At 39.8% G+C, this 72,089-nt stretch overlaps 1 protein-coding gene across 4 annotated transcripts; it reads left to right on the top strand.

Moving 5' to 3' along the window:
- The first annotated feature begins 10,427 nt into the window (after positions 1 to 10,427).
- Positions 10,428 to 53,381, top strand: LOC122658574 (YTH domain-containing protein ECT4-like). Of its 4 annotated transcripts, none has more exons than XM_043853589.1 (8): positions 10,428 to 10,751; positions 13,198 to 13,274; positions 13,375 to 13,552; positions 28,187 to 28,263; positions 28,353 to 28,877; positions 33,893 to 34,432; positions 51,416 to 51,628; positions 52,608 to 53,381. In XM_043853589.1, the coding sequence occupies exons 1-8, from the start codon at positions 10,706 to 10,708 to the stop codon at positions 52,986 to 52,988; spliced, it is 2,037 nt and encodes a 678-aa protein (XP_043709524.1). In that variant the 5' UTR covers positions 10,428 to 10,705; the 3' UTR covers positions 52,989 to 53,381. The 4 variants fall into 4 exon arrangements, with proteins under 4 accessions (XP_043709524.1, XP_043709527.1, XP_043709526.1 ...); XM_043853592.1 differs by having other exon boundaries at positions 13,423 to 13,552; XM_043853591.1 differs by having other exon boundaries at positions 13,237 to 13,274.
- Positions 53,382 to 72,089: the final 18,708 nt, after the last annotated feature.

The following is a 72,089-nucleotide window of genomic DNA, read 5'->3' on the forward strand; positions in this document are numbered from 1 at the left end:
AGACAATGACCTGGGTACTGGAAAAAAAAAAGAGAGGAAAGAGGATTTCAAGAGCAAGAATTGACAAGGAAAATGTCAAGAAATGAGAAGCAAGAAGGCATACCATAGGACCCTCTCGAGTCAGAGGGACGCAGACCGTCTCCTGGTAAAGGTAGGTTTGGTAGTTCTGATCAGGCAGGGTCAGCTCTGAGGAAGGAATCCCAACCCTCAACTCCCCAATATTAGGCAACAAGGCAATAATATAAATAAAAGGAGGAGGAGGAGGCTGGGGCACCAGCTAAACAATGGACCACTAAAGAGTGACATGTTCCCCAAAGTAGAGCTCGCTGCCATGCAGACCGTCAAATGCAATCCGCCTCTGAGTGAGCGCAAAAGCGTAGGCATACTCATCCTCATCACTTTTCTCGTCCGCTTGCTCTTCATCATAGGGCTGCCATTTGATCTGAAAGATAATACCAAAAAAAAAAACAAAGGAGAGGCATGATAGCACATAAGCAATAAAACAAGAAAGGGGAGGACATTACCTGCTGGACAGTCAAGGCGTCAAGCTGGAGGCGCACCTACTCCTCTGTGATTGTAACAATCTTCCCTAACCCTCAGCGTGTCGCCCTCGAAATATAGGGAGCTTTCGCATCTGGCGGAGAAGGAGTATGGATTCCTAGCACCTCATAACACCACACCTGTTAGGAAGGGTAATATGAGGAAATGCCACATCAAATGAAAAGAGAGAAATAAGGGAGTTGAGATATACCCAGAGAACATAAGCACAACCATTAAGACCAGGTGCTCCCAAAGGAAGCCAGTCCAGCATCTCCAAGAAGTAGCATAAGCCGATCCGCCCAATCGAAGGACCTCGCATCATTGACGTCCATGAAGAAATGGACAAAAGAAGTGTCTGTGTACCCTCGAGCATCATAGGAGAGGACATGAGTGATCAGATAGAGAAGGAAACTCCTGGCAGCCTGATCTAACAGCTCAGGAGAAGAGTTGTTGGTCACATCTCGACCATCCTAGTGCCCCCTCAAGGTGGACAAAAGAATGGAACGCTCCTTCACCTTAAAACTAATGAGCCTACTGATCTCCTCCAGTGGCCTCACTCGATCCACCTAAGATAAGTAGATGGATGTCCTGCCAAATAGCAACCCCGTAATCATGTGTAAGTCTAACGGAGTGGTAGTTACCTCCCCTTCAAGAAGATGAAAGGTATGCGTCCCCCGGCCACTAGCGATTTGCCAAAGCCCGCACCACTGTAGTATTAAGCTTCAGAGCAACCACCTGGGCTATAAGGCCAAGCCCCGTCTGATCCACTCTCTCCCTCACTAAAGGGCAAAGCTACAAGTACAATGATCGTACATCATTTGTATGACAATACTTCTTGTAATGAGGACAATAAAGGTCTTGCAAGACAAAAAGAAAGAATTAGCACCAACCAAGATCACATCATGTCGAGGAAATTAGAAAGGGCCAAAGAATACTTACATGCTTGAGACCCTGCCCCCATACACTGCAGCATTTGTGGTGGGCCGTATCTTTCAAGATGGTACTCATATACCACTCTGCCCGCATGTTGCCCATGGTCCCCATCGCGCACTCCCAAGCACGAGTCCTATTCTTTGAAGACATGGTCAATAGAGAATAGAGAGCAAGAAAGGAAAAGAGAGAGCAAAGAAAGAGAAAAAAGGGAGCGAGAAAGAGAGAGAAGGGAGCAAGAGAGAGGGAGAGAGGGAGAGAGGAGAGCAAGAGAGCAGGAGATCAGAGGGAAAAAATGAGAAATGAGGGGAGGGTACCCTCTTTTTATAGACGATGTCCGCTGCAACGCAGCAGAACGGCGACCTAGGCAGTGCAGCGGCACACACAAAAAAAGGCCTCCAATAAGGTTATAATCCTCATTAATGGTTGAATAATAAATTTTCAAATGACTTAAGAGATCAAATCCGATCGAGCGATGCCGTCTCATCCTCAAAAGATCAAGCTCGGTAGAGTGATGCCGTCTTGTCCTCGTGTAATTGACAATGTTCACCCTAAGGATTCTTACCATATATGACCCGTCGTCATCTGATATCTGTTGTACTCGTGTATAACTCGATCACCCATTGTCATTTGATTTCTGATGTACTTGCACATAGCTTGATCACCCGTTGTCATCTGATCTCTAATGTACTCACATATAGCTTGTTTACCCATTGTCATCTGATCTCTATTGTACTCGTGTATAGCTTGATCACCCATTGTCATCGAATCTCTGTTGTACTTGCATATAGCTTGATCACCCATTGTCATTTGATCTCTGTTTTACTCTCGTATAGCTCGATCACTCGTTGTCATCTGATCTCTGTTGTACTTACATATAGCTTGATCACCCGTTGTCATATGATCTTTACTATATTCGCATATAGCTCAATCACCCGTTGACCTATTAACTTTTCTATTGAGTGATGCCGTCTCATCCTCACATGACTGATAATGATTAAATGATAGTTTTTTGCCGAATATGGTTTTTACTATCGATTTTTACCAAGCATAGCTCTATTATCAATTTTTAATGAAGATTTACCGATTGATTTACTAAAGAGTGGTTCTATCGTTCAGCTCCGCCACCTATGAGCAAAGTGATGGCAGTACATGCTCCTGGTACCAAAATCAAGTGATCTTTTGTCTTTGCCTTTCGACTGTAGGCACAGGCCTCGATCAAAGAGGGGCAAACTGTAGACGTTGAATTTTGTCACCACCCCCAGCAATGACGACAACTGGACATGGATGACTAACGATGTCTGTTTGAGTTAAAATAATACCGCAAGCGTACGGGTCAATCATAGCTACGGGTCGAACACGAGGAGATATACGCCACCATATTTTACTCACTTTAAAGTAATGCAAAGTGAACCAAATTAAAGTGTTAAATTAAACTAGTTAAACTAACAAATTAACACATCCTAACTCACAAGCATCTAACGAATTAAATTGGCATCCTAACACATATCCATCTAACTTATCAAACTAACACGGATTGGAAGGGATAAATTGCAGCCACACACCACAACCACATAAAAAAATAAAAGAAATAGAGGGAGAAGAAGAAGAAGAATGAGATGGAAGAAGAGAGAATGAGTTTAAGAGTTTAAAGAGTAAAAACCTGGATACTTGAACAAACCTTGCATGGCTTCCTCTTCTAAATCTCCAAGTCTTATCATCAACTTAGGAACTTAGACTAGAAAGCTTGAAACTAAACTAGAATTATTACAACCATATTGAAGACATAAAATTAAAGCATGAATCAAAAGCATTACAACCATGGAATTGAAAGTATGAAATCAAACTAGAACTTAGAAAGCCAAAAACTAGAAGAGAAGAAGAAATTTCACTAATTAATTGAACTAGAATTGAACTAAAACTAACTTAAAAACTGAACTAGAACTAACTAGTTACAACCCAAAGGGCAAGAGGTATTTATAGGGGGAAGGGAGAAGAGAGAAGAGGGAAGTGGTAGAAGAAATATTCCCTAAGAAAAGAGAATATTCTCTTCTCCTTTCTCATTTACAATGCTTGATTCCCAAGAAAAAAGAGAAAAATAGAAAGAGGGACAGAAGAGAATCCTAGCTACATAAACCTTCTATTTTTACAAAAGTAACTTTCTAGTTCTAACTTGCGCTTCCTTTTCTTTGTAGATATCTTCTCTAAGCAATGAGATCAAGGCATCTTTGACTTTTCAACCTTCCATGGATGAGAGAATATTTTTCAAAAGAAATCTATCCATAGTATAATTCCAAAAGTACCCTTGGAAAGTTGGAGGAGAGAGAGAGAGCAAGGGTGATGACTAGGATTCCACTCACAATTAATGAAATGTCAAATCTATCCTTCAAAAAACATGGAGCATGGGATGCTTATATGGGCCCCACTTTTGTATTCCTTACAAAAAAATCACCCAAAATAAACCCAAATTTCGTCCAATTTGGAGTTCGGCAGCCCAGGATATCTCAAGTTGAAGTTGGACTGCTCCAGAGCCTTCCAAATGGAATCTTTCGGCTAACAGAAAGATAATTTCTAATAATTATGTTAATACCCCTAGAATCCGAACTTCTGCTTTATTTTGTCCCTGGCCAACTATCAATAATTACAAATAAACCCTTGTCCACGGAAACGGCCGTAACTTCTTCATTTCAACTCGAAATCAAGTGTCGTTTGAACCGTTGCAAAGCTGACTCGACGAGCTATGCATCCATACTATTAACACCTCAAAATTATGCTAAGGGGCCCACTATAATCACATTCAAATTTGATTGATTGGCGTGATTCTTTCAGTGCTCAATCCAAACTTGATTTTCTCGACTCCTGGGCGCTTCCGACTATTCTTAGCATCTTTTGCTCCATTTTCACAAGAATTCACCAAAAACCTGAAAAGCACAAGAAAGCACCGAAGTAACTCTGTCCAATGTAGTAAAATGTATGCTTTATGCCCTAAGATTTCACACATAAATATGCTCATCAATGTCCCCCATGGATGCTTCTCCAAATTCCAAAACCAAAAACACAAACCCAATATGAGCGATGCTTGCACTCGAGCCACTTCAAGGCACCACCATGGCACCACAGAGGCCCGTGGCGCCATGTCGCGGTAGTGCCAGGCACTACTGCAGCGTCGTATAGGGGCGAGAATCCTTATAAATAGGGGTCTTTCCCCCTCATTTGTAAGCATTCCAGACTTTGGGAAGTGCGCTCCTAGACCCCATTTTTTGATTTTTCACCCTCTGAAACTCTGTTTCACTTATTTCGGGGTCTTCCCCATCCCCGACTCCAAAATTTTGAGCCTTGTTACCTTGTCCAAAGTTTAGGTTATCCGAACCTGACTTTTTGACCCATTTCCATCCGATTTCATTGAAGATCGAAAAATTACTCATAATGTAGCTGCTCTGTCCAAGGATCCAACATTCAAGCTCTTGTGATACTCTTATTCTGTTAAGTTGTTTTGATTCAATGTCACAAGCTGTTGCTCTATCCGACAGAGGACAAAGTTAGTCATTTGTCTCCACCAGAGTCAGGGGACGTCTTCCGCTTTGTATTCATCGTAATCACATTGGTTTAACATACATGTATACATTTCTTTCATTAATCTCTAATTTTGGCACAATGTAAACTCTTAAGTATTCATGTTTAGTGTTCATAATAGTTAGTGTAATGTAGTTTAGTTTTATTTGAACAATTTGTGTATCATTATTTAGCCATGCATGATTGGTATAGGACATTCATAAAGGGAGAATATTCAAAAACAAGCATCTAGTAGAAAGATCAGTTTACCCAAGCGAGGTGGGTGCCTAACACCTTTCCACTCTCGTAACCTGACCACTTACCCTGATTCTCTGACTAGACCAAACAAAATCATGTAGCCCTTCATAGAGGGCTACACCAATCGGTCCTAGGCCCTAACCCTCGGTGGCAACTCCATATGATTGTATAACCCCCATCCCCCGATAATTGATATAAAACCCTTCTTTCCATCGAGGAGTGTGGATGATATACTCACCATTCCCAAACGAGAACCACCTAGCTCGCGGGAAACACCCAAACAACCCCGCATGTGTGGAGCGGATGCTCACAGTTAGTAAAGGATGGACCCTTGGATAGTCTAAAGGTCGAACCCTTTCCTACCTGTGAGTCATGCCTTCAGGGCAGGATGACCAAGAAAATCTTTAGCAATAAAGATGCTCGAGCCACGGATGTGTTAGTTGATACACGCTGACATGCGTCGACCCATAAACATATAAACAAGGTATGAATATGAATACTTTATATCTTTTAGAGATGATTACTTTAGATGTAGATATATCTACTTAATGTGTAGGAAATCGAAAGCCTTTTAGATAGAAATTCAAGGAATACCAAGCCGAAGTTCGAAAGACATTTGGATAAATGCATCAAGTGCTTGCGATTGGATTGTGGAGGAGAGTACCTATCGGATGGGTTTATAGGGTATCTCACATCATAGAGGATTGTTAGTCAGCTAACGAATCCTGGAACACCAAAACAGAATGGTGTACCCGAACGACGCAACCATACTTTATTAGATATGATTCGAACTATGCTCATCTACAGTGAGCTCCCTCTATGGGGATTTGCCCTAAAAATAGCCATGTAAATCTTGAATAGGGTTCCAACTAAATTTGGAATACACCGTTTGAGTTGTGGAAAGGGTAAAAGCCCAATATGCAACATCTCAATGTGTGGGGTTGCATCGCACATGTGCATAAGCAACAACCAGATAAGTTAGAAGCCAAGACTTTAAGATGCCATTTCTTGGGATACCCCAAAGGTATGATAGGCTATTACTTCTATGACCCCAAAGACCAAAAAGACAGAACATGTAGTCATTGTAAGTAAACATGCTGCTTTCCCTGAGGAGGAAACACTCACCAAGAAGACAGAACTTGTAGTCATTAAAGAGTTACCAGATAACTCGAAAACTTCATTTCCAGAAGTGAGACCAACCAATGTACCTACTGAAATCCCAACACTTCAAGAACCTTGACGCAGTTGGAGGATATCTAGACCACCAAGTAGGTTTACTTTTTTCATAGAAGATGAGAAAACAGTGGAAGAGTTCCACATGGTTTTGGTTGAGTCGAATGATGATCCGACAATATATTCTGAGGCTCTTAAGGATGTTGATGTCATTATGGATGTATGCCATCAAACCTGGTTCGTTCTGGTTCAACCCTATTTACTGTATTGAACCTTTTATACATTTTGGTTTAATATTATTACATGCGATATGAACTTTTTGAGCAATGTATGTCCAAGTTTATACTTAAAATGGTAGTCGCGACTAGGGTTTGGGCAGGACACCCTTATCAGATGGTCGTCGCATTAGGTATGCCTAGACATGGTGATGTCAGGGTACAAATGCGAGTACACGTATTGGTGTGTATTGGCAAAAAATCTACTTATGTTGATTCCCTCACGTATCACTACCAAATGTAGGTTTGGGATAGACATGTGTCACAAAAGACCTAGTACTTGAGAGGGCCTTGTCAGTGCAAAATGTGAACGCATTCTTTGGTTCATCTGATTCATCAATGACTAAAGTTCAAGAGAACTGAAGTTGGTGTTCTGGGAATGCACAAACATATTGTGAGTGAAAGATTTACTCAACATGGTCTCCACTGCCCGATTGGGGAACATCAAGGATAGTGTGTCTATGGATGGTCGGATGAGAATCATGATCCTATACCGTTTTAGAAATAGTTTGCAAACTTATTTTCACATAAAATGATAAATTATTTTTACGTATTTGATTAAAGAATATAATCATGTTTTATGGATTCTGATCACGTACACAAACATTCTAATATGGACATGTACTATGGCATGGGATTTGGTAGTATTGAGATACATGCCTTAGATTCCATAACGCTGATGTTGATTAGTTGACGTTTGGAGCATACTAATTTGTTACTATGCGGGGTATCTCTGAGATTTACTAATTCATAATTAGTCTATTTAATTTTAACTGGGTATGATGCAATTTTTTAAAAGCTCTTTAATAATTAAATCTATTATTATTTTATTTCCTTTTTAGATTTTGTTTCTTAACAAATTAGAAGCCCATTAAGAAAGCCCATTAGTTTCAAGTCAAATTTGAGGAGAGGGAGTGTCAGACTCTCACTGGAATTGGCATGGGGGCTCTAGAGCCCCAACTATTTAAACCTAGGGGGGTTCGGCCAAGCATGCTTTGCCGAATTTTTCAGCCCCTCCCCCTCCACATGATTTCTCTCTCCTCTCTCTTCTCTCTTGCTTTTGTCCTCTTTTGAGTGGAGAGCTATTTTAGGGTTTTGAAAAACCCTAATGTGTGAAAAATTGGATCTTTCTTCTTCTTGGAGAAGCTGGTTATTTGACTTGGGAATCTTTGGCTGCATCAAGAAGGTTCAAGAAAGAGTTTCTTGAAGTGCTCGTTGGGAGAAGAACCATTATTTGGTGGAGGAGCAACATTTGAGGCTTTCCAGGTTACCGAATCTTGATGTTTTATTTATGCATTAAGTTTTCTTTTATTTGATATTCATGGGATGCAAAAGAACACCGGAGTCGATCTCTTTCCGCTGCACATTCGGGTATGAGATGGTTTACTTTTTCTATGGGATACAAAAAGATGATATTTTCTCTTCTAGTTTTAACCCTAATTCTTATGGGATACAAGAAGAGATCGATAGAACAAAATATTTATTGTACCATAAATTTTATGTGATTGATTTCCCATGGGCAACCATGTAGATGATCCATGATTACCTAACACATTTCTCTATACAAAAAATATACATTTTGAGAAAATGGTTTATGTGGGGAGCGTGATGCCTACACCTAGACATAGGAGGGGCAAAATGACCACCTCACCCCTCATGAAATGCCAAATGACTGTCATTATTGATGCTTCCGCATGTGCTTCCATTGGCCCTCGGGCATGTGGGGGCCATGCTCCCCCACATAAACACTTCTCCATATGTTTTTTTTTTGGGAAGAGTTCTCTATAAGGGGAGTGCCCCTTGCACGTACTGGCCAAGGGAGCGTGTGCAACAATAGACAAGAATTTCCATCTTCATAGGGGTCGGAGCTGTCATTGTGCTTGCCTTTTTGGGCGCAGGGCCATGCTCCCCCATTGAAACCATTTTTCTTTTTTTTGTTTTTGTTTTAAGGGTTATTTCCAAATGTCCCCTGAAAATGGCCAAACTTACAATTACCCCCTTGAACTTTCACTAATTCCACGTGCACCCCTACTTTCCAAACTAAGTACCACTATAGTCACTGCCGTTAGGTAGAGACGTTATAACATAACGGATCCCAGTTTTTGAACTTCAATGGACCATTCTGCCCCTAGATAGGGTAAAATGACCAAAATGACCTTACCTGAAAAAAAAAAAAACAAAAAAACCTGCAACTCATCTTCCCCAAATCGTTTAGGGTTTGGGGAAGATGAGCTCTTGAATCAGAAATGCGCTACGCTAATAATCCATACTACTCTTTTGCTTCCTCTTCCTCCGTTCAAAGTTCCACTCTCTCGTTATCCCTATAAATACCCAACTCAGCAGCAAACACCAACAAAAATCATCTCTGTCATCCCCAGATTCCACTTTTCTCTCCCCTTTGCTCCCATATCCTTCCAAAAATCTCAGATCTCAAGGGGGTAAAAGTTAAACTGAAGCAGGGAATAGCAACTCCTCAGATTGATTGAAGATTCATGGCGATGGCTAAGGAATTCTTGGGATCTTCTTTGTTGGAGAAATCATCTTTTGTTCCTGCTTCAAGACTTCCGTTTAATCATAAGTTCAATCAGAAACAGAACAACCTTTCATTTTCTCCTGTTTTGGTTCCTTTCGAGAAGAGAAGATTTCATTCAAGGAAGGTTGTGTCGGTCCTTGTTGCAGCCATTAGTGAGGATTTGGTAAAGCTTGTCCCACCAGAGAAGCCAGACAAGATTGGCAGAAATGTTGTCTTACAGCTTGTTAGCATCCAAATCGATCCAGGTGAGTTACTTCTCCTTTCACTTACCTTTATGTTTAGATTTGTTTGGGGGTGATTTCAATCCAGATAATCTGCTTTCCTTTCTGGGCTCCTTCCCTATTTTATGGGTTGTCTTCCTCTTGTGACAAAAATTTCTCCATTTGGACTTTTGGGTTTGATCCAAGTCAGGCAATATGCTTAATTTCTGGGTTCTTACTGTAAATGTTTTCTGGGGTTTTGCATTTTAATTGTAAATCACTCGAATTTGATCCAAGTGGGAAAAATTTTCTATATGTGCTTCAATATCCACAAATTTTTTTTTTTTTTGTGCCGATTCTACAGAAACAAAGGCGCCGTAGAAGAGCATAGTAGATGGGATAAGTAGTGAGAGAACACGGGGGGGAAGAAGAAGAAGAAGAAGAAAAGGAAGATGGGAGCAGCAGCGAGAGAACACAGGGAAGAAGAAGAAAAGGAAGATTGGAAGAAGGAAAATGGGGGTTGAAGGATCCCTGCAACTCATCTTCAATTCCCCAATCGATTTGGGGAAGATACGTTGCAGGTTTTTTTTTTTAAGGGCATTTTAGTCATTCCACCCTATCAAGGGCAGAATGGTCTAATCATGTACAAAAAATGCCAGATGTTAGAACATAACGTCTCTGTCTAATGGTAGGGACTATAGTGATAATTAATTTAAAAAATAGGGGTGCACATGGAATTAGTGAAAATTCAGGAGGGCAACTATAAGTTTGGCCATTTTAGGGGGGCATTTGGAAATAACCCTTGTTTTAAAAGTGGATAACGCAGATTTCTTTTTTGTTTTTTTTGGCAAGTACAATTCGCAAATTCCAAAAGCCATGGATGGAATTCCCCCTTCACACCCTGCCTCAAGGAAAACTCGTCATCTTATTACGTTATTAATGAGCGAAGAAAGGAGGAGAGAGGAGAGAGGTTAAAAAAACAAAAGAAAAAACGATAAAAGAAGAAAAAGTAGAAACTAGAAAGCCGATCACCATTTGTTAACCTAGAGAGGTTTCCTCCGTGTCTCTCTGCAACCTAAAACCCCTTTTGGTTTTACTTTTTATTCCTTATCCAACTAGAAGAACAACAAAACAAAATCATTGAAGTGTTTCAACAAAGGTAGAATTTCTGTTCTTCTCTATAGCTTATTGGGTTAGAGATTAGAGGTTCTCCTTGGGATAGTGTTGTTCGAGATAACTGATTCATGGCGGCAGTCCAGCAAGAATCGGATCGAATAATCTCGGGTGGTGGTACGTAGAAAAGTTCTATCTTTTTCTTGATTTGACACTTTGTTGCGCTTTTATGACTTTCCTCTTTCTCCGTCTCTGTGCATCTTTTTTGTTTTTAGTACTTGAATGAATTACAAAAACTCAAAGGAGGCAGTGAAAATCCTTTTTCATGCAGCAGCCCAAGAAACCAGTTGATCGTTGGATTTGAATTTGATGATTCTCAATCTTTTTGTTTCAAATAATCAAGTAACTTGCGCATTGTTACAACTTGTTCTCATTGGTTTAGTATTGATTGGATTGGATTGGATTTCAATTGTGTTTCGATGTGTTTTTTTTGGGATTTGTTTGCTAAACAAGAATTTTGTTCAATGAATTCAATTCTCTTATTCTTGGCAGTAAAATTTCCATGTTCGCTGGAGTTACTAAGTTCTTATACTTCTGGTACAACAACAACAGCAACAACAAACTCAGCCTTATCCTAACTAAATGGGGTCGGCAACATGGATCCAACAAAACACAGTAGGGAAAATGGAGAGATGGGAAAAAAGGGTTGGGTAAAGGTCTAACCAGAAGTTCTTATACTTCTGATATTTAGTTTTAGTTAGGTAAATGTCTAGCGTTTGCTCACAGAACTTATAAAGTTTGATGCTTTTAGTATTTCTTCCTTTTCATCTACAATGTTTTTGTTTATTTGTTTGGGCATAAAGTCGCATCGTGGTCTGCCCTGTGGTGACTTTTTTGTGGAGTTTTGGGGTTCAAGCTCACAGGATGAGGGATGCATCATGCTTGTATCGGAGTTCCTTTTTTGGCGGGTTGGTTGGGTTGGGTTTCTTTGTCGGATAAAGTTGATATTTTTCTGGTTTTAGGGTTTTGAAAAACATTTTCTTGAGATGAAGATCAGTGGTGTGGGATGACTGCAGATGTGTTATTCATCGATTTATTTGTTTTTATTTTTTAATATACCTGGCCGAGCAGCATGTTCAAACTGAAGTTAATTCAGTCAAAAATCACAATTCAGAAGAGTCCAATCTGAATTGAGTACTTTTCAATATCATAGCTTTTTGATGTATGGCATTTAGTTCATTAGGAACATGTGCTAAGCCTAGTGAGTTGGTGTAAGGAATTGTAATTGGAATTCTAATCTGGCTCCAGTTCATGTTGTTAAACACTTAAACACAAACCTAAATTTGATGGCTACATTGAGTTTCTTTGTGTTCTATTAGAATAATAAAGTCCTGGTCAATGACGTGTACTAAAATATAAAAACTTATCGCATTAATAGTTGGGCCATACTTATTGCCTATATAATGAATCTGGAAGAGTCATCAACTGATACTGCTTGAGTTTTTATGCTCTTGAGGATCCTGTTGAAACTTGCATTGGAGGGACCATAAAAAGACTATAAAGTGAAGCATCTGCCAATAATTCCCTTGTAATTGTTGATGCTGGTCACAAGAAGATTACACGATGAAGCATCAGGAAATTGTTCCATTGTAATTGTTGATATTGGTCCTATAATTCTTGGTGATGTCATCATAGTTCAGTTGTAATTGTCAATGTTGGTCACTAAAAGGCTACACAATGAAGCATCTGCCAATAGTTCCATTGTAGTTGTTCATATTGATACTATAATTATTGGGGATGTAGTTCTCTTCTAGTGATGAGATATCAATGTCTTAGGTTTAACAATAGATATGACTTTAAACAGGGTTAAATGGGGAAACAGGATTCATGTAGGCAACACCATTTAGTTGAGAAGAGGCTTAGTTGAGTTTGAGTTTTCTTTTTTACTTATTTTCCGTTCCCCAATTAGAGCAGAACTCATGTTTCCTCCCAGCACATTAGATGTTGTCTTTTGGCACTTGGGCATGGTTTAGTATTAAACGCAATTTGTATCATTGTGTGGTGCGTCCAGAAGCTCGAGTTGTTTTTGTATTTAATTTACCCTATAGATTCATTTTTCTCTTCTTCCTGGATTAACTGGGTGGGGAAGGGTTTAACCCAAATTGATTTTGAATCATGTTTCGGTCATATATTACCTCTCTTGTTAAAAGGAATAATGGCCCCAAGTCCAATTTGAGGCTGTTAAGTTCATTCTAGTTGTCCATTGCTCATAGTTCAAGAGCCCGTGGCTAGGTTGGGGTGGTGGTGGTTAAGGGATATCCTCTCTGGAGAATGATTGTTGAAATTGATCTGCATCTGCAGTTGCACGTCTTAATGTTTTTCTTGTCAATCACCCTCACTTGATAGGTCTATACAGACACTTTTTTTTCCTTCAGATTTCCCCCCTTAAGAATAATCAGAAGTTAGTTTGTGCATGCATGTCTTTGGTTGTGCTTGTATGCATATCTTTTATTTTCCTTCTTTTCTTGAATGAGCTTTGGTTTACATTTTTTTTAAAATTTTTTTGTCACTGTTCTTTAATAAGCATTGGGTGGTCAATAATTTGAAAATCCTTGTTTGCTAGACTCGACCGAGTCAATGAACGTATTGACCCTGAATGCGGAAGGGAAACCTGCTGATCCAAATAACTTGAAGGAACAGGTAGTTAATGATCCTCTACATGTTATTACCATTCTTCTGTCAGTTTATTCTTTTGGTGAAATCAGTTCCATGATTTTTCCTTTTTAAATTTTATCATCAGTCTCTTTCCACCAAAGGCGAGCGGATGGTTCCTTCTAATCCTTCTCAGGATGCAGCCCCCACTGGTGCTCCAAGATTTGCCACAGGTCAGTCAGCTTCTTTAGGTGCAGCCAGAGATCACAGCACTGTCTACCAACCCAATATCTATGCACCTCAGGCGCATTCGTTTTACTATGGAGGTTAGTTCATTGCTCCTTCTTTATCTGCCCTAGCAGATTTTGGGAATTTTTGTTCGTGTTTGGGACTTATGGTTCACCAGGAATGATCTGCAAACTGAAAATATAGTTTTTGGATTCGAAGTTTGTAGTCATCGAAACCACATTTTAGATGTAAGGAAATTTATGTTGAATATTTGTAAAACAAGGAGGACCAATTTGGGTGGTTTCCCACTTTGGCTGTGATTTTTAAGCTAGTACACATCTTGTATGGGATCATCATCTTATATATTCATTTTCTATTTTTCTTTTTCTTTATAATAATAAATCCCCATCTCATGCATGAGAATTGATGTGCTCTTCAGAAAGCTAGCATAGTAAAATCCCATATTGGGAACGGTTGCAAGTTTTTTCGTCATCATATGTTGATGGTAGTTCATTGATCTTTTTTTTTTTTGGTAGAACATTGATCTTTGGTATTACTGCTTTTGTTTCTTAAATTTTTTTTTGGGTCTTCTAGACTGAACCAAGGTTCTAAAACTCGTGTTTTGACCAGCCAGAAACCGAGATATGGTCGAAATTGGTCGAAACCTGTGATTTTTTCCCAGCTAACTTGAGCTGGTGGTTTCGAGGCCCGGAAATGCTATATTTGATCTGATTTTTTGTGTACAACCTATTTTTGACATTCGAAACATAATGCATGAACTATTTTCACAAAAAAAAAAAAAAAACCCTCAGAATGGTAATTGTGGTTTTTGACCCAAGTTTACTATGCCAAATATCATTTAAGTAAATGAAATAGTATTTCATTTACTTAAGATATTATTCGTAAATAAGCAAATACCCCCTATTTGAATCCAATAAAACTAGTTAAAAAAATCAAATTCCAAAAAGACAAAATGTCAATCCCCCAGTTCAAGAACAAAAATTGGATTTTCGGCAGTAGGAGCCTTGAGAGGTATGGCATTGAGAGCCGACCCGTTGTCAATCAGAACTTGAGGGAGTCGGTTCCTATTGCACTCTATTGTAATGTGCATAGCTCGATTATGGTCCTTTCCTCCAGGCGGGAGATCATTTTCTGAGAAGGAGAAAGATTGCATGGCATAGGTGGGCCCCTACAATGTGTGAGAGTTCTTCCAGACCCATTTCTATTGGGTACTTTCAGAACTACTTCCTGATGCGACGGGGAGGCTGTCAATAATCCCCATATAGAGATGTTAAGCTTGTACTTATTTTAGCGGCTCAACACTTGATTTTCTGGCTCGTACTTAACTTGATTAGGAGCAGGTGCATAGGGCTTTTCTACAATCAATTATCTTTAAAGTTCTTTCCACTTCGGGTTTTCGAAACCTCGGGCTCCTTCCTTTTCATGATGAGTTCGACTGGGCACAACTCTTCATCTTCCAAGTCACTTTCAATAATCACAAGGGTTTCCATCATGGGACTCCTCCTACTTGGGCCTTTCTAATGCTGGGGTTTTTATCAAATCTATAAATTCCATAAATCTTAAGATGGCAAAACATTGTTAAAAACCAAAAGGGTGGTAAAATATTCATTTGTTTTGATGTCTAAAAAATTATTTTCATTCACAACCATTTGGACAGCATTCGCACACACCAAATTAACTTTGAACAAAACATAATTCCTTCATTAGTTCTATAGTTTTCACGGCGGTTAGGCGACCCAAGGCGGTGGAGAGGGTAAAAAATCAAGGTGACACCAAGTAGGCGGCCAAGGTGCCCGCCTAGGCGATGCCTTGACAACCATGATTAGTTCCAACAATCCTCTCTATGCTTCGTTGAGTACTAATTAAGAACTTGCTTTAGCTGTCCGACAGTTGATGGTAGACCTTGCTTCTTTGAAGACCAATATGCAAGAGATGAAGGAGAATATTGAACAACCTACCGTGAAGAGACTTTCACCTCGTCTGCCTCAAAGAGGTCTATGCAACCAACACCATGATGATGATAAAGCTACTTGGTTATGGTGCTAGATGGCAAGATGACAAGCATAAGGTCAAGCTGGAACTTAAAGACTACAATGGGAAATCTGATCCCATTATATTCTATGATTGGCTGTGCGCTTTTGATGATTATTTTGATTGGTTTACTTTGACAAAGAAGCATAAGCTCAAGTTGGCCCATACCAGACTGATTGGACCAACAAGAGAATGGTGGAGAAATTATGAAGATAAACTGCACCGCCAACACGATGAACATACTACTTGGGAGGAAATGAAGGACCACTTGAAGGAGAAATACTTACCTTACACTTCCTGTAGAAGGTTGCATGACCAGCTTAACACCCTTCGCCAAGGCACCTTGTCCGTAGAGGAGTACATGGACAAATTCAATAATTTGATTGCCTGTACCGAAGTCGATGAGGAAGATGATCAGCTTCTTTCCCTGATGTAGATCACAAGTCCATCTGTACCCGCATGAACAAGCTTACAAGCCCCTAAACCAGCCTAACAAGGTTGTGGATTCGACTGCTGTGAGAGACAGCCTGGTCTGATGAAGTGACAAGTTTTTGTTGGTTCGATGGAGCATCACCTAAAGCAGCCCAAACTACTTCCCAAAAAAAAAAAAAAGATTGTGAACAGTACCTGAACTACTGTTCACGTGAACAGTGTTATGGGTCCATAAGCCTTGAATGGAGAAGGAAGTCCAAGCAAATAATTGAGATTCTGTGGGCCCCACTGAAGATAGCAAAACTAAACAGATTTTTTTTTTGATAGGTAGGGGGGGATGTAGGATGTGAACCAGGAGACTTGAACTCAAGACCTCCTGATAGCAATGGGCCTTTATGCACCACTAGCTACCAAGTGCGCTAGGCACTTGACCACTGATTTTATTGCTGCCTAATAGTTTCTATTTTAGTGTTTTCCTTTTGTTTTAGAAGGATGATATATAAGGCCTTAGTAGTTTCTACTTCTAGTTAGTTTCTATTTTCAATAGGTGGCCATTGTCACTAGTTGCTAGGTTTAGTAGTTTCTATTTCTTACTTTCTATTTTCAGTTAGTTTTTATTTTAGGAAGTCTCTATTTTCTGCCTTCTATTTTGTAAGTTTGCCTAAGCTATTAATAGGCCCCTATTGTAAGGAAGGATCAGATTTGTTGAAAAGGGTTTTCAGGCCTTGTTGCCGTTGGTTATGTGAGAAATTCCATATTTCAACAGCTGGGATAGTTGTGGGTGAGAGACCCAGGCTGAGAGAGCCATTCCCTCCCCCTCTTATCTTCTTTATCTTCTTCTCCTGTATTCTTTTCCTTCCTTTTATGCTCTCCATTCATATGTAATAAAAAAAAGTGAGTTTTAGTTATTTAATTTGTTCCTTATTATGTTGATCCTAGCTGCAATCGATCTCCCGCTGGTTTCCTTGGTTCGAGGTTGACCATTTGTATTATTCCCGTTTCAAATTGGGATCGAAAGCTCAAATTCGTGACAAGATGGGAGTGGTGCCCATAGAAAGCTTTAACGACTGTTTTGAGAAGGCTCTTGAGGCGGAAGACTTATTGAAGACAGCTCTTATACGTCTCAATTCGCAAGCTGTTGAAGAGAAGAAGACTTCCCCCACTAACCGATCTAGTGTTGCCCCTACCCAAGCTCCACAAGTCACACCGGATAAGGGTAAGGCTCCTATGGAAGTGGCTGATACACGTTGTTACCATTGCCATAGACTTGGCCACGTTGCTAGATTCTGCCCACAGTGCTGCAAGGCCAACTCTATTGTTACAACCATTGAATCCAACCCGGAAATGCTTGTATGTGACCCACAGTTGAGTGGTGAATGGGCTGTTAATGCTGCCCTTGAGGGTGAGGATTTGGATGATACCTGATGCAGATACACTACCTTGGACCGACCCAAACCCAGTTGGGTATCCAAACCAAGATGAACCGGTTCCCAACCATGTTCTGGTTCAGTAGGATATTTAGGATTTATTTTATTTGGGGAAAGATATGTAATCTTTTATTTTGGGGTAGCTATTAGACTTATAGGGAAATTTCCGATTTGAGTTTATTGAGTTTCTATAGTTAGTTTTAAGTTTTAGGAAGTAATCAGGAGTCTTTTTATATATGATGTAATTCCCCATCTTTAGAGACAGATTTGAGGTAATGAATTGAGTTATGGTTTGAGAGCCAGTGTGGCTGTGCATGTGCACTCTTCTCCCCCCCCCCCCCTCCTTATGTGATTTCTTCTCTCTTCCCCTGCAACTCTAACTCTTCTATTGCTCTCTCTATGAAGCCCACCATAGCAGACCCCCCCTGTTTCTGCATTATTTGGTATCAGAGCCAAAGGATCCATCATCCTTCCCCATCAATCTCTTTCACTCCCTTCCCTGTTAATCTCTCTCAACCCATTCTTTCTCTTCCCTATTCTCTCTTTCTGTTACTGTTCTGCTATACGACCAGCAGCAGTGAAAAAAAAAAAAAAACACCCTTCGTTCCTACTCTCTTAGCAAAACTCAACCCACCTACCCTTTCTTCCTCACTGCAACAGCACAAAAAAAAAAAAAAAAAAAAAAAAAAAAAAAAATCTCCCATCTCCTCCAACTCCATTGAAAACCAACCGCAGAAACCCACCCCTGCGATTCCCACCGCCAAACCCTAGTACCCCCTTCTCTGTAACCCTTCCTCTTTCTTTCTGTCTTCCATCGATCCCCTTCCACCGCTTTCGGTTCTGCCTGTAACAACCGGAACCAAAGAAGACAAAAAAGAAAAAAGAAAAAAGAGAGGAGCGAGAAGAGAGCCAGAAAAGAAGCGTACCTGGTTGCTCCTGGATTCCCGCCTCTACTCCCACCTGGTTTTCCACCGTGTTTCTCCATCGCTAGTCCTCCTCACATCGCCATTAGCAGCGCATTCCTCGCAGTCTCCATCTCTGGTTCAAGAGAACCAGATTCCCAGTTGAACACGGTAACTTTTCTCTTCCCCTTCTCACGTCTGCCTTTCTAATCGTCCTTTTTTTTCCTTTTACTGATTTACCCCTCCTTAGTATTCTGTTTTACTCCTCTTTTTTTTTTTTTCCACTTAGTTTCCAAGATTACCCTCCACCCTTCCCCATATGACTTACTTCTTCTATCCTAACCACGATCTCACTTTCTCTTTTTCTTATTTTCTATTCCCAAACTGCCCCTCAGTCTTTCATTAATTCTGTTATTCACCCACTTCCCAGTTTGCCCTTCACACTTTCCAAAATTCGAGGTTGAATTTTCTAAGAGGGGAAGAGCTGATGTAGATTCTGGCCACAATAAGAGAAAGAAGCAGAACCAAGGCGGTTCGAGTCAGCCCAGCTTGGACCAGTTCGAACCAGCCAAGGAGACCAGCTCTAGCCAGCCAACTGGACTTCTAGAAGGGGCCTATGCATAGTTGTCAAGGTGTCGCCTAGTTGTCACCTAAGCGCCGCCTAGGTGTCCAGGCGCTATGGTTGCCTAGGTGGCCGCCTTGGATGCCTTGGTCGCCATATTGGTGTTGACTTGCTTTTGGACCCTCTCCAACGCTTTAGGCCGTGACAACTATGGCCTTTGTTGGCCACGATTTTAACAGAAGATCTGGTCTTTGACCAGTCCCTTAAGCAACTTCTTAGTTGCTAATTTCCTTAGTTTCTATTTTAGTGACCTTCCTTGTTTTGTTTTAGAAGGCTGAACTATAGAGCCTAGTAGTTTCTAATTTTAGTTACATTCTATTTTAGTTAGGATTTAGTAGTTTCTATTTTTATTGTAAGCTTGCCTAAATTATTAATAGGCCTCTTATTGTAATGAAGGAACACAATTTTGAGAACAGAATTTTGTGGCCCAAGCTTGCCATCGAATTATGGGAGATCCTCCTTGTTTCAACAGCTGAGAGAGCTGTGGGTGAGAGACCCAGGCTGAGAGCCATTCCCCCCCTTCTTCTATCTTCTCCTTTCTCCTCTTTTATTACCCCGCTCGATCTCTGTTGAACTGCTGCTTCCTGTGACTGTTGCTGCGACTGAAGAATATCATGCGAAGGTTGCTGTGATCCCTCCCTCATCTCTGAGTATTGTTGCTGTTGCTGTTGCTGCTGGTGCTGATTTGACAAAACAGGGACTGTACCACCTCTGCAGATTCAAGTTCTACCTGAGTTTCTGCTACAACTTCAAGGCTGTGAATCTCCATTCCCCTTCATCGAAACCTGCAGAGTTTCAAAACATCATCTCACTCCATCTTCCCCTCCATTCGATCCCTTCCTCTACCCCATTCCATTGGCTGGAATCTTCCATATTCACAAACCTTCTAATTTCATTCCCATCCCACGGTCCCCACCTCTCTCCACCAGAATTGCTTCATATTTGCAGCAAAGCCTTCCACCATCAAGGCCTCTGTTGAGAGATTAGAATTAGGAATGAATGCTTGGATGGTCTAAGGTAGACCCCAAGTCATATATTTATAATAAGGAACCAAAATTACATGGATAGAATTGTCCCTATCATAGCTGACTTGGCTGTACATGAAATTAAACAGTAAAAAGTCCATGGCCCATATAATCCAACTCTCCCCCTCAAGTTGGAGCATATATGTCATGCATGCCCAACTAGACTAAGATAGGAAGAAACACTTTTCCACTTAGCCCTTTGGTGAACACATCGGCTAATTGATCAGCAGACTTCATAAAGGAAACACAGATGAGTCTGGCTTTGAGCTTCTCCTTGATGAAATGTCGGTCAACCTCAACATGCTTAGTACGATCATGCTGGACAGGGTTATGAGCAATGCTAATGGCTGCTTTATTATCACAGTAAATCATAATGGGAAGATGGACAGCAACACCAATATCCTACAACAATCCTCTGAGCCACAAAAGTTCACAGATTCCTTGTGCCATTGCACGGAACTCTGCTTCAGCATTGGACCTTGCCACAACGTTCTGCTTCTTGCTACGCCACGTGACAAGGTTTCCACCCACTAAGGAACAATAGCCAGAAATTGATTTTCTGTCAGTAGAGCTAAGCCCAATCGGCATCAATATAAGCTTCAAACTTCAGATGACTATTGGGAGAGAGAAGAATTCTTTTTCCTAGACCAGATTTCAAATATCGCAAAATACAAAGGACTGCCTCCATGTGAGAGGAATAATGATCCTGCATAAACTGGCCCACTAAACTTACAGCAATGGCTATGTCAAGTCGTGTGTGAGAGAGATAGATTAGTTTGCCTACTAATCATTGATAACAGCCTTTGTCGACAGGTTCACCCTCTTTCTCCCTAAGTCTTGTAGAAGCTTCCATAGGAGTATCTGAAGGATGACAACCTAGCAACCCAGTCTCAGACAATAGATCTAGGATATATTTCCTTTGAGAAAGAAAGATGTCCTATGAAGATCGAGCAACTTTGAGCCCGCTTGATAACCTTACGAGAAATAGTTTTTGGTGTTTTTTCGTTCCGAAAAACGGGAAAACACCCAAAAACCGCTTGATAACAAAGTGTTTTTTGTGAGTGTTTTTGGAAACATAAATCAAAATTTATGCTCCCTGGAAGACTTTTTCCAACATGTTCTGTCGTTTTGTGCTGAAAATTAAAAGTTGTGCCCGATAAACTACTCACGCCTCTCACCTCTCTCACCTCTCAACGTCTCTAACCTCTCTCTCACCTTTCACGCCTCTAGCCATTGAAACCTTGTACAACCTGCAACTCATCTTGGAGGTAAGATCAACCTCGTACTCTATCCCTTTCTTTCTCTCACTCTATCTCTGTGCGCGATTTGGTTCACAGAAACCCTAAGAACCACGGTTTCTGTGTTCATCCATTGGAGTGAACTGAAAGCCATGGTTATTAGGCTTTCCCACTTCAAAACCTTCGCGGCGAAGTAGGAACCCAAGAAAGCTTCATCGTTGCTACAAACTTCAACAAAATCACCGGTTCGATATGCTTTCGCCATTACTAGAAACGAGAAGACCTCCCTCATTGAAAGCCCAATCGAAGGGAACTTTCAGGGTAGGTATCCGAATGGACTACCCTCTTAAGTACAGAGTACTTATTTACCCAAAAGATCAAGCCAGAAATAAAGCCAAACCACTGAAATCATACCTGGTGGTAGAACAGAGTTCAGATTTGATTTTAGTTTGATATATGACAACAGGGTTGGATTTAGGGTGTAAGAAACAAGGGCTAGGGTCGCACAAGAGAATCGATGCAGACCCTAGAGTTTGGGATGGAAAGATGAATAATTGAGAAGGATCTGTGTCTCTCTTGTGGAACCAGATCAAGCTGGGACTGAACAGAAGAAAACAGGGATGCATGGGTAAGGAAAAAATAAAAAAAAGGAAGAAATTGAAAGGAGGAAGGGAATCGTACCAAGAGGAGAAGGGAAGAAATACAAGTCGGCCAAGTCAGCGACTCGCCAAGCAAACACACACAAAAGGTACGATCCATTGATAAAAGATTTATAAGCAGGTTGCAATTGCAGACAAGACCCATAACCAAGAGAAGAAGAAGAGGAAAAAGTGATGAAAGAAAAACGTTTTCCAGAATAGGTTTACCAAGTGGGTCAAAAACGGTTTCTCAGCACAAAAAAGAAAAAAACTGTTCTGCTGTTTCTCAGCACATAACCAGAACAGAAACGACAGTAAGGTTATCAAGCGGGCACTTCTATTCCTCGAAAATATTTTTGAGTCCCTAGATCCTTTACTTCAAACTCACGGCCCAGAAAGTGCTTCAATTTCTTGATGGCATCACCATCATTACCGGTGACCACAATATCATCCATATAGACTATGAGAATAGTTACTTTGTCACCAACTCGTCTGATGAATAAAGTGTGATCAACATTGCTTTGCTTGTATCTTGCAGAAATCATAGCTTTGTGAAACCTGCCAAACCAGGCTCTAGGTGACTACTTCAAACCATAAAGAGCACGCTTCAATTTACAGACCTTGCCCCTGGTCCTGTCATCAGAGAAACCTGGTGGAACATCCATATATACCTCTTCCTCAAGTTCCCCATGGAGGAAGGCATTCTTTACATCCAACTGCTGAAGATCCCACCCAAGATTTGTAGCACAAGACAATAACACCCGTACAATGTTGAGTTTCACCACTGGTGCGAAGGTCTCCTGATAGTCAACTCCATAAGTTTGAGTGAACCCCTTTGCAACCAGTTGCGCCTTATAACGATCCACTGTCCCATCTGCCTTCTGTTTGACCACAAAGACCCATTGACATCCAATTGGTTTTTTCCGTGGAGGAAGAGCCACAAGATCCCACGTATTATTTTTGTGTTGTGCTCTCATTTCTTCCAACATTGTTGCCTTCCACTTTCCATCTGTAGATGCTTCATGCCAATTTTTAGGAATGAAAACAGAAGAAAGAGAAGATACAAATGCACGAAAACAAGGAGAAAGAGAACTATAAGAAACAAAACGAGATATAGGATGCAGAGTGCAAGTCCTACCTTTGCGATGAGCAATAGGTAGGTCGGAGGAAGAGGACTTACTAGGAGAGGAAGGATCTGGATCTTGAGTCGACAACTGGATGGGTATCGGTGCTACAGTGGATTGAAGCTGCCCCCTTTTGGTGCTTCCCTTTTTATAGGTGATCATATTGGAGTTGTCAATCTTCTTCTAAAACTCACTAATAGTTCTTTGGACAGGAGTCAGCTCCCCCTGAATAGGAACATCAACAACACTCTTTCCCATGGTCTCCCCCTGTAAAGGACTCCCTGCGGTTGAGGGGGGAATAGCCAGAGGGGGCTGGGCAGCAGCCGTAGGGGTTAGAAAAGGAGGAACTTCAAGAGGAGGAACCTCAAAGGACAGCACATCTTCACTAGAACTCTCCCCCTAAAGAGGTGGTGAAGAATATTAGGAAACGGTCTCATAAAAAATAACATCTATACTGACCAAAGTATGGCGGAAAGGAGGATGGTAGCACTTGTAACCCTTTTGAGTTGGAGAATAACCCAAGAAAATACAACGTAACCCCCTAGGTTCAAGTTTGCCTGGAGATTTTGTATCTCTAGCATAATACACACAACCAAACACCTTGGGAGTGACAACAAAGGAGGAATTCCCCAGTAAAACTTTAGCTGGACTACGGGAGTCAAGAACATGGGAAGGTAGCCTATTGATGAGCTAGGCAGCAGTGAGGACAACATCTCCCCAATATTGAGATGGGACATGTCTAGCAAACATCAAAGCCTCGGCCACCTCTAACAAGTGGCGGTTTTTCCTTTTTGCCACACCAATCTGGGCAGGGGTATCAACACAATTGGTCTAGTGAACAATACCATGGTTAGCTAAATTGAGATTCTTTATACTCGGTTCCATTATCACTTCTCAATGTTTTGAGAGCAGCCTGGAACTAAGTTTGGACCATTTTATGAAAATGCCGAAAACACTCAAAAACTTCATTTTGTGTGTGTAAAAGATACACCCATGTGTGCCTAGAGTGAGTCAATAAAAGAAACAAACCATTGGTGACCAGAAAGAGATGTTTTACGACTAGGACCCTAAACATCAGAATGCACCAATTGAAAACAAGAAGAACTCCTTTTATTTGATAAAGAATAAGTTGATCGTGTCTGTTTGGCCAGAACACAAGCCTTACAAAAAAACTCATCCTTAGTACATGGGGTGACCAAACTAGGAAATAAATGTGTTAAAATTCCTAATAGAGGGTGACCTAATCTAGAGTGCCATTGATAAAGTTCAGAAGAGACCAAGGAATTCTGAGGTAGCGGAGAAGGTAATGATGGTAGAGAGGGACGACCATTGTCAAGCAGGTACAATCCACCATGTACTTTACCCAATCCAATCTTCTTCCTAGAGGCCAGATCCTGAAAAACACAATGGGAAGGGAAAAAAGTTACTTTGCAATTAAGATCACGAGTAATACTACTAATAGGAAGAAGGTTAGTAGTAAAATTAGGAATATGTAAAACAGAGGACAAAGGAAGAGAAGAAGTACAGGTGATGATTCCTTTTCCTGATACGGAGGAAAGGGAACCATCAACTACTTTGACCTTGTCTTTCCCAGAAGTGGGAGAATAACGATGGAACAGGCTAGAGGAACCTTTCATGTGATCTGTAGCTCCATAATCTGTGATCCAAGGATGGGAAGCTACAGAAGCACAGTGACCACCAAATGGAATACCTGACCGGGCAAAGTGTGAACTTGAAGGAGTAGTGGAGTTGGCAGTATCAGCAGATGTAGTAGAGGTAGCAGCAGTGGAAGTCCTTAGCACACGTAGGGATGCCTGTAGATCATCCTGGGATAAACCAATGTCAGTAGCAGGGGCTGTAGTAACAGTCTCAGTGTGATGAGCCTTGTTCTTTGGCTTTGTCTTTGTCTTGGCAGCCTTTTTTGCTTCAAAGTCAGCTAGTTTCCCATGAAGTTTCCAGCACTTCTCTTTGGTGTGGTAGGGTTTGTGACAATGCTCACAAACAACAGCCCCTGTAGTAGAACCAAGAGAAGCAGTGCCAACAGGTGTAAGAGTAGCTGAGGTAGCAGCCTTGAGGGCTGATCTGTCAGTAATAGGTGGGTGTAGCATGGCAGCCCTGCAGTTTTCCTTGAAGGAGACCAAAGCATAGGACTGTTCAAGGGTGGGAAAATGCTTATGGCCCAACACCTGAACCCAAATTTGGTCATACTCCACATTCAAACCAGCAAGAAAGTCATACACTCTGATCTTGTCCACATGCTTCTTGTAGGAAGTAATATCAGCTGCTGTAGTAGGGTGATAATCAGAGAAGTGGTCCAATTGCTGCCAAAGGCTGCACAAAGTAGAATAGTATTTGGAGATTGACAACTTTCCCTGAGTAGTGTGAAGCACCTTCTGCTTGAGTTCATACACCTGGGCATCATTGCCAAGCTGCCCATAAGTTTCCTTGCAGGCAGCCCATATTTGAGAGGCTATATCAAGGAGAAGAAATCCATGCGCAAGATCTGAAGTCATCGAACCAATGAGGTATGACATGAGCACCCCATTATTGGCAAACCATCTTTCTTGAGCATGACCAGTCTCAGTTGGCATACTAGCGGTGTCGTTAATGTGACCAGTAAGGTCACGGCCAGCAATGACAAAGGAAGCAAACCGAGACCAAAGCAAGTAATTGGGCCCATCCAGTTTGATTGGATTAGGAGGAAAGGTATGAAATTCTGATTTGCCATGGCCATCACCAACAGAAGTTGCAGTCGAATTAACTGAGTCACCCATGATCACAGAGAAGTTGGTGTGATGAGAAACCCAAGAATCCCTTCAAGGTAAGGGTTGAAATTTGGTGGAGAATCCTCTTTTAATATAGGGAGAGATGTCTCAAAAAACCAGCAGCATCTGACAGAGAAATCATTGAGATCGACTTTTTCAGGGTTTTGAAAAAAACCTGATTTTGCTGAAATCGATGGAGGGCTGATTGCGGACTAAAAAACACCAGATAGAGCTGAAACTTGGATCGAGTATGCTTCTAATAGGACTGAAGTAATCCAAAAACCAGCCCCAATGGAAACCTGAAACTCCTAGATCGATATTTGTCAGGGTTTTTGAGAAAACCCTGATTTGATGAAAAGAAATCGATCTAGGTCTACAATCTTGTTGGCGATAGGAGCTGATCTAAAGAAATAAATACTGCTGCAGTTCTTGTGTCTTCAATGAGGTAGATTGGTCCCTTGGAAAGAAGTGGAAGCAATCCAAAAAAAAAACTGAAGAAGCAAATATCACAGGCAGCAAGAACTTGTCCTTATCGATCAAAAAACTATATCATAGGATGAGGTAAAGGAGGGCAGCAACTGGATCTGTCGATCACCTCATCAGTGCTGCCCTAGTGGGAGAATGATGGAGAGAGAAGATCAAAACAGAAGAGGGGGGTGGGAAGAAGAGATCGAAAGTGAAAGGGAGGAGGGGGGGGGGAATCGAGAATGGAAGGAAATTCCCTAATTCAAACCTGCTCTGATGCCATGTTGAGAGATTAGAATTAGGAGTGAATGCTTGGATGGTCTAAGGTAGACCCCAAGTCATATATTTATAAAAAGGAATTAAAATTACATGGACAGAATTGTTCCTATCATAGCCGACATAGGTGTACATGAAATAAAACTGTAAAAAGTCCAGAATACCTCCCACGGTATTCTGGCCCATATAATCCAACAGCCTCCACTCGATCCTCATTGGAGCCCCAAACAAAGTGCTGATTTGTGAGATAATTCTTAACCTTCTATTTTGGTGTTGCTGTCATATCTCTCAACCTCACCATCAGAATTAAATGAAACTTTCAGCATAGCTTCTCCTCTATACAAATACCACTTGACCTGAATTTGGAGACTTTCTACCGGCTGGTTTGGTTTCTACACTCTGATCCATATTTTCTATTTTTGTTATCTGTTGATAACTTGTGATCTGGACATCCTATTCTGTTCTATTTGGAGGGTTTGCTGAATACCCTTGGACCACACTTGACCTTGCTATCAGCCCTATTGAGTGGCTGGATTTTGGACTACAACATAGGGCTTACTTCTGAGTTTTGGCCCTTGCTTATACCCTGCTGTTGGGGTTAATATTAGTTGACTGCTGTGAATTATTGTGGGTTTAATTGGGCTGGGTTAACCCTAACCTAGTTTTACATTATTTGCTACCAGTGCCAATCATCCCCTCTAGGTATCTGTGATCCACTTTTTTGTTTTTGTTTTTTCTGTTCAGATTCACCCCCTTAGGATAAATCAATCCCACTTCTAGAGTTCCAGCCCTGTTTGACTTGGTTTTAAAGAAACTACTGTAGTTCTTTTGTTTACCTTGTTCACCGTTCTAGTCTTCTTTTAATTTCTGAAACTATTAAATTATTTTCTCTTATATACAAAGTCTAGATAGTGTTTGGTAACTACCAGGAAAATTGATTTTTTTAAAAATAGAACTGCATTAAAACCTGGATTTTTGCCTTATTCTTCAAATCCTGTATTGGATCCTGGTCCTAAGTTTTTTAGATTTTATTCTAGACTTAGACCCCACCAGCACAAGTAAGGAGTGATATGATGCTAGACTAAAGGAGTTAAAAGACCAAGGAGTAGATAAAAAATGATTTCAGAAGAAGTGAGAAAATATATGAATTGCTCTGGGTTGACAAAAAGCCTGGCTTTGAAACAGAGTTGAATGGCAAAACAGGGTCCATTTAGCCAACTTCATTAAGTTGGAAAAGGATTAGGTGAGTATAGTTGAAATGTGTTTTCGAAATTTAAACTACCATTATGGCAGTTGTGTTTGTACTTTGTAACTCACAAAGCAATCTGAATATGCAACATAAGGATGCCTTTTTTTCCCCAATACTTAGCACAATAAGTTTCTGTGGTTGCCGATCACCTGAAAGGAAACAAGTATGATTGGTTCCTTTCCATACAATGCTTGCATACACAAACTGTCAAAATTGATGTGATAAATGGGTGAGGCTTGTAGTTGCACATCAATGTGGCTGTCGTGGGGTAATATGGCAAACTCTGGGTCTCACTTGATAATTCATGATTGATAGTCAAGGGAAAAAGACTGGCTTTTGGATGGTTAGGATCATTCAATTGGCATTTCTGGATATGGCAAATCTAAGAGCTATTTACTGATGAATGTTTGTATTGACTGCAGATGGTTGAACATGTATGATTTTAGCTTCTTGTGCGTCTGGGAGTTGTGTTGTCTTACCAATAACATTCATTTTTCTTATGTGTGCTGTGTTTCAGGTTATGACAATGGTACTGGGGAATGGGACGAATATCCTCACTATGTTAATGCAGAAGGCCTGGAAATTGGATCTCCTGTAAGTAATTACTTACTGTTGCATTGCTCTACTATCCCTTTGCTGTTGCACCTTACCATAATTTTGTTTTTCCATTTGATTTTGTTAAGGGCATCTACAGAGAAAGTCCATCTCTTGTATTCCATACTGGTTTTGGGTACAATCCTCAGATGCCATATGGGCCATATTCTCCAGTTACAACTCCTCTTCCATCTGTGAGGGGAGATGGCCAGTTATACTCTCCACAGCAATTCCCTTTTGCAGGTCAGCCTTATTATCAGCAACCAGTTCCTCCTAGCATGCCATATATTTCCTCACCAACTCCAGTTTCACAAACTGAGCTAACAATGCCTGTTAGCATAGATCAACAAGGGGATGGGATGCTTTTTGGGCCTAGACCTGGTTATCCCCCTCCATTCAGTTCTTTCAGTAGAGGAGGCAGTTTTTCTGGTAATTCTGGTAGTGGCAGTTTTTATGACTTGCGACAAGGGTATGAAGGGTTTGGATCTGGTGCACCCTGGTCAGATTGGTCGAAATCGGCAGATGGGCAGAGGTCTTTGTCACCATTGTCATCTCCGGCAGCTTCTCTGCAGCCAATTGGCTCATTTGGATCATTTGGATACAACATTGGAATGGTATGAACTCGATTTCTTGTGATCTTTTGGAACTTCAAATTCATTGTGATCTTTGGGATCTGTACAATAGTGCTGCTTCTGGAAATATCAAATACAGTTATTCTTATCTTCAGGCGGGGTGAGGCAGTGGGTTGGGCTTTTGGGGTCCTCATAGAGAATTGCAGAAAAGCATGTTTTTTTTTGGAAATGTTCTTTTAAATGAATGATTAATTAAGAAGAGATTCTAATGCTAGACCAGATCTACAAAAGGCCACCAGACCTAGCCTCACAACAGGAGCTCAATATGATAGTCCAATCATCCAAAAGTCAATAGAAAAGCCAACAAAATTGAACCTTCTCAGATCAAGGTCAGACTTAGACAAACAATCACAAATAATGATTATTGATAGCCTTCAAAAGATGGTAATGGCCCAAGGGTCAGATTGGAAGTAACTGAAGAAAACACAACTCTGACATTTAATTACAGCAATCAAGCGATTTCTAATTAATCTTAATCCAGAGCTCGGATCAAATCTCCCTCTAGGTTAACTAAAGCAAACCCCAAAATCCGATTCAATTATAATGGTCAAATTTAAATTAATTAGAAGAATCTCAGGCCATTAACTGAATACAGGTTGAAACAAGAAATTTTGTACAACTCCCAAAATATAACTGTTGTATAACTCCAAAAATATAACTCAGAACCAGGAGAGGATAGGATTGAAGGCTCAACCAGTTTCAAAACAGGATCTGAAATCAGGGGGGTGACTTAGGTTAAGGAAATAGGGCTGGAATGCTCGAATGGGTTAAGGGGTTGGTCTAGGGTTAGGGTAAGGTGATTGAATGAGACTGAAACAGTAGGGGACTAAAGGGTTAAACAAAATTCAGTAAATAACAGGTTTCCCCTCTGCCGATTTCACTAAAAGGCCAGGAAACCTGAGTCTGGGCAGAATGAGAGAGAAATCCAATAACAGCCAATCTGCTTGGATCGAGTTGGGGTCTTGGAAGGGAGAAGGTGTGCTCAAAAGATGGGAGAAAGGTGATGGTTGGATTGAGCAGGGGAAGGGTGTAATGGAATTAGAAGGTTAGGCTGAAAATAGAAAGTAACCTGAGAATTAAGGTCTGAGCAGCAGCAGGGAGTCTCGGTTGATGGAAAAGCCTTCTAATGGCTTAATAGCTTGTAGGAGATGATGAACAGCGACTGGAAGAGACCTCCTGGGCTTCCTATCGCAAGGAGTCAGCTAGATCATACACTAGCTCCTTGTCCAAGGGAAAACTTCAGTAGAAGCAAACTTGCATGGTAGCAGTAGTTGAATATCAAAATCATGGGCTGCTTGCCCTCCTGGGTTGCTTTTATAAACTGAAATAAAGAGAGCAAGGATTCAAAATTAGAAACTTCCCATTTGGGACCTTACTTGAGTTACAAGATACTACTGGCCCAATTAAATAGAGACTGATGTGAGACTGACTATTCTAATAACAACTTAAATAAATAAAAGACTCAACTAAACAATGGGACCACCACTTAAACTAGACCAGATGAACCAACTGGTTCACTGGTTCATTACAAGACTCAACAAATAAAACATAAAACAACCCAGTGGAATCGTCGGCTACTGCTAGACAGTAGCCTACTCAAAATCGTGGCTGGCTGCCAAGGTAGGCAGCAGCCTTCCTTTTCTTTCTTGAGTATACCGTTGGTTCTGCATCAAATATAGAAAGGGGAAAGTTAGGGTTGGGATTGTAGAAGGTTAAAAGAAGAAGTGGGGAATTGGGATGCTTCCAAACTTACTTTTAAGTGCTACAAGTAAGAGGCAGTAGCTGGAATAAAAATCAGATCTTGGACTGAAACTTGAAACCAACGCTTGAGGAGAACCACCTGGGCTTCACACCGCAAGGTGTCGATTGGATCAAACACCTATCCCACCAGCTTTGATCACACATAAAACAATTCTTCAAGAGAAGAAAGGTTGCAGAAGCTTGCAAGAGCAGAATTTTCATAAACAGTGAGGTAAAGAGGAGCCCCACGGTTAGCTTTATTTATATTGGCCAAAGGCCTAAATTCCTATGCAGCCTAGGGGAAGGAATCCGAAGCTGTGTCTAACTACAAAACACTCCCTCTCTAAAATTCGTGGTAAAAAGATTTTATTTTAAAAGAATAATTTTAAAATCACTTAAATTGGACCAGTGGTTCAACCGGTTCAATTTAGAACATGAAATTAAAACTAAGTATGGAGTCTACTACACATGGGCATCCCTACTACTCTAACTACTTGGACAGAAGCTGATTATTCTTCTTCTTCTTGCGGATGTAGTGCTTCAGCTCTGCATCAATCCCACAGTCATCATTGGTTTCTCAAAACCCAAACTCAGTTTTCTCAAAATTCTGACTTGGCTGTAGATCAGCCTTGTTCTTTATATATAATAATGCAATTACAACCTAATTTGATGGGACTGGAATCTTCCCATTACAACTTAGAAACTCAAATCAAATTGATCTCTATTTCTAATTGGAAACTAGCATAACCTATTATCTATTACATAGGAAATAACTGAGCAAAGAAGATAACCTTGATAACCCCGTTCGATACCTTGTGAGTCAATCCAAACTAGTACAGATTTAGACTCCTAATTAATCTCCAACAGCTGGCCATAATCCCTTCCTTGTTCGATGGTCATTGCCTTCCAAAATAAAGCTGGTCGACCACCTTTATAGCACAGAAATCGATATGGGCTGTGTTTTCCAAATCATGGGCCAGTTGCATGCTGAGACCGATGGGCTTAAACAACCCATAATATGGGCCAGGTTTTGGCCTATTTTGCAGCCCCATCAATTGACCAAGTCGACATCAGAGTCTTTTGAAAATTTCCCCAATGTACTTCCACCTGTAGCCCCTCTAAACATCATAAAGAATAGGAGACAGAACGGGGTCCTCCCAACATCATTAGTTAGTAAAAATCTCAAATGCATTTTTTCATTAATAATCCTGCATTCTGAGTAGGGTGTCGAAGGACCAAATATGGAGCCAAATGTAGGTAAACCCATATTGGAATATCAGATATCCTATGAACACATTACTTTTTGGGGGTGGGGGGGAGGGGCCAGGCATAGTTCAAGAACTCGGTTTTTTGAAATCCCGAGACGAGATGGGGGTCGAGTCACAAAAGTACAATATCTCTCCGAGATCTCGGCGAGATCTAGGGATCTCGGTTTGACATAGGAAAATGCCCATCTAGGTCCTTTATATGAGTGCCAAATCTCGAGATCTTGCTGGAAAATCTTGGTAAACAGACACCTATCTATGCCAAGAACCAAGGCAGACAAGACAGACATTTATTTATGCCTAATATCATTTAAGTAAATGAATTTGTATTTCATTTACTTAAGATATTATTCATAAATAAGCAAATACCCCCCTATTTGAATCCAATAAAAATAGTTAAAAAATCAAATTCCAAAAGGAAAAAAAGTCAACCCCCCAATTCAAGAACAAAAACTGGATTTTCGACAGTAGGTGAAATTTTCAACTTCCTAATGCTGGGGTTTTTCATAAATCTTATTATGGTAAAACATTGCTAAAAACCAAAAGTGCGGTAAAATATTCATTTGTTTTGATATCGAAAAAACTATTTTCATTCAGAGCGATTTTGATAGCGTTCGCGCACACCGAATTAAGTTTGAACGGTACATAACTCCTTCAATATAAATCAGATTTAAGCAATCTTGGACTTGTTGGAAAGCTTTACACAAAGAGATGAGGCTTCGAGTCGAGAAAAAAAAAAAGGTGCACCAACTCGGCGAGAACTCGACTCGACTCGGTTTTTCAAGGGTCCGAGTTGGCATTGAGACCTGAGTTTTCGAACTTTGGGGCCAGGGCGGGTTTCTTCTTTTCTATAAGCCATGGTGTTTGTTTGTTTACCTTGTAAATTGGAGAGGGGCTGAGTGAGGATGCTTTTTGTTGTAGGATGGAGCAAGGTTTAAAGTATCGGTATTGGGTATCGTATTGGTCGGGTGATTTTAAGAGACGTATCGTATCGGATCGGATCGGAGATACGTATCGAACAATACAGATACACATAGAAATGGTCAAGATACATATAGAAATATAGTTTTGGAACAAAAAGCAATATAAATAAGCAATATATAACAAGTGTCATGCATAAACACTAAAATGGTGAATAATGTATAACCAAACAAGTGTATCAAATTGAAATTGTTATAAAAGATGAGGTTTCCTACATGTTGTAATCGTCTATAGCCATGAAGACTATTGGATCATGCAAAGGATGATGTTGTCGCACTCCTTGATTCATTTTTTAGTCTAAAAGTGTGAAAAACCAAGATTAAATGCAAGATTTTAGTGCTGAGAGTTTTCCTTCATTTTTTTCGTTAGATTAGGAGTTGTATCGAGTCTGTGAGTGAAAATAGTTTTTTTATGGAATGTATCGATGGTATCGGTATGTATTGAGTTATTTCGGTTGATACGTATCAATACGTATTAAACCACCCACAGAACCCTTAAATGGACGTCTCGATGGTATCGATATGTATCAGTTGTATCGTATAGTATCGGCCCGTATCGGCCGATACAATTCGAGACAGTCCATTTTTAAAAAAAGAGACGTATCGGTCGATACTTTAAACCATGGGAAGGAGAGAGATTTCATGGGTTGATGCTTCACTGTTTTGTGCAGACTGATCTTTTTCACACATTCTTTGTGTATTTGTGAATTGAATTATGAATCTTGTCATTCCATGATAGTTAGTGTATATTGAGTCATCTTACAGGCTGTTAACTGTAGAAATGTTTATGCTGATGCCAAAGGCCGGATCCAATTAGTTACATTGACATGGAAATCTGAGTAGCAACTTGTTGAATTTCCCTTGTTTGTAATCTGGTGGGCTATTTCAACTAGTCTTATATAGAAATTGGTCAAATCTATTTTCATCTTTGCGATATATGCACTGGCAGGGTTTAGATAGTGTGTGTGTGTGCTTTTTTCTACAAATATGAATTTACTGTTATCATTTTCAGACTTCTCAACAGCAAGGACCACTATATGGATTTGGATCTGGTTCCAGCTCATATACCAGAGGGTATCCTAACGGTGGAATTTATCAAGGCTCTAGTTTTGAGGGTGGATCCCTTTCCAGTTTGGGTACAAATTCCCGGAGCTGGATGGCAATTGAGAAGGGCAGACGACGAGGAAGGAGAACTGGATCCTTGTGTGTTTGTAATGAAACACTTGATGTCCTTGATGAGCAGAACCGAGGTCCAAGGGCTTCAAAGCTGAAGAGCCAGATCACTGCTGAACATGGTTCTTCTGTTGATTGTGGCAAGAACAACATATCTAAAGTTGACACCCATAGTGAGTCATACAACCGTCCAGATTTTGTAACAGAGTACGGGGATGCCAAGTTTTTCATTATCAAATCTTACAGTGAAGATAATGTCCACAAGAGTATTAAATATGGTGTCTGGGCCAGCACCCCGAATGGGAACAGAAAACTGGATGCTGCTTATTGTGAAGCTAAGGAGAGAAAAGGTGACTGCCCGGTCTTTCTGTTCTTTTCGGTAAGTTAACTCCAAATCCAGTTTTCTATTCTTTTTTATTAGTTACTTGGCCTCCAAATTGCATCATTGAAAGGCAGAAAATGATACGTAACTGATCTTCTATTTGTGCTGTGCCATATCCACTGGAATAAGTAGGCAGCTAGAATTTTCAATCAGAGGAAAAAGGTTGTAGAATTGTTAGTAGTGTAACGGGAATGATATGGGTAAGCAATGGGTGAGATCTACCCAAGAGTTGATTCAGCTCGCCATGTTGAGCACTGATACGTGGGCTGCTACTTGCCTACTTTAGATGCTTTTTGTGGGACATCCATTGAATACTTCTTTAGACATTGGAATCTTGTAGCTTCCTCGCAGGTTGATCAGGTTGTATTTTTTAACATGTGGAATCTTCCTCCACAGAACGCTAGTAAGCTTAACATTGATGGTAGTAGCTCTGCGGATTTCCATGCTGTGCTGGTATAGGCGGTCTTTGTATGGATCATGATGGTACTGATCTGCGGGACTTTTCTGGTTCCATTGGTAGAATAGGAGTGAGTGACTATGCAATTGCTGAGCTTAAAGCAGTGATTTGTGGCTTCAAAATTTCTGTTGCAAATGGATGGTTTGAAACCTTTGTTGAAGGTGATTCTATAGTTGTCACATTGTCTAGGCAACCCGAGGCATTGGAGGGGGTTTCAGACGCAAGGCGACACCAACAAGGCAGCCTAGGCGACTAAGGCTCCTGGACCCCTAGGTGACGCCTTGACAACTGATGGTGATCAATTGCCTTCAAGTCTATGCTGTTGCTCCTTGGAATGTCTCTTTATAGAAAGGCTATGCTCCTTTGTGCTTCTAGGATTTATTTTTTTCTTAGAGGCTGCATTTGGTGATCTCTGTTGCAGATGAGCTGGCTATAGAGGGAGTGAATAGGCAACTCCTTGTAAATGGGGCCCTACCCTATTGTATAATCTTTTTCAGGTTTTCCCCCTTGGCTTTAGTCTCGTTGCTATAGATTATGCCTTATACTCTTTTTCCTTCCTAGTAATAAAGAAAAAGAGGAAAAGGTTACGGAATTATAGAAGTGGGTTACTGATGTAGTTAAATCACCTAAATGGACTTATTTTATTAGTAATAAGCTTTGGGTTGGGTTATGTATGTGTTGGGCCTTTGCCTATAATATGTGTAGAGGCTAGGCATACGGGGATTAGTTAAGTTAGCGTTTTATTTTTTTAAATTTTACTTCTACTATCCACGACAGTTTTGCACCTCTTGAAGGTGAGGCTATACATCCAACACTGTCTACGGCTAATAATCATACTCAGAGGTTCATGGATAAAGGTCCACAGAGGGTTTATAATTCCTGAACAACTTTTGAAAGACCACATGCATGCATATTAAAATGTGTGGATAGTTGGACAACGTCTAGAGGTCTCATACAAGGTTATTTTCCATTTGTGAGAATTTGATGATCTACGAACTGTCCCCTAACAAATGATTGGCTTATGTTTGAGCATGATGAATCACTTTGTGCCGACCTGTTGCCAATAACAAAGGCGCTTTGATGATACTAGAAGGTCAAGTTAGATTTGGAGGAGTATAGTGGGAGACATGATCCACAAGTATTCTATGACTAGTTGGCGAGCTTAGATGCTATTTTGATTGGTTCAAACTATCTTAAACAAGAATGATAAAGTTGGGTAAGAAAAAAATTGATTGGTGCAACATGTGAATGGGGGAGGACTTGTGAAAAAAAGCTTGAGAGTCGTGGCAGAGCACTCACTACGTGGGAAGAGATGAAGCACGAGTTGAAGAGCAAGTAATTACTTAGCATATCCGAAGAAAACTCCCTTAAACAAAATTACCACCAAAAGGTATATAAAGCTGAAGAGAACTTGAAGCTGTCACACCCCACTCCCAAACACCGGGAAGTGTGACTAGGATGTACGCCTACATCCCAATAATCTACCTGGATCGTAGATCCAGTGGCTGACATTCAGAGTCCATAATCAAATATAAACGGAATCAAAGCAGCGGAAGACAATATAAATATAAGATCAGTAACAGGGAAATCTATCAGTTATATTGTATAAAATAACTGTGTGTGGTTTATCATCAATTCTTTACATCAAGTTGTGTTTCGAGACATAAGTACAGATACTTGCCGGATTTTGAGACAATCGAGATCTCGACAGGGAACCAATGGTGAGCTGATTTTTGAGCTTTTGCCACCTTGTTTCGGGCGAAAACTTGCCGGAGACGTCAATTAGCATTCTACTTGCATCAAACTTGCAAGTATAGATACTACTAGTGAGTGTTAGTTGTGGCATGCATCTCAACCTCAGTATGATTATGATTATGGATAGGAGAGCACCGGTTCCGAATATAGTGTCTATGGGCACCCGCAGTCAGTACACTATGGCCATGACTTTGATACTCGGAGCACTGGGTCCAGGTTTGTTGACGACCTATTCACCTTATTCACAGTCCCAATCCATACATGCTTGATGGCAGTAGCAGTGGATCAATCCTATTATTCCCATCGCAACCGCCTCTTCTATACCCTAGGATAGGATACCTTCGGATAGCTGATGACAACACTTATCTAGGCTGTGTGGTAGACTACACTCATTTCTTCAACTATACTTTGACATGGGAATCCTATGTGGCATAGTCTGAGCCTTACTAGCTTTGGAAACATGGCTTGGAAGGATAGAGGTATGTCATTTATTTTAAGATTGATGTAAAATTATCTACTTTACATTTCTAATGCTTATTTAAGTAATTTTACGTGAATTGAATACTTTGATTGCTTTCTATTACTAAATTATGTGTAGAGCAGGGTATTTTAGTACGTTGTCGCCTACCAATCTAAGGTCCGAAGTGAAACTCCTATGTGGAATTTGTTTTTTCAAAATCTGATAGTGCCATTGTGTTTAAATGGCCTAAAATAGGCAGAGTAACAAGTTTCAGGCCCAAAATAGGTCTAAAACCCACTGAAACCAGCCTTCGAGTTAAAAAAAAAAAATGCACCAACTCACTGAGATCTCAGCCTAACTCGGTTTGTTGGCTAGGCGAAACCAGTACCGAAACCAAGTTCTTGAACCATGTTCTGTTAAGGTTTGAAGACAGATCTTTACTACATAAAGTTGATTCCTCGACTTCGCAAAACTCAAGGTGGAGTTTGTTCAAGCCGGGGAGAATTGATGACTGTTGTCTAGGTGTCGCCTAGGGCTCTACGGCCCTCTACCACCTTAGTGGTATTGAACGCCTTAGGCCCTTACACCCTTATCTATGCCAATCATCATTTAAGTAAATGATTTATTATTTCATTTACAGTAAGGTTGCTCCATTATGACCAAGAGGTCACGGGTTCGAGTCTGGAAACAGCCTCTTTGCTAAAGCAAGGGTAAGGCTGCGTACATTATGACCCTCCCCAGACCCCGCAGTGGCGGGAGCCTCGTGCATAGGGTATGCCCTTTATTTGTTATTTCATTTACTTAAGATATTATTCATAAATAAGCAAATATTCCCTATTTGAATCCAATAAAAATAGTTAAAAAACCAAATTCCAAAAGGATAAAAAGTCAACCCCCCCAGTTCAAGAACAAATTGGATTTTTTGCGATAGGTGAACTTTTCAACTTTCTAATGCTGGAGTTTTTCTCAAATCTAAATGTTTTTTAAATCTTAATATGATAAAACATTGCTAAAAACAAAAAATGAAATAAAATATTCATTTGTTTTGAGATATATAAAAAAATATTTTCATTCATAGCGATTTTGACAGTATTCGCGCACATCAAATAAAGTTTGACCAGAACATAACTCCTTCAATATAAATCAGATTTAAGAAATCTTTGATTTGTTGGAAAGCTGGTTTTGTATTCTACCTAATACGAAAAGGCTCATGTAAAAATAATATCATTTGACTTGTCAAACTTCTCAAAGAACAAAAACATTTCTCTAAATCGAGAGCATTTTAATTATTTATAGATAAGATCATATTTTCCAAGAACAGTATAATCCAAATGTGAGACTAGGTATACCAGGACAATGACCAATTCCAAGAACAGTATAAACCAAATGTATGTTCTAATAGCTTGCTTCTTCAATTCTGCTGTCTTCTAGTTTCTATGTTTATTTTTGATGACTTGATGTGACTTAATGTTGACTTTGGATGACTTGATGTGGCTTAATGTTGATTTTTGATGACATAAGGTATATATTGTAGCATACTAAATAATGTTAGAAAAGAGGGGAAATAAAAAATAATACTTGGGCGCCTTGGTTGCCTAGGTGGGTGCCTTGTCGCCCAAGCGCTTAGGCACCCCTCTGCCGCCTTGACAACTATGGATGCAGTTAAATCACCTAAATGAGCTTATTTTATTATAAATAAGCTTTGGGTTGGGTTATGTATGGGCTAAGCCTTTTATCCAATGTGTTTTCATTGTAATGGGCCACTTTAAGGCCTATAATTTGGGTAGAGGCTAGGCACACAATAAGTGTTTTAGTTAGGCTGGGTTAGGATTCTATTAGTCTAGTCCTGTTTTGAGTCAGATTCCTTCATTATTTTAGTTTCCTAGTCAAGTTAGGTTACCTTATTAGTTAAAGAATGGTTTAGGCCTTCCCTTTTTAGTGTTTGAGTTTATTTTTGAGTCTTCTATATAAATTTGTAAGGTGCTACAACCTTCTACACAAATTTTTGTAATGAATTTGGCTTGTTGCCTTTGGTTTTGTGGTGATTCAGTAGGCTCCCTGGTGGTGATTCCAGGAACCCTTGGTGGTGTTTCTAAGTCTGGATTGGTGGTGAATCCAATCAATTCCTTGCAGTGAGAAGCCCACATACAGTCCCTCCATTCATTGATCTGTGTTTGAAGTTTATTAATTCAGTAATCTGTTCTTATAAAGCCTGCAATCGAGTTTCATTGTTTCCTGTGATATAGCTGTCCTATCCTCACTAGGACTGCTGGGTTTAATGTGATATACTGTGCTGATCTCAATTCTGAGTTCAGAAATTTATTGTGGTTGATATTCTAATCACCCTTCTGATATCAGTCTCTGATTCTACTGCCTAAATACTGTATTACTCTCTAAATGGGATTTGGTTCTTGCTAGTTGGAAGGTCATTCTAACACTGATGTTTATTGATCTGTTATGTCTGAAACCAAGAGCCTGATTGGAGAGCAAGGATCACATGTTGTTGTTGTTGGGTATATCAATTCTGTTTATCTGATCGTTCATTCCATTCCAAGTTTGATTGACCTTGAACTATCCTAGTTCCACTGGGAGTTGTCTTTAACAGCAGATCCAGCCGTTGGATCTAGCTGAGATTTTCAGCAATCATTATACTTTGTAAAAAGGGGCACTCGACCAGAGTTTCCTGCTGATCTGGGCTGTTGATTTTGTTCTATATGTTTTCTCTTGAATCTGGAAAATTGGACTCTGTAGTCGGTCTGTTATTGGTACTCGTTTTATATCTAAATCAAAACCACATTAGTTACGGTGTCATTCAATGTCTTAAAACTTGTATCTGTGGTTGTTCTGATCAGTTGGTCAGTTTGCTCAGCTCTGATAGACAACTGGGCTTATTCTTGTTAGTTTTGGGCATCCGTAGTTGCAGTAGTGTAGTTGATTGTTTCACCAGATTACTTTTTCCAGTTCAGTATTGCTTTTATGCAGATACTGGTAAGGATTAGACTGGACTACACACATGAGCACATGTTTCTGGGACAAAATTTTGCGTAGAACTGGAGGAAGAGAAAGATTTTTTCCTCATAAATTCCGACTATGCTATGCTTGCACGTCAGCTATAGCTTTTTTTGCCGATATGTGAGGGAATGATGCAGGTGCACTACCTTGGACCAACCCAAACCCATTTGGGTATCCAGACAGAGATGAACCGGGTCCAGTTTGAGTCTTGGGTCTGGTAGGATATTAGTAATCTATATATTTAGTGTATTTATTTATTAGAATTTATTTTTTAGTCTTTTGTTATAGGCTAGCTAGTAGTAGAGTTCCATTATATTCCAATTTTGGAGTTAGCATAGGGGTGTTTTGATTTCTTTTATTTATACATGTAATCGTGCAATTAGAGCACAGATATGAGAATGAATTGAAAACTTGAGTTTGGAGAGCCTACGTGGCTGTGTGCGTGTGCGACTTACCGCCCCCCCCTCCCCTCCCATCTTCTTATGCAATTTCTCCCTCTCTCCTGCAACTCTGAGACTCTTCTCAGGTTTCCCCTTCTTTCCTAATTGGCCCTCCACCAATTTGGTATCAGAGCCGAAGGATCCATTATCCTTCCCTATCAATCTCTCTCATCTCATTCTTCTTCCCAAATGTCTTTTCTGCTACTTTTTCTTCCGTACAATACAGGCAGTGGAAAAAAAAAAAAATCATACCTGGTTTGGAGCTCTCACTGTGAGTTGTCTCTCAGCAGTGTCAGCCTCCTTTGAAGCCACTGGTTTCCTGGATTCCTCCTTCCTCACTTGCGAAGCCTTCCTCCTTTCTCACATCAATTCATCAGAGTAACACTACAATTTTTTCTCTTTTTCAGAGTTACCCCCTCCCCTCTAGTCTTATTCTAGTTTGTCTTTTTTTTTTCCCCTCCAAGTTTGCCCTTCCCACTATACGTACAATTTCCCTTGTGTTTCCTAGTTGAACTTCTAATATTACGAAATTGCCACCCAATTGTGCCTTTCAATCTATTTGAAATTTTCAATTCTGCCATTATTATGCTAAACCCACTAACTCCTTGATTTGAGTCTCCTCTTAGTTGTTTGGGCCCATAGTGATGGATTCCTTTGTGTTCGCATTTAGAGTGCATTTGCCCAATGGAAAGCTTGCTGATCTGTTTATTGATGAATAGTGAAATGATAATTTTGTCTCGCAATCTGTGGTCGAGATGCTCTCAAAGACCAACCAGATCATTATTTAGTCTGAAGATTATGTATTCATCAAATTCTCCGTTTCTCAGTATTGTGGCAGTGCATATTGTGAAGTGTTGATTCCCCTCAGCGCATTATTAAATTGAGTCAAGTGATTAAAAGAACGAAAATTCATCGTTGATCGTGACAAACTTGTGCATCCTACAACCATTTGATATGCATCAAACATTCATTCTTCATGGGTTAGTTGATGAAGCTTTTGCTCAAAGCTGAGAGCCGCAGAACTAGTAATGCTGACTCATCAAGAACAACTGATAACAGCAACAAGAGGCAAGAAGATTGAGGAGCAAGTAATGAGGGAAGCTAGTGAAGTCACAGTCATTCCCCATCATGAGTTCATTCTTTCCCACAATTTTCCATCTATGGATGGTCCCCCAAAGCTTCATATTTCGGATTTTCTTCAAGTTGCAGACAAGGAGTCGATAGGCCCCGGACGTGAGCTTTATTTTTACCATTCTACAAAACTCGTGGGCAAGTTTTTCTCAACACTGGGTTGATGCAAGTGCACTACCTTGGACAAACCCAAACTTGTTTGGGTATCCAGACGGAGATGAACCGGGTCCAGTTTGAGTCTTGGGTCTAGTAGGATATTAGTAATTTATTTATTTTTTTGGATTTAGCTTTTAGTCTTTTGTTTTACTTTGAATAGGTTATCTGATGCAGGCAAAATATGGTGGACCTCCACCCCCCCTAATGAGGACATCAGCTCAGTTGATCCTGATTTTCTGGTTCTTTTGGTTCAATAAACCAGCCCCAATGTGAGCCACCATTCAGCCAGCCAGATGATTGTTACTGTTCACGCAGACACTGTTCACGTGAACAGTACCTTGGGTTCAATATTGACAGCTGACTTTGAAGAGATGCTCCCAATAGTTAGGATATTAGATATTAGTTTCTATTTACTTGTTTGCTTAGGCTTCAAGTTATCTCCTTTGTTTGGATTATTGTTAAGCAGATTCTAGTTTCTTTTTGGTTTCTTTTATTTGTTAGACAAAAGATGAGTTTGTTAGTTAGTTCCTAGTTTGATTCTTCCTTGGTTAGCAAGTTATGAAGATAAATTAGAAGTCTTATTTTTGTTAAAATTTTCTTATTTTAGAATTTCCTTTTGTAATCAGTGTAAGGCTATTTAGATAGCCTCCATTGATTGTAAAGATTTATGGAATGAAAGAATGAATTGAAGCCTAAGGCTGTGTGCGTGTGGACTCCCCACCCCCTGTCCTTCTACTTCTTCTTCTCAAGGTTTCTCCTCTTCTCCCCATGCTGCTGCTTCTTCTTCTTCCTCTCATGGTTTCTTCTTTCCTTTGCTAATTTGATTTCTTCTCAGATTTCCCCTCTCCTATTCTGTTCCCCATTATCTGGTATCAGAGCCCAAACTTGGGTGAATCTCTTCCCCTCTCTCTCTGATTCTTCATCCTCTCAGTCTCTCTTCCCTGCTATTTCATCAGTCTCACTTTTCCCCATTCTATTCTTTGTCCTTCTCTTTTCTATTTCCTCTTCGCTGCAGTTGTGACTGAACCTCAACAGCAACTATACCACCGAGCCCAACCCCACCCCTAGCAAACCCTATCCCTGTGTCTCCCGAATCTCTCAACCCCATCCTTTACTCCCACATTTAACCAAAAAAAAAAAAAAAACAATCCTGTTGTTACCACAACACCCTTCTCCTCACTTCCGACCCCCACAACAACTTCCGCTGAATCCCCAACCATCATTACACCACACTTCTTTTTTCTCTTTAGCTCCACTACCCAAATGAATCTTGATGACTTGGACAGAATACTTCAATAAAACGAAGAAACCAGAAGAGCACTTCAAGCAAACCATGAATTGTTGAAGGCTGAGTTAAAACTCCACAATCAGAATTCGATCCAGGCAATTCCATTGGTAGATGAACATAAAAAAAACGTGATTGTTGATCGCATTGTTGATCCGTTTGATTATGTGCTTCCCCATGGTTACTTCAACCAAGATTTTTGGTTAGTGTGTTTTATACAAGTTGAACACTGATAGTTGGCGTCGATCACACGATTTTGATTCTGTCGTTCTACAAAACTCGTTGAACTCTGGGAGAATTGATGCAGGCAAAATATGTTGGACCCCCCCCCCCCCCAATGAGGACATCAGCCCAGTTGATCCTTATTTTCTGGTTCTTTTGGTTCGATAAACCAGCCCCAATGTGAGCCACCATTCAGCCAGCCAGATTGTTGTTACTATTCATGCAGGCACTGTTCATGTGAACAGTACCTTGGGGTCCAATATTGACAGCTGGCTTTGAAGAGATGCTGCCAATAGTTGTTAGGATATTAGATATTAGTTTCTATTTACTTGTTTGCTTAGGCTGCAAGTTATTTCCTTTGTTTGGATTATTGTTAAGCAGATTTTAGTTTCCTTTTTGGTTTCTTTTATTTGTTAGACAAAAGATTGAGTTTGTTAATGAGTTCCTAGTTTGCTTTTTTCTTGGCCAGCAAGTTATGAAGATAAATTAAAAGTCTTATTTCAATTAGAATTTTCTTGTTTTAGAATTTCCTTTTGTAATCAGTGTAAGGTTATTTAGATAGCCTCCATCGATTGTAAAGATTTATGGAATGAAAGAATGAATTGAAGCCTAAGGCTGTGTGCGTGTGCACTCCCCCCCTCTCCTTCTACTTCTTCTTCTCAAGGTTTCTCCTCTTCTTCCCCTGCTGCTTCTTCTTCTTCTTCCTCTCATGGTGTCTTCTTTCCCCTGCTAATCTGATTTCTTCTCAAATTTCCCCTCCTATTCTGTTCCCCATTATCGCGCTTTTATAGTTTCTTCATTTTATTGAAGTATTCTGTCCAAGTCATCAGGATTCATATGGGTAGGGGAGCTAAAGAGAAAAAAGAAGTGTGGTGTAACGATAGGTGGGGATTCAGCGGAAGTTGTTGTGGGGGTGAAGGATGGGGTTGAGAGATTCAGGAGACGCAGGGATAGGGTTTGCTGGGGTTGGGGTTGGGCTTGGTGGTATGGTTGTTGTTGAGGTTCAGTCACAACTGCAGCGAAGAGGAAATAGAAAAGAGAAGGACGAAGAATAGAATGGGGAAAAGTGAGACTGATGAAATAGCAGGGAAGAGAGACTGAGAGGATGAAGAATCAAAGAGAGAGAGGGGATGGGGGACAGAATAGGATAGGGGAAATTTGAGAAGAAATCAAAGGGGGAGAGGGGGGGGGGGAAGAAAAGAGAAACTTGGAAGAAATCAGAATTTAGGGCGGGGGGGAAGAAGAAACCGTGATAAGAAGAAGAAGAAGCATGGGGAAGAAGAGGAGAAACCTTGAGAAGAAGTAGGAGGGGGGGGAAGTGAACACGTACAACTCATAAACTCAAATCATTCTTTCATTCCTTGCTTTCAAAGTCTCAATACAACTTAAATAAAGACTAAATATGTAAATACCTGAAATACCCATAACCTAATTAAAGCCAAAAGAAACAACCGAAGTACCTAAAGTGCCATCACATAAGTTATAAAGGCTGAAACTAAAGTGCAGAATTAAGCAAATAAAAATACGAAAATGCCCTTCACTTATTCAACCTAAATACTAAAAAGAAAATGATCAAAATAGCCCTAGATGTCTAAACAGCCCCTTGCTGGCCTGTAGCCTCTGAAATCATCATCGAACCACAGTAACTGGCTCTGTGGTAGTCTCCTGTGCCTCTGGTAGTGGTACACAAAGGGCCTCTGGTAATGGTGTGGCATGGTGTACTCATCAATCCTCCCTACCCACGAAGAATTCACCTCCTGTGAATGAAAACTCTGGTAGAGCTCAAGGAGGTCAGGATCAATGCTCTGGAAGTCATCAAATGGAATCCAAGAATTGTCGCTCGTCGGTCTTCCGCTCCACTTTACAGAGAACTCTCGTCTCCCCCTTTGGATAGTGGATATAACTCTCTCATCAAGTACATTCTCAATCTCTTCAGGCCTGGTGGCAAAACGAGGTAAAGGAGGGGGGTAGTGGCAGGTAGGGTAGGGCTATACTGGCTAAGGTTAAAAGGGGAGTCGTCCAATGCAACTGGGTAAGGTGAAGGTGTGGTATCTAGGCCATGATAGGGAGCAAGGTCTTCAACATTGAATATATTACTGATCCCCATATCAACTGGCAAATCAATCACATATGCACTGGCACCAATTCTTTTGATTACCTTAAATGGGCCTGCCCCACGAGCATGGAGTTTTCTCGCTCTTCCTCTAACAAATCTAGCTCGATGGATCTTGACCATTACCATGTCGCCTTCTTTGAACTCCTGTAGCCGATGGTAAACATCTGCATAAGATTTATATTGATCATTGTTAGAAGCAATCCGTTGTCTTATCTCTGCATGCAAATCATGTAAGCGTTGTGCAAAAGACTAGGCTGACTCGCTAACTCTAGAACTGACTAGTGCAGGGGTAAGATCTATGGGTGCTTTAGGCTGTGTGCCCAAGCATATCTCAAAGGGAGACAGACCAGTCGACTGGCTCTTGGACATGTTATTGGCAAACTCAGCATGAGACAGGACACGATCCCAAGTACCTAGATTCTCACCTACGAGACATCAAAGAAGGTTACCAAGACTTCTATTGACAACCTCAGTCTGACCATCAGTCTGAGGGTGGAATGCAGATGAAAACCGGAGTTTAGTACCTAACATGTGCCACAGGGTTTGCCAAAAGTGGCTAGTGATCTTGACATCTCTATTAGACACTATAGTGAGAGGGAGCCCATGATATTTGAAGACTTTATAAAAGAATAATCTTGCCACCATAGAAGTATTAGATGTCTTCGAACATGGAATGAAATGGGCCATCTTTGAGACTCGGTCTACGACCACAAAGATCGAATCATTGCCTCTCGCAGTCTTGGGTAGACCGAGTACGAAATCCATGCTAAGGTCCTGCCATGAGGCATGGGGCACAGGCAAAGGATTGTAAAGACCCGTGTTCTGTTTCTGTTGTTTCGCAGTCTGACAAGCACGACACTGGCGAACAACTCTTGCCACATCTCTTTGTAGGTCAGGCTAATAGAATCGGTCCTCAACAAGGGGAATGGTCTTGTCTCGAGCAAAATGGCCAACGACTCCCCGCTATGCAATTCCCAAATCAGATGATCCCTCAGTGAAGTCCTGGGAATGCAAAGGCGGCTCCCTTTGAACAGGAACCCGTCCCTCAGAATATAATCAAGATGGGGCACTGGTGGGTCCCCGTTGAGGGAAGTAAAGACTCCTCTAAAATCAGGACAAGTAGGGTACTGGTCCTTCATTTGATCAAAACCAACAACTTGCACACCCAGACTGTGCAGGAGGGACTTCACATGACCAGATGCATTGTAAAGCTTTAATAAACCATTGACTCGAGTCAAGGCATCGGCTGCTTTGTTCTCCACCCCAGGCTTGTGCTTAAGCACAAAAGTATACTCCTGCAGAAATTCAACCCATTTGGCATGTCTGGGGTTTAGTTTCTTTTGGGAGCTCAAATATCGTAGGGTCTGATGTTTGGAAAACAGGACGAATCCTTGCGGTAGCAAATAGTGTCTGCAATAACGTAAACCCTGGACTACCGCATACAATTCCTTATCATATGTTGAGTATCGTTGCTTGGCTTCATTTAGTTTCTCATTGAAGTAAGCAACGGGGTGTGCTTCTTGACTAAGGACACCTCCTATTCTGACCCCTGATGCATCACAGGCTACTTCAAAAACCTTGGAGAAATCAGGTAAATGCAGAACTGGGGATTCTGTCATTGATTTCTTAATTTCCTGGAAGGCCAATGAAGCACTCTTAGTCCACTTGAACTCCCCTTTTTTGATGAAAACTGTAATGGGAGCAATGATGGAACTAAACCTGTAGATGAACCGCCTATAGAAAGTGACTAAACCATGGAAACTTCGCACCTCATGAATGTTTGTTGGTTCAGGCCACTCTACTATTGCCTTAACTTTCTCGGGGTCGACTGACACTCCGTTTGCCGATACGACAAAACCCAAGAAAATCACCTGGTCACTCTGAAAGGTACATTTCTTAAGATTAGCATAAAGCTTCTCTTTCAGAAGGGTTTGGAAAACCTGACTCAGGTGATCAAGGTTAGCTTCCTTGGTCTTGCTGTAGATAAGAATATCATCGAAGTAGACCACAAGGAATTTCCCCATGAATGGTCTCAACACCTCCGCCATGATCCTCATGAAGGTACTGGGGGCGTTTGATAGACCAAATGGCATGACTAACCATTCATAAAGGCCGTCCTTTGTTTTAAAGGCGGTCTTCCACTCATCCCCCAGTCTCAGCCTTATTTGGTGGTACCCACTCTTCAAGTCAATTTTGGAAAAGATTGTAGTGCCAGCCATCATGTCAAGCATGTCGTCAAGCCTAGGTATGGGAAACCTATACTTAACGGTAATTTTATTAGTGGCCCTACTATCCATACACATACGCCATATACCATCTTTCTTTGGCGTGAGCAAGGCGGGTACCACACATGGGCTAAGACTCTCTCAAATGAAGCTCTTTTGGAGCAGCTCATCTACTTGCCTTTTTAGTTCGGCATGCTCCTTGGGGTTCATACGGTAGTGAGGTGAGGTAAATTTGGCAGGGAGGAGCCTTACACTAGATCGATAACATGTTGAATGTCATGCATAGGTGGTAACTCTTCCGGTAACTCCTTAGGGAACAACTGCTCAAATTTTCTCAACAGAGGTTGTACTTCTTTAGGTGCCTCAGTGAGTAGGCGTGATAAATCTGTATTACTCTGTATGGCAACCAAAGCATAGACAACCTTTGATTCTTTACATTCATTTTCACATTGCTTCTGACTTAAGATGTTGAGTGTCTTCTTGGGGGTTTGTTTGGAAGTACTACCTTTATTCTCTGGAGCTTTCACCTCCTTAGGGGCACTAGGGTTCAATCAAATTTTCTTCTCGTTGAATTTGAACACATAGGTGTTAGACTTTCCATAATTAGTGACATCTCTATCATATAGCCAAGGTCTCCCTAGAATGATATGGGCGACATCCATGTCTAGGACATCACACCATATTCTGTTCTCATAGCCCGCAAAGTGTAAGGGGATTAAACACCTCAATGTAACGGGAATAGTGGACTAATCAACCCACACAACCTTTTAAGGCTTTGGGTGAGCCTCGGGTTTAAGCCCCATTTTGGCCACAACATTTTGGGCAACCACATTCATTCAGCTTCGACTGTCGATGGTGACACGGCAGTTTTTACCCTGGTGGCAAGTATAGGTAATGAAAATATTGGTTTGCCGCCAGTCATTGCTGCCCTTGGGTTGTGATACCATGCAACGCACAACACCCATACTAGAGATGTTAGCTACCTTAAGCTCATCGTCTGTTAAGGTTTGTGGGACCATGTGTCCCACAACTCCTACCCTAGAGGTGTCGGTCTCCTCATCGACCTCATCAGAAATGAACTCATTGAGATTATGATCGTCGTAGTCACCATCCTGATCATCACCGTGATCATAATCCTCAAGATTTCCCGCATAGAGATTTCGGTTGGGGCACTCTTTAAGAACGTGTCCAATACCTTGACACTTAAAACACCGTACTTAACTTCCAGCTGATGGTTTTGCTCCCAAGATACCCTTGTCCTTGCAATCAAAATTTCTTGGTGGGTTATTGGGAGGCTTGGAGAGGTTTGTGGAAGACTGTGGAGGTCTTCTGAAGCTCGAATCTCCAGTTGAGAAACTCTTCTTCAAGGGAAAGGATCTCATGGACTTTTCAATCTCTAAATTTGTTCTAAGGCTTGGGGAACATCACGCACCAGGTGGGGTGTCATGTGTATGTATATCGGAATTGAGTCCAGTCAAGAACCTAGACAGTGTCTGCTCCCGGTCCTCACGGGTACGGCTCCTAATTTTTAACTCATTGAAATTAGCCATGTACTCCGTCACAGACAGCTTACCTTACCTCAAGGAATTCATGTCATTTAGGAGTTGTAGCCTATAGGTGATAGCCTATGGGGAACAGAATAGGAGAGGGGAAATCTGAGAAGAAATCAGATTAGTAGGGGAAAGAAGAAACCATGAGAGGAAGAAGAAGAAGATGAAGTAGAAGGAGAAGGGGGGGAGGGGAGTGCTCATTCTTTCATTCCATAAATCTTTACAATCGTTGGAGGCTATCTAAATAGCCTTACATTGATTACAAAAGGAAATTCCAAAATAAGAAAATTCTGACTGAAATAAGACTTCTAATTTATCTTCATAACTTGCTAACCAAGAAAGAAGCAAACTAGGAACTAACTAACAAATTCAATCTTTTGTCTAACAAATAAAAGAAACCAAAAAGGAAATTAGAATCTGTTTAACAATAATCCAAAGGAAATAACTTGCAGCCTAAGCAAACAAGTAAATAGAAACTAATATGTAATATCCTAACAACTAGTGGCAGCATCTCTTCAAAGCCAGCTGTCAATATTGGACCCCAAGGTACTGTTCACGTGAACAGTAACAACAATCTAGCTGGCTGAATGGTGGCTCACATTGGGGCTGGTTTATTGAACCAAAAGAGCCAGAAAATCAGGATCAACTGAGCTGATGTCCTCATTAGGGTAGGGGAGGGGAGGGGAGGGGAGGGGAGGGGAGGGGGGTCCACCATATTTTGCCTGCATCAATACCAGATAATGGGGAACAGAATAGGAGAGGGGAAATCTGAGAAGAAATCAGATTAGCAGGGGAAAGAAGAACCATGAGAGGAAGAAGAAGAAGCAGCAGCAGGGGGAGAAGAGGAGAAACCTTAAGAAGAAGTAGAAGGAGAGGCGTAGGGGGGAGTGCATATGCACAGCCTTAGGCTTCAATTCATTCTTTCATTCCATAAATCTTTACAATCGATGGAGGCTATCTAAATAGCCTTACACTAATTACAAAAGGAAATTCTAAAATAAGAAAATTCTAATTGAAATAAGACTTCTAATTTATCTTCATAACTTGCTAACCAAGAAAGAAACAAACTTGGAACTAACTCAATCTTTTGTCTAACAAATAAAAGAAATCAAAAAAGAAACTAGAATCTGTTTAACAATAATCCAAACAAAGGAAATAACTTGCAGCCTAAGCAAACAAGTAATAGAAACTAATATCTAATATCCTAACAACTATTGGCAGTATCTCTTCAAAGCCAGCTGTCAATATTGGACCCCAAGATATTGTTCACGTGAACAGTAACAACACTCTGGCTGGCTGATTTGTGGCTCACATTGGGGCTGATTTATTGAACCTAAAGAACCAGAAAATCAGGATCAACTAGGCTGATGCCCTCATTAGGAAGGGGGTGGGGTCCACCATATTTTTCCTGCATCACTATCTGGTGGTCTTTTGTTTTACCTTGTATCCAGACATTGTATTATAACATATTAACATGTCTCTACCTTTTATACGTTGTCTACAGTCCTACACTAACATAGTGATGTCAAGTGGCTAAATTTAAAATATTATTTCATTTGGTTTTTAGGGAAACATGATATTCTTACCCTAGAGATTGCCTCTTAAGTCTTAATATCCACTGCCCCCAAATCCCTTGATGCTGGTGCGAGGGGTCCTGTCTAGGTGAAACTGTTGCCTAATACTTTGCGTAGTTATAGCTTACAGTTGCGTGTTGCTCTATATGACACTCATGTATCTGGCTTCTATTTTGAGGATAAGGGGAAGGTCCTGAGGAAGGGGTTGGTATAAGGATAAATCAAATTAATAATAATGGTTGACACCAAAAAGCAGAGTTGAATGGTTGTTTTCAGTCTATTCAAAAGTCAGTCATATATTTTTCCCAGTTCTGCTGGGTCCTTCAATTCTTTTCTTCCTGGAGCTTTCTTTTTCACCTAGACTAATCCTCTTAGCCCCTTATTTTACTTATAATTTACCTTTACCATGATTTTCTGTACCATGGACTTTCTTGATAATTAGCTAGGAGGGGAAGTGAATTCTTGTTGTTTTCGTCTAAACTAATATAGGTGGTAAGGGAACTGGATGTATTTAGTTCTGTTTGTTGGAAGGTCATTTGTGCTTTTATTTGCATCTATGCTGAATCTTTGATTCTGTTACTTCATGGCTATATGCAGGTGAATGCTAGTGCACAGTTCTGTGGGGTGGCTGCGATGGCAGGCCCTGTGGATTTTGATAAGAGTGTGGATTATTGGCAGCAAGATAAGTGGAGTGGCCAGTTTCCTGTCAAGTGGCACCTTATCAAGGATGTCCCCAACAGTCAGTTTCGTCACATTATACTTGAAAACAATGATAACAAGCCTGTGACCAACAGCAGAGACACTCAGGAGGTATGGTTTCATTTGTCCTCTATAAATCTGAGAGGACTACAATTCCTTTTAATTTGTAGTCAATCTAGGGCTTGGTTGGTCTTCAGGCATTTGTAGGTTGCCCAATTTTGGGCCGCTTCACTCATGGAAGAGAACTATGATTCTGGTTTGATGCCCTAACCTTTCCCAATATTGTTTAGTTTTGGTTTCCTTAGTTAAAACTAAATCGTCCACAGTAACTAAGATTTGAACTGCTTAGGGAGTAATGTGGCTAGGTGAGCTGCTTTAGCACTAGGAAAAACCCAAACTTCTACCACCCGCAGCTGGAAATATTACATTGGGTTTGCCAGGTCGGAGATTTGTGGTGTTAGGGAACAATGAACTTTTCATATTTCTATCCTAAAAGAAACATGATGAACATGAAATAGGGGACCTGACTGCTAAACATGTTTCAAAATTTGTTAATTCTTGCTTTGCCAAACTAGTTAAACAGGTTATCAAGTTCTCAAAATACATATCATCATTTCATACAAGAACAGTTGAACTCATCCAGTTTTCTTTTTATTTTTTTTGGGGGCGAGGGAGGATGTTTCTTCATCCAAGTATTACTCCACAGTAAATAATTAGTTCTGAAAATTTAATTGTTCTCTGATAAGGCACCCCATTGGAGAGGGTGTGCTTCTAAATGAACAGTCCTAATAGTTGGGGTGCAGATTGAATGTTTTGGAGTAATTGATTTGAGTGTCCTCATTTAACTACTTTCTTTGTGTGGTGTGCTTGTTTATTCTCATTCCTGAACTCCATCTAATTTTGATGTAATATACTGTATTTTTTTATGGACTGTTATATACCGTTCTATTACTGGGGCCTATTACTATGTTGCTTTCTGTCCCATTTATCTCAAATTGCATGGTAACTTTGGAATTGATTTTTGTTTATTTATTCCTCACTCTTTCTGATCTATATATGCTTTTACCCTCTCGTGCCCAAAATCATGCAGGTCAAGATGGAACAGGGTATTGAGATGTTAAACATTTTCAAGTGCTATGAAACTGATATGTCCATCCTGGACGATTTTGATTTCTATGAAGACCGAGAGAAAGCCATGCTGGATAGGAAGGCCAGACAGCAATCCAGCTTGATGGTTACGCCTGTGGCTGGTGCACATGAGCACCGGAATCCTGTTTCATTATCCAATAACTTCATAAAGCAAATGTCAAAGAGCTTTGCTCAAGCTGTTAAATTGGATGAGGTCTGTAAAAAGGACTTGACGACAGAAAAGAATGAATCTGCTGTCACTGTTTCTATGAGCATGGTAGTTAAACCGGAAGATACAAAAACGTCTATGACATTGGCTGCTTCAACTGCGCAGAGCAGTTAGGAGGTGATGGTGGTGTTTTGCACGGTTGCTGGAATCTGACGCTCACTTTATTCCCCTTTTCATTCAAAATATTAAGTGGGAAGGTGGAAGCTCTGTCAGATATGTAGGAATTCAGTGTGTGTTGCCATTTACTTGGAAAGTTCAAGTAGTGTTCGAAGGCTGACGCACTTGGTGTATAGTGTATGCCTGTGGCCTCCATGCCCGCCTTCCATGTTCCATGCCTTTTGTTGATTGTAATTTTAGTTTTTATTCTTTCCCCTTATCTTTGGGCTTTGATGCTTTTGTTTGGTGGGTGAGAGCAGTTAATTAAAGCTGCTGGTTGATTTAAGCCTTTGTAAAGTTCCCCAGCTTGGAAGGCAGAATAATAAAGATTGCATCAAGGCCTTTTGGAAAGAGAGAGAGAGAGTTGACGATGCAGAGTGCAATAGCTTAACAAGTATGTATAATCTGAAGTTGAGAGCGGCTTCAAAGTATATTAACACTCTTTTTCCAGCCTAAATTTTGTATCTAATAAGATTCTTAATATTAGAGTTTGTTTGACCTTTGTCATGCATTGAAAAGACCAAACCCAAAACCCCAAAGAAACAAGGCCCTTGGCAGTTCAGGTTCAAATTTGGTCCAGCCCCCCAGGATTAGCAATTCAACCAGTTTATGAAATTGATTGAGGTTAGTGAAGGCGATCAACATAGATCCGCGGAAGCGTGGTAGGATCGATTCTATCAATGGAGGATGTCATTAAATTATCTAGAACAATAGGGGAATCGATTGTTACCTAGAGTCTAACAGATGCAAGACCTCAAACTGATGACAGCCCTTCTTCAGTCATTTCACGTACTACGTAAAATTTGGCGTTCTCACATGATCAAGTTAATTCCTTCACACACAAGGATTCTTAAAACCAAAGTTTTTTCGAAGATCAAACATCAAGAGATTGAGAGGAAGGGAGAACGATTCTAGAAAAAGGGAGTGCTCCACCGATTTTTCAAGGATGAGAGAGTGTTGTTTGAATTTTGGTAATCTCATGAATATATGTGATTTGCCCTCTCACTCTCGAATTGGTGGCACACATGGCTAAGGAATATTGAGTTTTCTATTGGGACTCAATCTCTAACCTATCCAATCTTTCCCACAAAGAAAAGACCCATATTGCTAGAGGAATCCAATGTTGACCCAACATCTTTCTTTTTCTAATAATCTCCTCCATCCTATTGTAAGATCCAATCTTACGAGAGGATCACGAAAAGGAAATCATGATCAACCGTGCTGCGTAAATGAATGGAACCAAAAGGAAAGGAGTAGGATTGCTATCGGATTCTACTTAGCTTCTACAGTGTCCAATCACCAAAGATGCGAAACAGAGTGTAACAATCAGTACCAAGGTAAGCTGTTAAGACACGCATTAGTCCCCCACAAAACAATGTTGCATGGTTCAATATAAGGCATGTGTTCAAGATCGTCAATCCTCAATGAACCGATATGCCGATCGAGAGATTCAACTACCTTGATTGGACCGAGGAAAAATATTTCAAACAAAATGTTTAAGAAAATAGACAATGGTTTGTAAATATATATCTAAAAATATTTCAAAAATATTTTGAAAATGCTACCGGATCCGGATTTGTGTCCAATCCTGTATGGAATACTCTCCTCAACATATTCCCAATGTATGGGCTGTGGATTCCATGTTGGACATCTCTTTCGAATATAGTCAGACACTATGAATCCAGTGCATTGATATATAGTCAGAGAGACATCTTGATTAGACCGAAGAAAAATATTGCAAACAAAATGTTTAAGAAAATAGATAATGGTTTGTAAATATATATCTAAAAACATTTCAAAAATATTTTGAAAATGCTACTGGATCCGGATTTGTGTCCAATCCTATATAGAATACTCTCCTCAACATATTCCCAATGTATGGGCTGTGGATTTCATGTTGGGCATCTCTTTCGAATACAGTCAGACACTGTGAATCCAGTGCACTGGTATATAGTCAGAGAGACATCGATTGTTGGTGCACCAAAACACATAACACCTAAATGCAACGATAAGGACCCTTCAGGTCAAGGGACCAATTGAGAACTACTTATGAGAATCTCATTTTCTTTGTAAACTGACAATACACTACATGTGAAATTCTCAAGTGATCCAGTCCAATGTACACACCGTATGTATACTCACACTTGTGTTTTGAAAAAGTAACTTTCTTAAGCACAGACAGTGTAACCACCATGCTGGACAGGATGTCCAGTCCCGTCCCTAGTGGTGAATAGTTTTAGGCATGAATACCTATAGACAACAACTGAGCTCAACAACTGATCATGCAAATAAAAAATTAAATTCATTAATGCAAAAAGAATTTGTACATCAGTGCCAATTACCCATAAACTTTATCCCCATATTCTCAACATGTTTCTCAAAGAAACTACAATTCAAAAGGTGTTTTGGGTACACATTTTGTGGGTACCCTGTTCGAGTATATAGATGACGTTTCTAGTGCAAACCCCTAAAATCTTAATGGTAATTACGAATAACTCAACATGGATTGAATCATGTCCAACAAGGTTCGATTCCGCCTTTACGAGACTCCATTACATTGAGGTGTCCCTAGGGCATCCAGCTGAGATACTATCGACTTCTTTCGGATAGTCCACGAACTCATCGATAAATACTCTCTTCCTCGATCGGATCGAAGGCACTTGATGTAACTATCCAACTATTTTTCAACTTCTACTCGAAATTCTTTGAATTTATCACAAGTTTCGACTTGCGGTGCATCAAGTATATATAACCATAACGAGAGTAATCATCGAGTGAAGGTTCACATGGCATGAAGTATTCATAACCATAACTCGCTTGAACATTAATGGGTCCATACACATAAGTGTACCAATTCTAACACTGACTTGGGCTCTTTTTCCATTATTTGAGAAGGGTTTTTGGTCATCTTTTCTTATAGACATAACTCATAGGTTAGATAACGTTCTACCTTGAGAATCTAAAGGTCCATCCTTTACCTGACTGCTTATCCTTTTCTCCAATATGACCTAACCTTAAGTGTCAAAGATATGTTGAATTATCTTGGGCTGGTTTTCTTTTTATAGATGTATTGGAGATTTCGTTCACATCAAATACAGTTTTAAGAGATATAATCCGTTATCTAGTAAGCCCAGTAGTAACAAAAGAATTTTTAAACAGGAATAGTCAACTTATCACCAAATAGAAAAGTATAACCATCCATCACTAGCTTACTATGAAACGATGTTCCTCTAAACAAGGGGACATAAAAACAACCTCTCAAAATCAAAGTAACTTTATTGTTAAAATATAAAGTAAAATCTCCAATGACCTTAGCAAAGGCCTTAGCTCCGTATCCGTTCTCAAGCGAACTTCATCCTTTCTCGGCCTTCTTGTTAGCTTGAACCCCTGCAACATGTTGTAAATATGGGCGATAGACACTGGAGTCCACCAACCATGTATTAGTAGGTTTCTCCGAAAGATTAAACTCATAAAGGACTAAGGTTTGGAAATACCTTCTTCCGACTTCTTTTTACGAGCGACAAGGAAAGCTCGACATTCCTTTTTCCAATTCCCGTCCTTCTTGCAATTGAAACAAGTTCCCTTTTTCTTGTTCTTCTGAGTTCTCTTTGACTCAACCTTAGGGGCTTTCCCCTTGTCAGTCTTCTTCTTCTTCTTCTTCTTCTTACCTTTAGGCTTGGAAGAAGAAGACTTCTCCTCTGTGGTCAAGACTTCCATTTTTTGCTTTTTGGATGCAGCCTCTACCTCTTGCAAATGTTGCCCAGCTCAGGAAGTTCGATGGAGAGTTTACTCATGTTTTAATTAACAATAAATGATCCATAGATATCTTGAGACAAAGAGTAGAAGATAACATCCGTCTTATAATTTTTCTTAAAAGACGTCCCAAGGTTCTCCAGATCTTGGAACAAGTTCTACATTTTCATCACATGATCTATAACTAGAGTTCCTTAGACCATCTTCGTGTCATAGAGAAGTGTCACTAGTTGATGATGGACATGTCTTTCTTCTCTCCCATACATCTCCTTCAACTCCTCCATCATATCCTTTGTTAAGTACAAATCCTTGACAGAATTAGCAATGGTCTTTTCCATAGAGTTCAATACGAGGAGTTTGACCTTAGAATTATTCTGACAAAATAACTCATAGGCCATTTTAGCAATATGGTCCTCGTTTTACGGGAATTTAGGTTCATCTTGCTCAATGACTGACATCAAACCTTCTGCAGTCAGGAGTAACTTGATATTCCTCCTCCAATCAACGTAGTTTGTGCAGATCAAAATATGGTCTTTTATGAGGGTAGCATAGTTGATTTGGGTCGACATAGTATAAAATCTACACAATGTACAAAAATAACGATTAGTATGAACAACAATCATTGAAAAACGGGGTAAAACAATCAATGGTTAATCACACCCTAAGCTTCTCTTTAGCTTATAGGTATGACTAGGAACTTATCAACCCTTATGCTCCCAACTTTGCCTATCGGAGTTCATCATTTACATGTTGGTTGAGTGGACTATTCTGTCTATGACTTAGACTTCTAATGTGATTTAGCCACCTGAGTGTTATGTCCATTCCTATCGGTTGACATACATTCAAGTTAAGTGTATACCCTTAATTTTAGAGAAAATTATGGTGTTTGTGGGTTAATGCCTACTATCACAGTATACGTACCACTGACCACATTTTCTACCTATCAAATGTGAGATGGATGTAGACAATTTCATTAACCTATCCAAGTATTATCCTATCGGCATCTACAAGAGTAGATCGATGAAATTTTTACACCCACCAACTAAGGGAGGCCGTGGAAATCCCACCAATCAGGATTTCCTATATCACACTTGTTTTAAAATTGAGGGATTACGAAAACGCATAAAATAAAAAATACACATCCAATGTATAAGCACATAAACACGTCCATCCAAGAAAAATTAAATACCAATAGTTATGGGATAACATCTTTAATCAACATGAGTTCACATCCAATGTAAACTTACTTTGATTACAAGATGGATGGGAGTAATCATAGCCTCATATGTCACTCCCACACATAGCAATAATCATGTGATAAATGTAGATGCAACTAACTATTACAGGGAGATAAATCCAAAACTGTAAACAACTTGGACACTCCAAGTGAGCAAGTCCCTCTCCAATCTTCTCACCAACGAACCGTCAAGATCCTTAATCCATGATCAAAATCACGATCCCAATCTTATCATGATCATCAAGTGATTACAAAAAATAATTTAAACTAATTTAAAATTATTACAACCCTTTAAATGTAAATAAATCTCAGGAAATCAGTCCACCAATTTAAACTGCCTGAGGGGTAATTACATAACCTTTACATGAGAGATGGGGAAAAGAATGAAAAAAATAATAATTGCATCCAAAACCACATCCATGTCATGCCTAGCACATACATCCATTTAATGCATGTAAGTTATTAAATCCCATAACCAAGGTCTTCATTATATACATGATGCTCAAAGATTATAGATTTCATATTTTACGCGAAAAATATCAAAAACATATAAAAACACCATTACCATGATTAAACATGTCACAATGGCCATGAACATCTAATGCCCATCATGATTTAATTAATACCACATTCATATTTATCAAAAAACCAATAAAATAAGCCATTATGTAAGATGGTGAAGGTTGGTGAAGAGAAAAATCCCTTCACCCATCTTCCCCAATGAGTCTCCTTTCAAAAAAAATCCTTTAAACAGTTTTTTTTTAAAAAGGGTTTGCTATCCCATCAAGGGCAGCCCATGGGAAAAAGAAAAGGGACCTCCCAGCTGCCGTCCATGGCCAGTGGGAAAACACCATGTCGCAAAAACTGCCTAGCTCATCTGGTGCGCGAGGCACCCACTAATTTCACAAAGGCAGGCCGATTCTTAAGCATAAGCTTAAGCTTCACATGTTTGACCCATTTTTATTTTTAAATTAAAAAAAGCAAACACAAAAGTCAGCTAGTACTATTCATAAATCATGGAACAGTACCCAGTTTGCCTTACGTTAACTAAAAGAAAAAAAAAATCACGATTGCTAATATTTATATATTCATTGATCTGAAGGGTCACACAATACCAATAACATATTGAATTATTGAAAAAAAGGCAACCATGATCGAGCCTACAAGCGCCAAGACAGTGTGACAACAGATTTTTTTAAAAAAAAATTGGATGTACACTAAGAGTATCACATGTAATAATAGAAAAAAAATTAAAACATTCCCATTTGATAGCAAGGCTCAGATGGCATTGAAGGCGATCAACATAGATTCGCGGAAGCGTGGTAGGATCGATTATATCAATGGAGAATGCTATTAAATTATGTAGAACAACAGGGGAATCGATCGTTACCTAGAGTCTCACAGATGTAAGACCTCCAACCGATGATAGCTCTTTCTTAGTCATTCCATGTACTACGCAAAGCTTGGCGTTCCCACACGATCAAGCCAACTCCTCCATACACAAGGGTTCTCAAAACCCAAGCTTTTTCCAAGATCAAACACCAAGAGAGGGAGAGGAAGAGAGAACGGTTCTAGGAAGGGGAATGCTCCACCGATTTTCCAAGGATGAGAGAGTGCTTCTTGAATTTTGGCAATCTCATGAATATATGTGATTTGTCCTCTTACTCCCAAATTGGTAGCACACATGGGCAAGGAATATTGAGTTTCCTATTGGGACTCAATCACCAACCCATCCAATCTTTTTCACCAAGGAATGATCCCTATTGCTAGAGGAATCCAATATTGGGTCCAATATCCAATATTGACCCAACATCTTTCCTTTTCTAACAGTTAGTACTGTCATGCCTTTGTCCTACGCCGACTAATCTATATTTTGTGCTAGTCAGAATTAGTATTTTCAGATTTGTAGAATCTTTGAGTTTGTTTACAATGGCTACATCTCATTTTTTATTTTTTGGTCAAAGCGAGATTATATTAATAATAAAAGAAAAAATATAAAGAATTTATAGCCTTAGAAATCTTTTCTCATGGACATCATCCCGTATTAAACTGGAAAGAGTCCCAGGAAGGCTATCAATACTGAAATGGATCCCCTGTGTAGAATTTAGGAAACCAGCCAAAAAATTTGCACATTAGTTTATCTCTTGAACATGGTAAACAAAGCAGCAGCTACGAAAATAGTCCCGAAGCTAGTGTATCTCCTCTATGATAACAGTTCACTACCATGGGATGCTCCAATCCCCAACGATCATTTGAATAGCACATTGGGAATCCGATCGGATCTGTACCTGAGGTAAGTGCAATGCCTTGGCTTTGATTAACCCCCTCTTAATTGCCAATAGTTCCAAATGAAGAATGTTCACCTCTGTAGAGCCACCTACAAGAGCAAAGAGAACGCGATTCACTTCATCCCTTTCGATCACACCATAGCCTCCAAGGTCCCCTCTAGAGCCATCACAGGTTACTGCTATCCAGTCAGAAGGTGGGAAAGGCCACACATGGGGAGTTGATGATACATGCTTGTATCCAATGCCGGTGAAAGAAATCTTTGTTCTTGCTAGTAGAACACATCGATCCTCATCAGAAAATCTGGCTTTGGTGTCATAAAGAACTTGGCGAAGTACTCGAGCAGCACCCTCTCCAGATTCTGAAAAGCTCTATTGGTATGCTTGCCCCAGAGGTGATAAACCACAAATACAAAGCTAAAACACATTACTGAATTTAATAGAGTCACCACTGAAGTGCCTTGCAGTCCATGCGATTTCCTCCTCCCATGATGCTGTTAGAAGTATTGATTCTCATTGAATTAGTCTCTCAATGTGAGAGTAAATATATACATGCACAACCCTAGCTAAGAGTTACAAATAGATTAGAAAAGGTATATCACATTTGATATAGTTTCCTAATAGAAGAAGATTACATAAGATTACATAAAATATGGAACAAGGTTTCCTAGTTTGAGAAGATCTCAATAATATCCAATACACCCCCTTAAGATGAAGGGCCAGCAGAGCAGACCTTTAGCTTATCACGCATGAATTGAAATCGGGCCGTAGATAGGGCCTTGGTAAGAACATCTGCAATCTGATTAGTAGTGGAGATAAACTGAACCTGAAGTTGACGGTTAGCAACGCGTTCCCTCACAAAATGAAAGTCAATTTCAATGTGTTTCGTGCGAGCATGGAACACATGATTTGCTGATAGATAGGTAGCACCAATATTATCACACCATAAAATAGGGGAACTAAGGAGAGAGAAACCCAATTCTCGAATCAGGAATTCTAACCAAATCAATTCAGCTGTTGTATCTGCGAGAGCCTTGTACTCGGATTTAGTAGAGGAATAAGCAACGGTTTTTTATTTGCGAGATTGCCATGAGATTAAGTTGGGACTGAGAAAAATAGCATAACCACCAGTGGAGTGGAGATCCAAATCGTTACCCACCCAATCGACATCAGAGAAAGCCTAAAGAGTGAGATTTGGAGAGCGCTCAAGTAATAAACCGTGAGTACTGGTGTGTTTAAGATAACATAATATGCGTTTGACCAATGACCAATGATGCACAGTGGGAGAGTGCATAAACTGACACACCCTATTAACCGCAAATAACACATTAGAGCATGTGAGTGTAATGAAGTGTAGTGCCCCAATAATTGAACGATAGCGTTTGGGGTCATCAAAGAGATGTACCCCCTGAATCCGAAGAGAAGGAAGAGGCTGCCAGAGGAGTGAAAATCGGTTTGCACTGAGTCATACCAGCTCGATGAAGTAAGTCACGAACATAACATGACTGAGAGAGAAGAAGCCCCTTGGATTGCTGAACAGCTTCAATCCCAAGAAAGAAAATGAAGAGGACCTAGATCCTTGATAGAGAACTCACTGGCCAATTGTTGTAACAGAGCTGTGACCTAGGAGGCAGTGTTACTAGTAACAATAATATCATCCACATAAATAAGCAAATAAATAACCACCGAACTTGATCGATAAAGGAATAGAGAGGGGTCGGTTTTGGAGGCTACAAAACCCAAATGAATAAAATAATGAGAGAGGCATTGGAACCATGCCCGAGGGGCTTGCTTGAGTCCGTATAATGAACGGTGAAGCTTGCAGAGATATTTTGGGTGAGCAGAGTCTTTAAAACCTGGGGGTTGAGCCATATAAATATCCTCTGTAGCATATCGTGTAGGAATGCGTTTTGTACATCTAGTTGGCGAAGGGACCAACCCTGTGATACTACAAGAGCAAGAATGGACCGAATGGTGGTGGACTTCACAATAGGATTAAAAGTTTTGGAGTAGTCGATGCCCTCCTGTTGATGAAAGCCCTTCACAACCAACCTCGCCTTATAATGCTCCAAACTGCCATCAACTTTACGTTTGATCCTGTAAACCCATTTGCAACCAACAAGATTTATATGGGGGGAGGGGGAACCAATGACTGTTAAGGAAAACACCTCATACACCCCAAAACATGTTTTGATGATAACAAATAATGCCTCTCTTGTACTAACATTTGTGTAAGATGTTTAGATGAGAGCGTAGCACCAAGTGAGGTGGAGCGTATACAAGAGCATACACAAGAGCGTACACAATGCATACAAGAATAATGCTCAAGATGTTTCCAAAGACATGGAAGTCAAAAAGTCAAACCTTGAAGATAAAAGGCTAAGACATATTTGAAGACTTTGTATTCATTTACTTGTAATGATAAAGTCACAACTGCTGTTATGCACACACGCATGCATACATCCATTTAGAATGTTCGTAGGAGGTAATTTGATCCCTTAGACACATGACCATTTAGGTTTGGAACCCCCCAAACTAACCCCTTATTGGAAGTGGACTATTTTCACTGAAATTGCCCAATCTGGCATACCGGTTCCCAATCCGTCATACCGGATTAATGGGAATCTCAAGAAAATGGTCACAGTAGCCCTCTGGAGTACGCTAGATAATGATCCAGCATACCGGATCTATTTTGGCTTATGTTTTACCCTGATCCGGCATACCGGATAGCCATCCAGCATACCGGATCACTATATTACTGTTATAATTTGACCGTTATTCCCCTGCTCAATAAGGAAATTAGGTAATTCGGCATACCGGATTAGAATCCAACATAGCGGATTATATATGGCTTTTGGAATTTGATCTTAATTTAGATTCATAATTAATTCAAGCCATCTAGTCTATAAACACCCACTTGTTTAAGGCTCTAAACACCACTACTAATCATAATTAAGAGCCTCCAAAGACAAGTCACTCTCAAGTGAGAATTCAAGCACCAATTCAAGGCATTCACTCTCACTTAGCTTCCTTCATTCAACTTGCATTAAAGCTTCATAGTTTTGAAAGGTAGCAAAGCTTTACTAAGGTTTAAGGTAACTCTAAACTTCTTAGTATCACTTTTACTTTATAAGTAGGTTGAGTTCTCTTGCTCAAAATCAAGAGTAGGTCGAGTCCTCTTGCTCATTAAATCAAGATTGGTTGGTATTGAGTTCTCTTGCTCTTTTCTCAAGAGTTGTGCGAGTCCTCTTGTACTTACTCAAGATTTGATATAATGAAATTCTCTCTAAGGTGAGAGGAGTGGACGTAGGCAAGTGTTGGCCGAACCACTATAAATCTCTTGTGTCACTTTTATTCATTGCTTGTCTTTATATTGGTAGTTTGTTTTAATTTCTGCAAAAGTTTTTATAATTTCTTACCTTCACCTATTCACCCCCCCTCTAGGTGAATTCACATTTGGTATCAGAGCGGGAGCTCAAGACCGTGATTTTTTAATCCAATTAAGAGTATTAAGACCATGGGATCCTCTGCCAATCGTAAGATTGAAGGATACAACATTACCCGACCTCCCTTCTTTGAAGGTGAAGGATTCTCCTACTCGAAGAATCACTTCAAGAACTTCGTGTATGCCAATAACATTGACGCATGAGAAGTAATTGAAAATAGACCAAATACCATAGACAAGCCCAAAGAAGAGTGGACCCCAGCTAAAAAAGCTAAGATTTAACTCAATTTTGTTGCTATAAGTTATATTCAATGTGCTCTAGGAGAAAAGGAGTACAATAGAACTTGCATGTGTGACTCCGCTAAGGAGAAGTTTGATAAGTTTGTTGTTACTTATAAAGGTACTTCAGAAGTCAAGCAATCTAAGATTGATATACTTGTAAATGAGTATGGGCTATTTAAAATGAAAAATGACGAAGACATATATGCTATGTTTACTCGGTTTACTAATATTGTGAATAAACTGAAAGGTTTAGGAAAGGTTTACTCCAATGGTGAGAATGTTCGAAAGATTTTGAGATCTCTCTCAAAAGAATGGAGATCCAAGACTACTGCAATCAAAGAATCTAAAGACATTGATAAACTAAGTCTAGATGAGCTATTGGGATTACTCCAAACGCATGAGATGGAACTCAAACAAGACACCAAGGAGGATGAATCAAAAGAACCAAAGAAAAAAATTATTGCATTCAAGACATATGAAATTAGCGATGATGAAGAGGAATTATCTAATGACGAGATTACTTACCTATCCAAGAAATTCTCTAAATTCTTCAGGAACAAAGGAAAAGCCACTTTCAACAAGAAGGGATTTTCAAGGGATCAAAAAGGTAAAAATACTTCTAAAGAAACTAATAAATCTTCTTCAAAAGATATTGTATACTATGAATGTAAGAAACCAGGACACTACAGAGGAGATTGTCCAAAGATAAAGAAATATAAGAAAACCTACAAAGCTAAACATTCCTTTGACTCAAGTGATGAAGTGGATGAGGATGAAGCATCTCAAGAAGAAGAAGAACAAACTAATTTGGCACTCATGGCTACTGAAGATGAAGAAACTCGAAATGAGGTAACTCCCACTTCCCTATTTCATAAAGATAAGGACTTTTTAGAATTGGAAGAAGCTTTTGAAGATCTCTACCAAAGTAGTATGGAGCTAGCCACTATAAAAAAGAATCCCTTGAAAGAGATAAATACTCTTAAAGATCAAAACACAACTCTAACTTCTCAAGTTAACATCTTGGAAGAAGAAAAAGAGAAATTGTGTAAAGCCTTAGAATCCTTTATTAACGGAAAAAAGACCCTTGACATTTTACTTGAAAATGCGTCCAAAACATCTCTAAACAAGGAAGGGGTAGACTATAATGTGAATAAAGGTTCAAATCAATCAAAAGAGCCAAGTACAAGTAAAATGGCAAGTAAGAAAGTAAAAAAGAAGTTCTATAACTATTGTAAGAAGAAAGGACACTCTATTGAGGAGTGCTACTTAAGAAAGAAAAGCCCTCAATTTAGCAAACCCAAAGGGAAGACCACAAATATCCCTCAAACTATTGTATGCAATAATTATAACAAGAAGGGACACACTATTTGGGAATGCTATTACATGAAGCAACCCTTTCACCCTCTTAGAAGATCTTTCAATGGTCAAACTCCTAAAAGACCTTTCAATGGTCAAAACAGGAGAAATCCACCTAAGATGCAAAGACCACCCAAAACCCAAGGTTCATATAGAGTGCCCCAAAATCAAAGACCTTGAAACCCTCAATCATACCCAAATTGGTATGAAAACCAAAAGGCAAATGGTAACCCAATGGGTTGGAGACCAAGGGATAGGTATGATACTAACAATGACGGACCCAACATACAATGGTGATCAAAGTTTTATAAAGTATCTTTGTTTTGTAGGATATGAGCAACTTGGAATGGTACATCGATAGTGGTTGCTCAAAATACATGACATCCAAGCCAAAGGTATTTTTGGAGCTCAAGAAGCAAAAAGGAGGATGGGTATCTTTTGGAGACAACAGCAAAGGGAGAATTATTGGAAACGGATCCATAAAATTTGGAGGTACGAGTTATTTCCAACGTTAGTTTAGTTGACAACCTTAAGTACAATTTACTTAGTGTAAGTCAACTATATAACAATGGTTATTTTGTTAATTTTAATGCCTCTAAATGCGAGATCAAGGACTCTAATGATAATATTATTCTTGAAGGAAGTAGAAAGAACAATGTTTATACTTGTGTATTTAGTATAAATTCTCATAATGCTTGTCTCTTTTCTAAATTTGATGATACTACTTTATGGCATAGAAAATTGAGACACATTAATCCTAAGATTATTGAATCCCTGTTCTCTAAAAACTTGGTGAGAAATCTACCTAAGTTGAAATTTGATAAGCAACACACTTGTGGAGCATGTCAAAGAAGTAAACTTACAAAGGTAGCTCACGAAATCATTAACTCTGTTGCTATTTTTAGACCTTTGCAATTACTCTATCTTGATCTTTTTGAACCAATTCAAACCACTAACCTGGGAGGAAAGAAGTATACTTTCATTATTGTAGATGACTACTTCCGTTTCACTTGGACCCTATTCCTCAAGCACAAAAATGATGCATTTGAAGAGTTTGTAGCTCTTTGCAAGAGAATACAAAATCAAAAGGGTTACTTGATCACTTCTATAAAAAGTGACCAAGGTGGTGAATTTAATAACATAGATGAATTTGGTGAGTTTTGTCAAAAAATAAGGTATAACTCATAACTTCTCGGCCCCTAGAACACCACAATCAAATAGTGTGGTTGAAAGAAAGAATAGAACTATCCAAGAAACTATAAGGATAATGCTCAATGAGTATTCTTTGCCAAAATATTTTTGGGTCGAAGCTATTCATACGGCTTGTTATGTGTTAAACCGTGTTTTGATAGGACCTATTTTGTTAAAAATCCCCTATGAACTTTTTCATAATAAGTCTCCTAAAGTTGATTATTTTAAAGTGTTTGGTTGTGCATGTTTCATTCTTAACACTAAAGACAACTTAGAAAAATTTAAAGAAAAGACTGATGATGGTATCTTTCTAGGCTACTCCACAAATAGTAGAGCTTATAGAGTATTTAATAAAAGAACTCTAGTTGTGGGAGAGTCTATGAATGTAAAGTTTGATGAATCCATGGCCAAGAACAAGTACAAAGATTTAGAAGAAGATGAAGATGAAGTACTTGAGATTAGAAAAAGAGTGGAAACTGTCTCTTTAGAAGAACCTAATAATCAAGTACATCAACTTCCTAAAGAGATTAAGACCGTTAAAGACCATCCACTTGACCTTGTCATTGGAAACCTTGATAATTGTATACAAACTAGGAGTAAAATCCAAAATGTTTATTCCAATGTAGCCTTTATATCTACCATCGAACCCAAGAACATAAAGGAAGCCCTTTTAGATAGTGATTGGATAATTGCTATGCAAGAAGAGCTTAATCAATTTGAAAGAAATTAAGCTTGGGACTTAGTATCAAAACTCTCTAACACCAAAATTATTGGGACTAGATGGATATTTAGAAATAAACTTGATGAAGATAGTAACATAACTAGAAACAAAGCTAGGTTGAAGGCTCAAGGCTATAACCAACAGGAAGGTATTGACTTTGATGAATCATATGCACCTGTAGCTAGACTTGAGTCAATTAGAATGTTGCTTGCTTTTGCCTGTCATAAGAATTTTAGGTTACACCAAATGGACGTCAAAAGCGCATTCTTGAATGGCTACATAAATGAAGAAGTTTACGTCATTCAACCGCCTGGATTTGAAGATTCAAAATACCCTGACCATGTCTACAAGCTGAAGAAGGCCCTGTATGGCTTGAAACAAGCCCCAAGAGCATGGTACGATAGACTGAGTAAGTTTCTGATTAATAATGGTTTTCCAATGGGTAAGATAGATACTACTTTGTTTGTTAAGCATGATAAGAATGATTTAATTATAGTTCAAATCTATGTCGATGATATCATTTTCGGCTCTATAAATGAATCACTTTGCCATGAATTTAGTAAATGTATGAGTAATGAATTTGAAATGAGTCTAATGGGAGAATTAAATTTCTTTTTAGGACTCCAAATAGAACAGACCTCTAATGGGATTTTCATCAGTCAAACAAAGTACCTTAAAGAATTATTAAAGAAGATTGACATCAATGGATAAAAATCATCTGGTACTCCAATGAGTACATCTATAACTTTGTCCAAAGATGAAGATGGAACCCCTGTTGACCCAACTAAATATAGAGGCATGATAGGTAGTTTACTCTATCTAACGACTAGACCTGACATTATATTTAGTGTCTGTGCTTGTGCTAAGTTTCAAACCAAACCTATGCAATCCCACTTGAGTACTGTGAAGAGAATCTTTAAATACTTGAAGGGTACCCCAAGCATTGGACTTTGGTACCCTATGGACAATGACTTTGACCTTGTTAGCTTCTTCGATGCTAACTTTGCCGGGTGTCATGTTGATCATAAGAGTACAAGTGGATCTTGTCACTTCTTAGGATCATGTTTGGTTTCGTGGTTCAGTAAGAAGCAAAATTCTGTTGCTCCTTCTACCGCCGAGGCTGAATACATTGCAGCCGAATGGTGTTGTGCACAAGTGCTATGGATGAGGCAAACTCTCCAAGACTATGGAGTCAAGTTTGACACTTCCTCTATCCAATGTGATAATATAAGTACAATTAACCTTAGCAAGAATCCAATTTTACACTCAAGAGCTAAGCACATTGATATCCGTCACCATTTCTTACGTGACACAGTTCAACGAGGTGAAATTTGACTTGACTTCATCGAGATCGAATAGCAACTCGTGGACATCTTCACAAAACCCTTGAGTGAAGAAAGATTCTGCACCCTAAGAAGAGAATTAGGCATATGTGACCCTTTTGCATAATCTGTTCATGCTATTTTTAATGCTGGTTTGCCTCTGTTTTTGCTGAAACGGCATACTGGATTGCCAACCGGTATGCTGGTTCAGCAATTCTGGCTGTTTTTATAGCCATTGGACCCAAAACGGTTACCAGAATGAATTTTTTGACCATTTTTTGACTGTTATACAGTTATATAGATATGTTTGCCTATTTAAATCACCGTTTTTTATCTTCTTCTCACTCACTATTCATTCTAATTGTGATTTACACTGTGTTTACATTTTGTTAAGCATTTTCTCTTTCTACTTTTACTCTCTCTCTCTCTCTCTTTCACAATGAGTTGAAGAGGTAAGGAGACAATGGCCGAGAATCCTCCTTCTAAAAGAGGAAGGACTGGAGGAAGAGGAAGTGGTTCAAGACAACCTTATGCTGAAGGGGAAGATCATTTGTTTCGGTCTAGGGAATGCCGTGCAAATTGGCATCTCTATCTTGCAAGAAAAATAGAAGAAGGACGTGAGGTGGCCGTGTTCTCCTTCAATAACATCCATCTCGATGAACATTTCAAGGAGATCGGTTGGGAACCTCTTCTCAACATTTCAGACCCTTGTTATCCCTATCTTGTCAAGTATTTCTACGCCAACCTCTACTTCAGTGGGATGGAATAAGGTTTGAAACTTCACTCCTATGTGAAAAGCACTCACATAGAACTCTCTCTTGATGACCTTGCCCGCATTCTTGAAATCCCCAATGATGGACCTTTCATCTTTTGGACCCCAAAGAACACCAACTTTGGTGATTTGATCAATCATGAAGAAGTGTATTCCTCCATTCTCAAACAATTTGACCCTAATGCGGGGACCGTTGCCACCAGTCGCCTCCGGCTCATCCCTCATGTTATCTCCTACATAGTTCAACATAATATCATTCCTAGGGGTGGTGATAGAGACAAGTACCTTACTCCACAGGCCTACATCACTTATTGCATCTACACCAATAACCCTACTTGTCTTCCATACTTCATCATGAGGTATATGGAATTGTGTGCTCACCCACACAAGCACACTAATCTACCTTATGACCGTCTTCTCACTCGCATTTTTTGGGCATTTGACATTGATCTTGATTGTGAGGAAGAATCCACCTTGTCTTTCCAACACATCACCCATAATAGCTTTCACACCATAGCTATTCCTCCTCCTTCCAATGTGTTTGTTGAAGAAGAAGAAAAAGTTTTGGATGAGAATGTGCCCCCTCCTCACCAAGCACAAGAATGAATACCAGCATTTTTACAAGAATGGGTCTCAAGCATTGATGAATATATGGACGAAACAAATAACCAGATCATGGAACTTGAATTCGGCAACAAAGAATTCAAGATGATGTGATCTCTCTTCGCAATGAAGTAAAGACCGGTTTTGACTCTCTAAATGTTCGCCAAGATAAAATTCTCAATGCTATTCATTCACTCTCTTTCAATCTTGGTCATCTCTCTCTTGACACTCCGAGAGCCACACCTCAAGGGATCACCCCTCAAGGACCTAGACCTCCCTTCCCCGGTGAATCAAGCTCTATTCCACATATTCCACCCATTGATCCAAATCCATAATTTATAATTCCCTCTTTTTGACGATGACAAAGTGGGAGAGTAGTTTATGGGAAATAGGAATAAAATGTAATGTTTGGACTGTTTGGGTTTGGAATATTTATGAATATATCTATGTTTAGGAATTTTTGAAATTTGGAATGTGTATGCGTGTATGCATGTATATTTGGAACTCTTTGCTTGTTTTGCATTTGCTTACATTTTTTTTTCTCTATTATTATTTTATTCACTTGGATTATTTGTCATCATCAAAAAGGGGGAGATTATTGAGGAAAACACCTCATACACCCCAAAACATGTTTTGATGATAACAAATGCCTCTCTTGTACTAACATTTGTGTAAGATGTTTAGATGAGAGCATAGCACCAAGTGAGGGGGAGCGTATACAAGAGCATACACAAGAGCGTACTCAATGCGTACAAGAATAATGCTCAAGATGTTTCCAAAGACATGGAAGTCAAAAAGTCAAATCTTGAAGATAAAAGGCTATGACTAATCAAAGAGTTTATTGAAGATTGAAGACATATTTGAAGACTTTGTATTCATTTACTTGTAATGATAAAGTCACAATTGATGCTATTCACACACGCACGCATACATCCATTTAGAATGTCCGTAGGAGGTAATTTGACCCCTTAGACACATGACCATTTAGGTTTGGAACCCCCCCAAATTGACCCCTTATTGGAATTGGACTATTTCCACTGAAATTGCCCAATCCGGCATATCGGTTCCCAATCCGGTATACCAGATTAATGGGAATCTTAGGAAAATGGTCACAGTAGCCCTCCGGAGTACGCTGGATAATGATCCAGCATATCAAATCCATTTTGGCTTATGTTTTACCCTGATCCGGCATACCGGATAGCTATCCAGCATATCGGATCAATAGATTACTGTTATAATTTGACCGTTATTCCCCTGCTCAGTAAGGAAATTAGGTAATCCGGCATACTAGATTATAATCCAGCATACCGGATTATATATGATTTTTAGAATCCGATCTTAATTTAGATTCCTAATTAATTCAAGCCATCTAGCCTATAAATAGCCACTTGTTTAAGGCTCTAAACACCACTACTAATCATAATTAAGAGCCTCTAAAGACAAGTCACTCTCAAATGAGAATTCAAGCACCAATTCAAGACATTCACTCTCACTTAGCTTCCTTCATTCAACTTGCATTAAAGCTTCATAGTTTTGAAAGGTAGCAAAACTTTAAGGTTTGAGGTAACTCTAAAGTTCTTAGTATCAATTTTACTTTATAAGTAGGTTGAGTTCTCTTGCTCGGAATCAAGAGTAGGTCGAGTCCTCTTGCTCACTAAATCAAGATTGGTTGGTATTGAGTTCTCTTGCTCTTTTCTCAAGAGTTGTACCAGTCCTCTTGCTCTTACTCAAGATTTGATATAGTAAAATTCTCTCTAAGGTGAGAGGAGTGGACGTAGGCAAGTGTTGGCCGAACCACTATAAATCTCTTGTGTCATTTTTATTCATTGCTTGTCTTTATATTGGTAATTTGTTTTAATTTCCGCAAAAGTTTTTATAATTTCTTACCTTCACCTATTCACCCCCCTCTAGGTGAATTCATAGTGACCATGTACCATTTTTTAGAAGGGCATTAAATTCATCTGACATGGCATGATGCTACTCAAAAAACTTGCGAGCCTTAGAAAAGCAGGTTGGTTCTTCGGTTGGAGGGGTGGCAATAGTGAAGGCATGTGGTTGGGACCTAGAAGAGGGGCGGGTACGAAGAGTCATG

This window comes from Telopea speciosissima, chromosome 4 (assembly GCF_018873765.1).
Source record: "Telopea speciosissima isolate NSW1024214 ecotype Mountain lineage chromosome 4, Tspe_v1, whole genome shotgun sequence".
NCBI classification, from domain to species: domain Eukaryota; kingdom Viridiplantae; phylum Streptophyta; class Magnoliopsida; order Proteales; family Proteaceae; genus Telopea; species Telopea speciosissima.

What these genes read in the sequence shown, in the direction of transcription:
- LOC122658574 (XM_043853589.1), top strand. Translation starts at nt 10,706, where the DNA reads ATGGCGGCAGTCCAGCAAGAATCGGATCGAATAATCTCGGGTGGTG. An exon ending in CAAATAACTTGAAGGAACAG is followed by an intron (nt 13,275 to 13,374) that starts GTAGTTAATGAT and finishes TTTTATCATCAG; the next exon opens with TCTCTTTCCACCAAAGGCGA. An exon ending in GCCTGGAAATTGGATCTCCT is followed by an intron (nt 28,264 to 28,352) that starts GTAAGTAATTAC and finishes GATTTTGTTAAG; the next exon opens with GGCATCTACAGAGAAAGTCC.